Source organism: Pseudochaenichthys georgianus, chromosome 5 (genome assembly GCF_902827115.2).
Source record: "Pseudochaenichthys georgianus chromosome 5, fPseGeo1.2, whole genome shotgun sequence".
Classification (NCBI taxonomy): domain Eukaryota; kingdom Metazoa; phylum Chordata; class Actinopteri; order Perciformes; family Channichthyidae; genus Pseudochaenichthys; species Pseudochaenichthys georgianus.
Window position 1 is genome coordinate 6,028,760 of NC_047507.1, and position 72,089 is coordinate 6,100,848.

General features: G+C 41.9%; 2 protein-coding genes across 2 annotated transcripts; both read left to right on the forward strand.

Annotated features, from left to right (window-relative positions):
- Window positions 1-31,876: 31,876 nt before the first annotated feature.
- lrrn1 (leucine rich repeat neuronal 1) lies at window positions 31,877-46,690 on the forward strand. Its single transcript, XM_034082204.1, has 2 exons — window positions 31,877-32,154; window positions 42,635-46,690. Exon 2 carries the CDS (start codon window positions 42,788-42,790, stop codon window positions 44,939-44,941), a length of 2,154 nt encoding a protein of 717 aa, XP_033938095.1. The 5' UTR covers window positions 31,877-32,154; window positions 42,635-42,787; the 3' UTR covers window positions 44,942-46,690.
- Window positions 46,691-68,588: 21,898 nt separating this feature from the next.
- On the forward strand, window positions 68,589-70,635 carry setmar (SET domain and mariner transposase fusion gene). Its single transcript, XM_034083827.2, has 2 exons — window positions 68,589-68,728; window positions 69,403-70,635. The coding sequence occupies exons 1-2, from the start codon at window positions 68,627-68,629 to the stop codon at window positions 70,441-70,443; spliced, it is 1,143 nt and encodes a 380-aa protein (XP_033939718.1). The 5' UTR covers window positions 68,589-68,626; the 3' UTR covers window positions 70,444-70,635.
- The last annotated feature ends 1,454 nt before the right edge of the window (window positions 70,636-72,089 follow it).

The window sequence follows — 72,089 nt, forward strand, 5'->3', positions numbered from 1 at the left end:
TGGTTAAATAAAGGTAAAATAAATAAAAAATTAAATAAATAAAAATAAAAGGACCCCCGAACCCAGAGTGAGGATGTTGTGAGTGTGCCGACTCCGAAGCAGCAAAAATTCGAATTTGAAGGACCGGTAACCAAAGCAGAGATGGACAGGCTTGTAGCATCCTTCATAGTAGAGGAAATGTTGCCCATGTGCACAGTGGAATCACCATCGTTCAGAGATAGACTGCACAAAATACAGATAGCAGGAGACAGAGGACAGCCATGGTCAGAAAACATTCAGGATCTGGATCAGTCTTATGCGACAATGGAAACTGAACTAAAGAGAACATTTGAAACTTTAGCAGTCTGCGTCATCTGCCTGTAGGGAGGGGCGGGCCGGCCCTGCGAGTAAAGTAACGAGTAAAATAACGAGTTATAGATATATATATATAGAGAGTAACGGAGTAGTGTAATATATTACTTTTTTTTAAAGTAATATGTAATATATTGCTTTTTTTTAGTAACGACCCCATCTCTGATCATACCTAAGGAGATATGATTGTGGCAGATGAAGTGGCATAAACAGCCGGTGTCTATTTGGATGGATCTGGTCCTGGTGTGTGGTCACTCTCTGAAAATCTTCCTTGCTTTGAATTCCTGTAAAGAGAGAATATGAAGGACATCTGCTCTCGGCTAATTAGAGGGTATTTTTGCCCTCATCATTTGTTTCCTTTGGACACGCTGTATCTCTCCGAGGCCACCTGCACTGATGGAGGCTATTTGCATTTCTTACGCCCATTATTTGTGTGATTGAAGCGGCACATGAGACGGAGATTTTAACACCTGTGACAAACGGAGTGGGAAACGGAAAGGGGGAAGTAATGCCGGGGCCTGTCAGTCAATAACCTGCTCTTTGCTAACAATGAAAAATGAATTCCAATAAACACATTTTTTTCATAATTGGAGTCTTTAATACACTTTAATTGAAACATTGCGAATAATTATTAATAATTATACAGGTCAAACTTTTATTACCGACATTTACCCCCCTTCATAAAAACTATGTATTACATTATTGCACTCTACGAGCTATAACGCTATTGCCTTTAATATCTGCACAGCTCTCCTCTTTACATCTGAATACTGCACACATTTCATTGTATTTTGACGTGTGTTTTGTCATATTATACTGTAATTGTTTTTTTGTATAATAATTAGTGCTGTCAAAATTATCGCGTTAACGGTGGTAATTCATTTTTTTAATTAATTGCGTTAAAATATCTAACGCATTTAACGCATGTGCAGAATGGCCCGCCCCATACGTGCCAGCGCCAGGGTATGGCTGGGGTAGGCTACACCCATACCAAGAAATGGCTTAGCCCCACCATGAAAAATGATGTTAAAGTAAGCAAAATAAAGTCTGCCAACTCGCGCGGAGTAAATTGCACAGACAGCAGTTAGTAAGATTGATTTCAGTAGCCACGGTTTTGAAAACTTTTGTCACGTAGTGATCGTCTTCTCAATAGAACATCTTTGATAACGGCGTGGTGTTGTTGCAGGAAGTCCCGACGGAGAATACTTTTGCTGTAGGGGTGCACATAATAACTGGTACGCAGGTTATGTGCGTAATCTGAAATGCGTACCGTCACTTGTGTCACAAAGCGCATTTGCGTACCGACGTACTTGTGAAGCTTTTCCAGAAGGCGGTTAGATCACCGGACGACAGAGTCGGTCTCCGTGTGCACAGACAGGGCTGCTGTTAACTTCGGTCTGTATAACGGACTTGTGCCAAAACTACAACCGGCTGCGGAGGGAGACTCCCCCCTTCACTGGAGAACTGCGCTAAAACAGCTGATCACAACGTTCACACTCTGTGGTCACGAAGTACTCCACTAGCCCCCCCCCCCCCCCCTCTGTCGACTTTCCTGAAGTACTCCTCCGTTGATAGAAATCAACAGGTAATGAATTAAGACCCAGGGGCGGACTGGCCATCGGGACGTTCGGGACGAATCCCGATGGGCCGGTACTGAAGTGGGCCGGTCGGACGATGTGGGCCGCCCGGTAACCGGCAGGGCTCGATATTAAATGGCCCGCTGGCCCGGAAGCTCTATTTAGACACCCCGGGCCAGCATAACGTACTTTCCACTTGCCCACTCGGGCCACTAAAAATATTGCTTTAAAAATATTGTCCTGTGGTATTGGTATTTTGACTAGCAATTTAGTTAAATTGTTTCGTTTATGAACGCTACAACCAGTGGCGTAGCCAGGAATTATTGTGTGGGTGGGCCTGGAGAAATGTAGGTGGGCCAGGGGGAGACATTAAGTGTGGGGTCTGAGCTGAAACTTCATTAATGATTGTAATGATTTTTTAATGCACCAATAGAACTTAAGCATAAATTAGCAGTGAAAACAAAAACATAGGCACGGCGGCCTCAGAATGTGTGTAAAACTGACATCCACATAGGGATGGCTATCGTTAAGGCTTTAACGGTACTACTACTTTTATCGATAGCGCTTACGCTTATGCTCCAGGTTCAGTACCAACCACATCATAAAGTACGCGGATGATACAGCAGTGGTGGGACTCATCAGGGACAACAACAAACAGGCCTACAGGGAGGAGGTGAAACATCTGACAGACTGGTGTAACACCAACAACCTGATCCTGAATGTCGATAAAACAAAAGAGATGATTGTCGACTTCAGGAACAAAAAGCACCGTCACCCACCACTCCACATCAACGGCACAGCAAGTGAAGACTACAGGCAGCACCAAGTTCCTGGGGGTGCATATCACAAGCAGTCTGACCTGGTCCACTCACACTACATCACTATTTAAGAAGGCACAGCAGCGCCTACACTTCCTGCACAGCTCTCCCCTCCCATCCTCACCACGTTCTACAGAGGAACCATAGAGAGCGTGCTGACCAGCGGCATCTCCATCTGGTCGAGAGACTGCAACGCCAAAGACTGGAAGTCTCTGCAGAGAGTGGTCAGGACAGCAGAGAAGATCATCGGAGTTTCTCTCCCTCCCATCAGAGACACCGCTCAGAAACGCTGCCTAACAAAAGCCCAGAACATTTTTAAAGACCCCACTCATCCTCACCATGCTCTGTTCTCCCTGCTGCCCTCCGGCAAGAGGTTCCGCAGCATGAAGAGCAGAACAGCCAGATTCTGCAATAGCTTTTTCCCCAAGCCATCAGACTGCTGAACAGCAAGCAGACCAGTAACATAAAGATTACATTACGCTGTGTAAAGGGCACATATTTGTTATATAGTATGTCTATTTTATTTATATGTATAGTAAGTCTTTATATTTTAAACGCACACTTTATCTTTAATTGTATCAGCACCACGTCACTATTATTTATTTATATGTACAATTTTAGCAAGTTTTTATATTGTCCTGTTCCTGTAAGCCAGTACAACGAAATTTCGTTTTAATAGTACACTCTGTGTCTTGTTGAAATGACAATAAAGTATGTCTATGTCTATGTCTTATCGATCCGGTCCTTTAACATTACTTTTATCGGTTCTTTTGGAGAAAAAAAGAAGGTAAACTAACTAAACAAATTGTGAACAAAACTAACATTGCTTTTTATTTAAATTAAATACATAATATTTCACATCAAAAGAAACAACAATGTTTTAACAAATCATATTAAATAATGTGATGACAGAACTGTAAACAGAATAGCTGAAACTTTAACAAAATAAATAACTCAGTTTCCTCTAATCATTAACCCATGTTTGTATAATGTAGTTAACTCGGTGTGTCGCTGCTAGCAAACATAACACCTGACGTGGAAACGTTCCTCGTGGATGGGGCTACAGAGCTACTAGAAAGACAGTGGAACCCGGTGCATTCCTCCGTCTGGATGTGGAGCACTTTTGCTAAATGTTTAGACAAATTGCTCGTGTTACCGCCCTCACATGATAAACTCTTATTCCACTTTTGATAACGAGTATTGTCCACATAGACACGGCTATAGTTTAACCACACCTCGGAGCGCGTTCTCTCCGCCATCTCCTCCGTGTGTGTGTGTTGCTGCATGTTGTAGCAGCTGCGTGTGTGTAAACTGCCCCGCCCCCTCTCACACAGACGGGGGCGAGATCTCTTAAACGGAGTTGGCGACACTTAAACTGCAATGTAATGTTTGTGTAGCAATAATACATACAACATATATCGGGGGCACAGGTTGTTTATCCTTGACAGTCGCACAATGGGCACACACTGAGTGTTTTCATATTCAGCAAATGTGTACACGCTAAACTGCAGACCTCAAGATGAAATAATACTTTCATTCACTCACGGCAAAAGTTACTTTACTTACTATAAAAACTCACGGTAAAAAAATGCACTCCCTATTCCATTGTCATGAAGGTGGAATCTAACTATATCCAGAATACGTTTTATTGGATCCAGGCAAGAAAGATGTTTATTTCTGCTGTAAAGTTGGGCATTTTAACATGGGGGTCTATGGGAATTGCTCCTTTTTGCATCCATCCCCTGTCGGCCACTAGATGAACTGCAGTTTGTGGCACTTCCTTCTGGGCTTCCCGGCTCTGCGCTCTGAAGCGCTGATTGGCTGTGGGTGGGCCAGACGTGCATGTGGGTGGGCCCAGGCCCACCCGGGCCCACCCACAGCTACGCCGCTGGCTACAACATAGCGTTCCGTGAGTCGGTTGTCATTGTTGGGTGAAAAGCAAACAGCTGTTTGCTGCGGAGCGCAGCGCAAGCAGGCTCCCGTGAGCGGCAGCGCGCACCTTCACTATTTCGCCAAAATGTTTTTAACACCAGCGGTAACCGGCCAAGCGCCGGGCAAAAAACAATCTTCAAATAAAAGAAAGTCACCGGAGGAGTTAAAGGAGAGGGAGAGGAGAAGAAGAGGGAGAGAACGTTTCAGCTTGATGGATGGAGTTGGCTTCTAGTGGTGCAGTGACGCGTCCTAAAACCCTTTATAATCTATCGATTAGATTTATGATTCGAAAATTATAAAAGTAGGGTAGACATGTGGAGATTATCCGGCTGAACAAAACGTGCATTGATCAAACAGGTTTGTTTTCCACAGACATTATTTCCAGCTATTTTCCAAAACCCTGTGGAGAAATCCTTTCTGTGGAGGGAACCAGCAGCTACTTCCTGGTTTTAGGACGCGTCACCTCTCAATATGATGCCAATATAAACAAGGTCTTCTGTCGGCTTTGTACATCAATGCCGACCTATGCTGACAAGTAAGTGAAGAGTAGACAACATAAAGGTATTGGCGTATTATACATGTCTAACTCCTAATGACAGGAAGGCAGAAAGCGCATTATACAAATAATAATACTCGTAAAAATAGCAGACATTTTTTAACAATGACCACAATATCATTATTTTAATAAACCAAATATGAACAGAGGGCCAGTGGCATTTTACCCTTAATGTCTACCTCTGCGGTAAGTCACTTTGGACATAGTTCGAATGGTGATTAATCATGATTAATTAATTTTTAAGCTGTGATTAATCTGATTAAAAATTGTAATCGTTTGACAGCCCTAATAATAATATTTCTCTATAATTTGTATGTAACAAAACGTTTTTATAATAGTTTTTGACGGACGGTCAGGGCCCCTCCCCGTCGCTATATTACGTACAGGGTACCCCTTTCCCGTCATTTTCTACGGGCAGGGCGTCCCATAGACCTTCATTGCGGACACAGCGGACCCCTTGCCTGTCAGGCTTCTACGGGCAGGGCGTCCATAGACCTTCATTGCGGACACAGCGGACCCCTTGCCCGTCAGGCTTCTACGGGCAGGGCGTCCATAGACCTTCATAATGCCTATTTTAAGGTTCATTTGGCCATTAAAATGCGTTTTGATCTCATTTTATGCGAGTAATGAGTTTTTATTTCGGATTATTTGTGCAGTACATGTACATGATGTTTAGTTTGCTAGTTATGACGAAGATTACTTCATGAATGTGTACACATTCATGGTTGCTAAGGTGGTTGCTATGGACGCTGCAACAGCTCCCAGACCACGTGATCAACAACAATGGCTGTCCTTCGTGTTATTCTCGGTGGAAAAATGCCTATTTTAAGGTTAATTTGGCCGTTAAAATGCGTTTTGATGTCATTGTATGCGAGTAATGAGTTTTTATTTCTGATTAGTTGTGCAGTACATGTACATGATGTTTAGTTTGCTAGTTATGACGAAGATTACCTTACGTCTGTGAGGAAAATGCATGGGGCTCAGAGCCTCGTATTTTTTAAATCTTTTTTTCCTTCTAATTTGTTATTCTTTTCAAAATAACACACTGTTATTTACTCACCAATAACATACAATTATCCTTGCTTTTATTTATTGGTTTAATTCCATAATCTCGGTCTTTTTTGGTGTTCGTCAGGAACTGAATTTCAAAATAAAAATAACCGGAAACAGACGTAGGCCTATAAGGGACAGTTCGAGCATCATTGCGATTGTCAAAATGTTTGAGTTTAGGACGGCCGAAGACACTACACTACCCAGAATCCCCAGCTATCGTTGAGGACTACAGTCCCCGTGATTACTCTTCTAGGTCTGGGATTGGATGTTGGAGTGGCAGTGCGCCAAGGTTACAGCGTCAAACAGCTGTGTGAAATGGAACGAAACCACGCCAGACTATCCAAAACTGGAATCGAACGCCCCCCCAGAACTACACACTACACTATTGTGTTTCGCAAAATGTTCTATGGGACGTCTCTACTGAACTTTTTCGTTTTCCCACAATTAGAAGTTGCCAGTATTAAACACATTGGTGTTATCAAATGTAAAACATATAATTAATAAATGGATAAAAATCGCTGTCCATAATGCGCAGCATCAATATATAGCATTAATATACCCACATGAAAGCTCATTGATACTTTGTAATTCTACTCCACTACAATTCAGAGGTTAACCTGGTATTTTTACTCCACTGCATTTATTTGAGTTACTTTGCAGATTCTGATTAATGATGTGAAATATAAACAACCCTTAAATCAGACTTTAGTTACACCTGAGTAAAATTCAGATAAGGTGATTGTCAAGTGCCAACAATCAGGAGAGATATTTGATACTTGTGCTTGAGAAGACTAAACATGTATCTGCAATTGACATTAATGGAAACGAGTAATAAAGTATATTAATTACTCGTTATTCTCTACTAATAGTTAATTAAAGACTATATATTATGGCTATTTTGCACATCCCTTTCAAGATTTTAAAGGTGTATTGACATATCATTTACACAACTTACGGTGTAGTTATGAAATGAATGAAAAACGTGGGTCACAGGTCCCTCAACAGTGCAGTACAAGACATCTATCAATATGTGTGTACCTCCACCATTAAACTGTCATATTCTGCACATTTCTTATTCTATCTACATACATAAGAGTATAATCCATATGTATAATATCAGTTAAAATAAGTGCTTCAACATAGTTAACATTGCAGGAAAGCAATATATTAGACGTTAAGTACTTTGTATTTATCTGTAGATAGATACCCCCAACGTTTTTTTCTTATTTAAAAGAAGACCGTAATCTGTTATTTAATGTTTAAATAAAGGTTAATAAGAACCAGCACCTTACCGTGGTAGAGAGGTTTGTGTGCCCTGATGAACCTGGGGGCTGTGTTGTCTGGAACCTTGTGTTCCTGGTAGGGTCTCCCATGGCAAATTGGTCTCAGGCAAGGGGCCAGACTAAGATTGGTTCAAAATACCTCATGAAAGGAAAAACAAGAAGTGAGGATACCCGGCCCGGAGGAAGCCCGGGGTCCCCTTCTGGAGCCAGGCCCAGAAGGAGGACTCGTCGGCGAGCGTCTGGTGGCCGGGCTTGCCACGGAGCCCGGCCGGGCCCAGCCCGAAAAGGCAACGTGGGCAACACCTCCGCTTCTCTGTCCCGCGGGCCCACCACCTACGGGAAACATCGATGGGGTCGGGTGCGCTGCCAGACGGGTGGCAGTGAAAGCGGAGGGTCTCGACGGACCAGACCCGGGCGGCAGAAGCTGGCTTTGGGGACGTGGAACGTCACCTCTCTGGGGGGGAAGGAGCCGGAGCTTGTGCGGGAGGTGGAGCGGTACCAGTTGGATCTGGTTGGGCTCACCTCTACGCACAGCGTCGGCTCTGGAACCTTACTTCTGGATAGGGGTTGGACTCTATTCTTCTCCGGAGTTGCTCAAGGTGTGAGGCGCCGGGCGGGTGTGGGGATACTCACAAGTCCCCGGTTAGGTGCTTCGTTGTTGGAGTTTACCCCAGTGGACGAGAGGGTCGCCTCCCTACGCCTGCGGGTTATGGGGGGGAAAACTCTGACTGTTGTGTGTGCTTATGCACCCAACAGCAGTTCAGAGTATTCGGCCTTCTTGGAGACCCTGGAAAGAGTCCTGTATGGGGCTCCTGAAGGGGACTCCTTAGTCTTGCTGGGAGACTTCAACGCACATGTGGGCAATGATGGAGACACTTGGAGGGGCGTGATTGGGAGGAACGGCCCCCCTGATCTGAACCGGAGTGGTGGTTTGTTACTGGACTTCTGTGCTAGTCATGGATTGGCCATAACAAACACCATGTTCGAACATAAGGATGCTCATATGTGTACGTGGTACCAGAGCACCCTAGGCAGAAGGTCCATGATCGATTTCGTTATCGTATCATCGGACCTGAGGCCGTATGTTTTGGACACTCGGGTAAAGAGAGGGGCGGAGTTGTCAACTGATCACCATCTGGTGGTGAGTTGGGTCGAGTGGCGGGGGAAGCCTCTGGATAGACCTGGTAAGCCCAAACGTGTAGTTCGGGTGAACTGGGAACGTCTGGAGGAGGCCCAAGTTCAGGAGGCCTTCAACTCACACCTCCGGCGGAGCTTTTCGGGCATTCCTGTGGAGGTTGGGGACATTGAACCAGAGTGGTCGGTGTTCAAAGCCTCTATTGCCGAAGCCGCGGCGGGGAGCTGTGGTCTCAAGGTCCTAGGTGCCTCAAGGGGCGGTAACCCTCGAACCTCCTGGTGGACACCGGTGGTCAGGGAAGCCGTCCGACTGAAGAAGGAGGCCTTCAGGGATTTGTTATCCCGGGGGACTCCCGAAGCAGTTGCAAGGGTACCGACAGGCCCGAAGGGCAGCAGCCTCATCCGTGGCCGAGGCAAAGCAGCGGGTGTGGGAGAAGTTCGGAGAAGACATGGAGAAGGACTTTCGGGCGGCACCAAAGTTGTTCTGGAAAACTGTCCGACACCTCAGGAGGGGGAAGCAGGGAACCATCCAAGCTGTGTACAGTAAGGATGGGACGTTGTTGACCTCAACTGATGGAGTGTTGGGACGTTGGAAGGAACACTTTGAGGAACTCCTGAACCCGACAACTCCGCCCTCTATGTTAGAGGCAGAGCTGGAGTATGACGGGGGATCAACGCCAATCTCCCGGGGGGAGGTCACTGAGGTCGTCAAACAACTCCACAGTGGCAAAGCCCCGGGGGTGGATGAGATCCGCCCGGAAATGCTGAAGGCTCTGGGTGTTGAGGGACTGTCATGGTTGACACGTCTCATCAACGTTGCGTGGAAGTCGGAAACGGTACCGAAGGAGTGGCAGACCGAGGTGGTGGTCCCCCTTTTCAAAAAGGGGGATCAGAGGGTGTGTGCCAATTACAGAGGCATCACACTACTCAGCCTCCCCGGGAAAGTTTACTCCAAGGTACTCGAAAGGAGGGTCAGGCCGATTGTCGAACCTCAGATTGAGGAGGAACAATGCGGATTCCGTCCTGGTCGTGGAACGACGGATCAGCTTTTTACTCTCGCAAGGATCCTGGAGGGGGCCTGGGAGTACGCTTATCCGGTCTACATGTGTTTTGTAGACTTGGAGAAGGCGTATGACCAGGTTCCCAGGGAGTTACTGTGGGAGGTGCTGCGGGAGTATGGGGTGAGGGGGTCTCTACTCAGGGCCATCCAATCTCTGTACTCCCAAAGCGAGAGCTGTGTCCGGGTCCTCGGCAGTAAGTCGGACCCATTTCCGGTGAGGGTTGGCCTCCGCCAGGGCTGCGCTTTGTCACCAATCCTGTTTGTAATATACATGGATCGGATTTCGAGGCGTAGTCGTGGGGGGGGGGGGGTCTGCAGTTCGGTGGACTAAGGATTGCACCACTGCTTTTTGCAGATGATGTGGTTCTGATGGCTTCATCGGTCTGCGACCTTCAGCACTCACTGAATCGGTTCGCAACCGAGTGTGAAGCGGCTGGGATGAGGATCAGCACCTCCAAATCTGAGGCCATGGTTCTCAGCAGGAAACCGATGGACTGTCCACTCCAAGTAGGGAATGAGTCCTTACCCCAAGTGAAGGAGTTCAAGTATCTCGGGGTCTTGTTCTCGAGTGAGGGATCAATGGAGCGTGAGATGGGCCAGAGAATCGGAGCAGCGGGAGCGGTATTGCAGTCGCTTTACCGCACCGTTGTGACGAAAAGGGAGCTGAGCCGGAAGGCAAAGCTCTCTGTCTACCGGGCCATTTTCGTTCCTACCCTCACCTATGGTCATGAAGGATGGGTCATGACCGAAAGAACGAGATCGCGGATACAAGCGGCCGAGATGGGTTTCCTCCGCCGGGTGGCTGGTGTCTCCCTTAGAGATAAGGTGAGAAGTTCGGTCATCAGGGAGGGACTCTGAGTTGAGCCACTCCTCCTTCGCGTCGAAAGAAGCCAGTTGAGGTGGTTCGGGCACCTAGTTAGGATGCCACCTGGGCGCCTCCCTAGGGAGGTGTTCCAGGCACGTCCAGCTGGGAAGAGACCAAGGGGTAGACCTAGGACCAGGTGGAGGGATTATATCTCTTCGCTGGCCTGGGAGCGCCTTGGGATCCCCCAGTCAGAGCTGGTTGATGTCGCCAGGGAAAAGAAAGTTTGGGGCTCTCTGCTGGAACTGCTACCCCCGCGACCCGACCACGGATAAGCGGGAGAAGATGGATGGATGGATGGATGGATAAAGGTTAATTCGTTTTTCTGTTTTGCACCTCCTCCTATTAATATCTTTGTACATCCTGCACTAAACTGTTTTATTGAAGAGATCACTTATAGTATCTTCTTGATTTTTTATATTCTATATTTCTATCACAGACCTTCTACTTTCCCCCTATGAAAGTATATGTACTCTTAATATTTTTTTAATCAAATATAACACATAAAAACAATAATTCAATAACGTGCTTTAACCACTAGGCACACAAGGTACACACAGACACTTATGTACAACATCTGAAGATGTGTAGTTTTATTCATGCTTTCACATAATTTTACAGCATATTGCTATACTATTTCAGAATCAGTATTTACATTCTTACATTCAAAATGCAATCCAATTCAAATCAGTAATATCTTTAAAAACTACAGTCCTTTTTTATCAGCTGTGCACCGTTATGGTGTAAATATAACCTATCTATGAATTACATCAAATGTAAAAGTCAGCCGAATTAGTGTTGATACTGCAAGGAGACGTATTGTGTGAAGAGAAATTGAGAAGTTTTTTAATTGTTGATATATTTATGATCCACGTCAAGTATTCAGTTTCGGCGGCATTTCTTCAGTTTTTCCATAGGTCTTATCATCAGGGCGCTATAAATAAAGAACTACGGCAGATCTGTAATATTTAATGCAGCCGAACCGTGTATTACAATGCCGTTATGTGATGACTTTCAAAGAGAAAAGCAAGAGCACTCGGAATTAAGTATTATTTTAGTCTTTTCAAATGTTTTCCGGATTTCATATAATATAAACACCAAATCCCAGCATGCATTGCGGCTAAAACATCCAATCAGCGTAGCTGAGAATCTTGGGTAATCGCTCGAAATGCCCACGTCTGTTTCCGGTTATTTTTATATTCAGTTCCTGACGAACGCCAAAAAAGACCGAGATTATGGAATTAAACCAATAAATAAAAGCAAGGATAATTGTATGTTATTGGTGAGTAAATAACAGTGTGTTATTTTGAAAAGAATAACAAATTAGAAGGAAAAAAATATTTAAAAATACGAGGCTCTGACCCCCATGCATTTTCCTCACAGACGTAAGGTAATCTTCGTCATAACTAGCAAACTAAACATCATGTACATGTACTGCACAAATAATCAGAAATAAAAACTCATTACTCGCATAAAATGAGATCAAAACGCATTTTAATGGCCAAATGAACCTTAAAATAGGCATTATGAAGGTCTATGGGACGCCCTTCCCGTAGAAGCCTGACGGTCAAGGGGTCCGCTGTGTCCGCAATGAAGGTCTATGGGACGCCCTGCCCGTAGAAAATGACGGGAAAGGGGTACCCTGTACGTAATATAGCGACGGGGAGGGGCCCTGACCGTCCGTCAATATGTGACGGGATGGGAGTGAGAACGTGTGGTGTGTGTGTGTGTGTGTGTGTGTGTGTGTGTGTGTGTGTGTGTGTGTGTGTGTGTGTGTGTGTGTGTGTGTGTGTGTGTGTGTGTGTGTGTGTGTGTGTGTGTGTGTGTGTGTGTGTGTGTGTGTGTGTGTGTGTGTGTGTGTGTGTGTGTGTGTGTGTGTGTGTGTGTGTGTGTGTGTGTGTGTGTGTGTGTGTGTGTGGTGTGTGTGTACGTGACATCATGATCCACATAAGACACATATTACTGCTCACATAACTCTATGTAAAAGTTAATAGTTGGTATGCCCACATATATCCTCATGGTCCTGTATTGGAATATCGATTGGGATCAGGTTGTACAAAATACACAAAGATGTTCTCACTCAACCCTCTGATTGGACCGTGGTGTTCATGCAACAACAATGGTGCCTTAACATGCAGGGAGTTTCATTTACTATGCGTTCAGAAGTTCTGAGAAACCTCCAACCCAAAACACTGGCGGTGCTTGTTTCATAAAAAAATGACACTTTAATTGAACAACATACTTCTGGATAACCAACAGACCAGACCTCACTGTTTTTAGAAGTAGAAACACTTGTGCTAATGTTCTTATTTCTCATTGCATTGCTTTAGGGAATAGAATATTTTTAAATGTGTTGTTATTCATCTGCGTTTCATTTGTTAACCCTCTGGTACAGAACCTTCATTTATCAGCTTGTTTTGTCAAATAAATTACCATATGTGTTTAATTGAGTACATTATGTTGTACACAACATAAAAGGAACTGGCAGAAGTCTTAATACTTATTGTTTGTCAATATTATCGTTTTAATAGTTTAATAGGATTGGCCTTTAATAAAAATGTTGACAGGCAGCACCTTCATTCAATTATGGCAGTCAATGTAACCCTTTAGATTCTTCTTATCTCACAATAATATTTTCATTATGTAGAGACTCTTGAGACAGTGGTGAGAAATGAGCTGATACACACACACACTCGCGCGCACACACACACACACACACACACACACACACACACACACACACACACACACACACACGCAGAGGGAGAGAGAGACCTCCCGCAGCACTAAGACATTATCCTATTTGTCACAGAATTGTATGTGGAACATTTAATTAGATATGCTAATTCTGGGAGTAAAATTCGTTTTGTGGCCTGCCGCCATATAGAATATCCGACAAGATATACTGTCCAGCAGCAACATGAGTGCTACTATCAGTTGTTTAAAGTGTAGCTATCATGCTATATTTGAAACATATATTGTAGGGCCATACCTATACAAAACATGTCTGTGAAGTATTTTTTTCAAAATACCAAACAGTTCACCCATTGTAGCCATGCCTCATGCTGCTCAAACCCCTCTTTTGAAGCCCTGTTAGAGAAACGCGGATCTTGGGTCCTTAGCTTGAAAAAAAAGAAAGAAGAGGAGGCGGAGCTAATGCCTGATCAGAATTCAACCGGAGATCAAGTTAAATTCTGCTGTGATAAAACGCCATCCTGTTCTAAACCACATCAAGGATTATTTCTGAAACAGTATGGAGCTCAAATGCTCTTTCTCTTGCGGGTTTATCACAAGGTGAGTTCCTTTTTTATTTCCTGCTTTTTAAACACATGTGCCCTACAGCAGGGGTTAGCTCTGAGTGTTAGCGAGGCTTGCTAATGTAAACAAAAACGAGATTACGTCCAAAACACGTCAGGCATTGTTTCTGATGGCAACTTTCTCTGGGTCCGCTGCCGACTTGACGTCAGTTCGGATGGAATCTGTATCCACTCGTTGTACCCCCGTTTTTAAAAGATTTGGGTACGGAGGAAAAGAGAGAGGGTTTTATTTTCTGACGCTGCGTGAGTTCCCCGACGCACCGGGGACACATGTGTATGTATAAAAGACATCACAAAGTGCATTTTGCATGATAGGTCCCCTTTAAAGGACATATTACACCGCTATTTTGATTGGTCAAGTGCAGGTTACAGGGGTTATAATCTTTAGCTAACAGGCTGCTGCTAAGGAGAAAATACCGTTGCTATGGAGTATCAAGTGACTATGTGCAGTCATATCAATTCGTTGATTTAACGTCAGCCGTGGACAAAAACATCACGGAGTACTTTTTGAATGTTCATTTTTATATTTGTGGAGAGAACTACATTTGGATTCATGATAGCTAAACTTTCCGCAGTTGAGAAAAGAAAAACAGATCAAGAGAAGGGAAGAGAATCAGCTGAAGTGGAATTCGACATAAGGGAACAGCAGAAGAAGACAGACAGGAAGTAAACACTAACAGTAGGTCCACACAGCAGCTTCAGAAGAATCTTCCACCGCTTCCAACGCTTCTCTGCCCATTGACTTTGAATGGGGATGAAGTCACTTTGCCTCGCTTTTCGCCGAACTGCATTGTGGGGATTCCAAAGTTGAGCAATGTTCAACTTTTGAAGCTGAGCTGGAAGCGCCAGCCAATCAAACACGTTCATGCAAATCTGACAGTAGAAGCGCTAGCCAATCAAACCGCGTGTAAGCAGGGAGAACCAGACCGCAGTTCATTTCCTCATATTCCAAACGAGAAGTTACGGTAGCAAATCACCCGGTTCTTTACGACCAGAACTATTAACGGGATACAAACCGGAGGAACCAGGCATGGAGGGAGGTGGCAGAGACAGGGGGTGAAACTGGTAGGTGTTCGCCTGTTTGGGGAGTTTATATATATATATAAATATTGCTCGCATAAAATCCCCGGGGTTTTTTGCTTTGTATGTCGGGGGCGGGAGATTCATGTGATTGGTTGTTAGTCGCGTTGCTCGCAAAAAATCCCCAAGCTGTCAGACACGCCCAGCTCCAAGATGTTCAAGATTTTTGAAAAGCTGCTGTGTGGACGTACCGTAACAGAAACATGGGGTGTTTCTCAATGTCGAGTACGCTTGCTTGGTAGCACATGTCTTCCGAGTCACTTGCTTCAGAAGCGAGGCAAGAATACTTCCTTTTCCATTCGGAAAACGAAGAGTGGAACAGGCGAGCAAGTGTGCAGGTGTGCGTCATATGAGAGGCCCCGCCTTACATTGTCCGCCACAGATTTGGGGAAATTGGTCCGTGCGCAAAGCATTGTGGGGATTTTAAGACCGCGGAGTCTACACATGTGCAGCCACGAAAGGTCTCGCTACGAAGTACGCCGGGCTCGGTAGAATTCCAAGTATTCTAGACATTGGAACAGTCCTTCAGCGGCACTCGATGACGTAGTATGCTTGAAATAGTGGCTCTGGAGCAGCTTTACTCGACATTGAGAAACACCCATGGTGTAGCCTCTCCTATTGTTCAAAGACTGGTTAATGGGAAATAAAATGTGAACAGACCTTGAAAATCTTGTTCAAAGCTGCCGTCATTTTAAGTTACAATGTTGTCTCCACAGTTCCAGCTGTTGTGTTGAAGCAATACGATCATTTTTAAACCAATAAAATAATTTAAAATCAATATATTGGGTCAAGTGGTTGGTTTATTTGGTTTTTAGCCATGTAACCCTTACTTACTCTCCTATTTCTATGCTCTCATGCACTCAACGCTCAGTGTCGTCTCCCACTCTGTGTTTCTTTGTTCCTCTTGCCTCAGCGTCGTGAGTTTTCAAGGAGACCCACTTCATATTTCTACACAGAGAAATCCCCCCCCCGCTCTGGCTGTGAGGCAAACTTCTTGTTTTAGTTTCACAGTGGCACCATGCCCTGGTTTTTACTGCCAGCTTCCCTCCTCCTCAGGATGCACGTACGCGCGCAGTCTGAGCACACTCCCTCCTTCCACATGGGAATCCCTGCCGTGACAAATGTGTTGTCGGAGTCTGCTCTGGGAATAAATATGTTGCAGTCAAACAAGTGATATACTGCAACGGTTAAATAAAGTTAAGCGTAGGAATCAGAGGGGGAGCTTATATCCCATAGGATTCTATATAAAGGAAAACGTTACGTCTTCATTAATCATCAGTGATCCCTGGAGTACTTTGTAAAGAATCTGTACAATAACGATAATGGATGTGAGCCTTATTGTTTGTTTTAATTTAGTCTCAAACAGCTCTGAACTAGTTAGACTGAGGTTTAGTTAAATTACAGGATGCGCCAGCTTTTTGTAAATCAAAGCTTTTATCAGAATCACTGTCAGTTTTATTGCTAAGTCGGTTGACATATAGAAGGAATTTGCTGCTAATGTGTAATGTTGCTAACAGAAACACAGTAAGAGAAGTTAAGTTGTAAGAAAAGGAGTAAAACCATAATTATTTAAAATACTATTATAACAAAAAACTATCTACATAAAATAGAAATAAAAAACAAAGAGCTGTAATTTTACTTAATATTAGAATATTGGAATTTAAAGTGGAAAGCCGTCCAGACGCACAGCAAATTACATAGTATTCATTAAATGTCTCTATTATGTAGAATTCAAATGCACTGTAATTCACGACTGTTCGACAATATGATTGCTGTAGTTTAAAAAAGTCATCTGATTGTTTTATATTGTTTTTAATACCAACATTAGGGGGAACATTCTTTTCCGAAATCCAGGACTCCTAGACGGCGAGTATGCCTGTATTTCTATCTCGTGTTACTTTCAGCATCACAACCTGTATGGTGGCTGGCAGGTGCAAACGTGCTACAACGACCCAAAACACTTCCATCAGGTGAAACGAGTTGCACCTTCACAACAAAGCAAATATAAAAACACTAATGTGCCAAAAACACAAAGGAACATGAGGCCAGGCAAGGCCAGGCAAGGCCAGGCAAGGCCAGGCAAGGCCAGGCCAGGCAAGGCAAGGCAAGGCAAGGCAAGGCAAGGCAAGGCAAGGCAAGGCAAGGCAAGGCAAGGCAAGGCAAGGCAAGGCAAGGCAAGGCAAGGCAAGGCAAGGCAAGGCAAGGCAAGGCAAGGCAAGGCAAGGCAAGGCAAGGCAAGGCAAGGCAAGGCAAGGCAAGGCAAGGCAAGGCAAGGCAAGGCAAGGCAAGGCAAGGCAAGGCAAGTTTATATAGCACTTTTCAACACAAGGCAATTCAAAGTGCTTTACAAAAAATGAAAGACATTAAGCATTAAAAAAGAAAAGCTAATAAAATAAACATTAAAAGAAAAATACATGGATAAAAGTTACAGTGCAGTCTAAGATATGAATAGTTCAATTAAACATTACAAGAAAAGTACATGGATAAAAGTTACAGTGCAGTCTAAAATATGAATAGTTCAATTAAAAGCAGCGACAAAAAGAAAAGTCTTCTTGCTGGATTTAAAAGTAGTCAGAGTTGCAGCGGACCTGCAGGTTTCTGGGAGTTTGTTCCAGATATTTGGAGCATTATAACTGAACGCTGCTTCTCCATGTTTAGTTCTGACTCTGGGGACAGAAAGCTGACCAGTCCCTGAAGACCTGAGAGATCTGGATGGTTCATAATTTAGCAGGAAGTCAGAAATGTATTTTGGGCCTAAACCATTCAGTGCTTTATAAACCAGCAGCAGTATTTTGAAATCTATTCTTTGACACACAGGAAGCCAGTGTAAAGACTTCAGAACAGGAGTGATGTGATCCACTTTCTTAGTGTTAGTGAGGACTCGAGTAGCGGCGTTCTGAATCAGCTGCAGCTTTCTAATAGATTTTTTCGTGAGACCTGTGAAGACACCATTCCAGTAGTCGAGTCTACTGAAGATAAAAGCATGGACAAGTTTCTCCAGATCCTGACTGTAGCGAGTTTGCATCTGTCGGCCACTGTATGTAATGAGCCAGAAACATATGTTTGTGAACAGTGTATGTTTTATGTTTGGTTACCTATTCAGTCTCTCAGTCAAACCTAGTTTCAACTCATTTGGAAGGACTTGATGGTCTGGATGGAGACGGAAAGAATTGGTGGCAAAATGAAGTTTCCACATAGCATATAGCATCACCCCAATAAAGGAGTGGACATTGTGAAAGTGTGAAAGACAGTATGTTTCTTTCACTTCCAACTGAAGCTGATAAACACTTGTGACAAATTCAGAGTCATTTGTCCCGAGAATAAATGCTGATTAACCTTTCCCACTGAGAAAGAAAGAAGTGTTAGTGTCTTCTTCACGTGGGATGGAGGCAAGGGCTTAGGACATGTTAGTTTCCCTCATAAAAAGGTTACACTTGTATCACTGGATGAATATTAATAACATAACCTGGAAATCTATCGGCTGACATATTTTGATATATCACTCATTCTTCTGTCGTGTTGTAACAAAATGGCATGTCACTGAGCGGAGCCTCCATCTTTTTGTATGCAAAGGTCACCCCCATTGGCATTCTGAGGCAGCGGGGCCTTTGGACAGTGGAAATTAAATTTCAATCACTGTGGGATAAATCTGTTTCCACAGAAGGGAGCAAACAAGGGGCGAGACAGCCCTGTGAAAAGTTCATTTAAATTATGGATGGCAGTCGGTCCTGCTGCTTTCTTCACGGCGATTGTTTTCAGTTTCTGTGGAACAGTGTAAAGGTTAATTATATGATTAAGTGGCCTTACCTTTAATTTGTCCGAGAAATGATGGGAGCATTGCACCATTGTTTCATTTCAAGTTAATTTAGGTACAGACTGTTCAGATGGTGTAGAATATCAGAATACATTGCATAATCAAGAAATAACTTTTCTGTCAGCAGGAGAAACATCCTTTTATTGGATTTGATCCTGCATACAGTGGAGGCCAAACACAATATGTTACCTCATCTGTTTATTCTCCAATGTTTTAATAATGTATTCAATCTTTCTTTGATTTTCTCATTTCATTCATGTTTTTATAAATACCACCAATGGGTTTCCAGCAACATCTTAGGAATGTTTCAAACTGTGTCTGATGTATTGTTTGACATTATACATTATATATTATATTATACATTATATATTATATTATACATTATACATTATATATTATATTATACATTATATATTATATTATACATTATACATTATATATTATATTATACATTATATATTATATTATACATTATACATTATATATTATATTATACATTATATATTATATTATACATTATACATTACATTATAGTTTGTTCTTAAATAAATACAAATTATTATAATTGCTATTAGTGGACACCTGTTTTTATTGGATTTTAGTCTGTCTTCTATTTTATTTTATTTCGTGAAATATTTATTTTTTTAACATAAATAAAACATACACATAAGTAGAAAAAATAAATAAAAGTAAAAAACACAATAAAAGGACAAAGACATAATGGGAAAGACACAAGAAGAGGAACTAATTAAATATATATGTTGCTATTTTATCATTTCCACATATCCAGTTGTTACTTGTAGGGTTTGACCAGAACGGTAAAAAGAGGAATCATCTCAACACATCCTTTTGAGAACACATAATCCTGGATATATCCTAGCCTCCATGCCTCTCTAAAAGCTTTTCCAAGACATCTGCCGCAGACACAAAAGCATCTTCGTGACATTTACCCACTTCTCCTCCCCTCCATCCTTCATTTCCTAACATGAATTACACATGACGGGGCAGGTGTCGGAGAGCAGAGCGCCATTCCTCCACAGTCTCAATCACTAATTCAGCCTACGTCCCGAGTCTCACCAGCACATCTCAGACTGGTCCCATTCTCCTCCATTGAGTCCAAGGTCGCAGTCCCATAGCAGGGGTCAAGGTGAAAGGCTGGCAGCCGCCAGCTTCATGCATATGGATGACAGACGCTCCATCTGTTCCCCTGAGGAATGCAAATACACAGGCCTCTTTCTCCGCTGCCTTTTTCTGCCTCAAAGGGCAACCCTGCCAGACCTTACATGGCATCAGTTCCACTTGTTGGTCCCAGATTTATGCAAAAGCATTATAGAAATGCAAGTCATCGCTGCGCAAAGTCCCCACAGCTCCACCACAGCTGACTCGCACACTTTCCTGCCTGATAATCAGTGTTGGAGAGAGCATTCAGAGCCTTAACTTAAGTAAAAGTAGGGATACCACATTGTGAAAATACTGCAAGTAAGAGTACTACAATAAAAAAACATCTAAAGAACTAAGAAGCAAGTCTACTCAACTAACATTTGTACAGATGCCAATTAATTGTCATTGCCAGCATGTTAGCATTTTCATTGTGAGAAAGCTGCTTTTAGCATTTAGCTCACAGCACGACATAAGATGGTTAGCTTTGTTAGACACAATGTTGATAATATTAACAGGTGGGTTTACGGGTTTTACTTTTGTAATTGTTTCAGGGAAATGTTACCTCGGATGGATCGTGATTGAACCGACATTCCAGATTATTACTTACAAAAATTACTAAGTACTAAAACTTAGTAAATTGATTCATTAATGGTTTATTTTTTCGTTTCTTGTGAAATTCTTTGTTGGACACAATATAAAAAGACGCAACTCAGCATCGAAATTAGCTATAGTCTTATACTGAACGGATTTAATACAGATATTAAAAAAGGAAATATCAAAGTACACTTTCTGTGCAACAGTATTTTACCTTTGCTATTTGGCCTCCATACTAATAGTACTAATTTCTCAAATATTAATGGAGGATTCTTTGGCCATCCAACGACTGAACTACAATGTTGAGATGCCTGCTATTGTTATCGAAGCCAATCATCTGTTAATCAACAAGTATATATCAGGTCCATATTCTGTGTTACTGCTCTGTGCAATCAGACCAGTGTTGACCGCAGGTTCAATGACTGTATGGACAACCGATCTTATACAAAAAGAAGTAGAGATGGTGTCTGTTTGAAGAGCAGTTTGATAGCCTGTTGGGGGAGGCAGCCGATCCCCTGGTCCATGGTGAGATCTCACGCTGTTAGGCAGGCTGCTACTTGGTCCGCTGACTCTATGTTTGACAGGTCGGCCTTTTAAGCTCCTTCTCTCTGAGCCAGTTATTTGAGGTGGGGGGTAGGGGGTGAACATATACCCAATCCTCTTTTGCAAATGTGTTTAAAGGAGCTGCATTGTGCCCAGCAGGTGTACTCACCCCGCTGCGTACCCCCTTTACAGCCTGTTTAGTGGCAGCTATTTATCAGATACAATAAGACACAGCCGAAGACACAGCCTTTGTTGAACACGCACTTATTTTCAAGTTAGATCCAGTGGATTGATGACGATTCGTTTTGGGTGGGTGGTAGTAGGGAGACACTCGGTTGCAAGTATGGATCTGTGTTGGTATTTTAGGATAAATGATTCTGTTTAGTCTTTACCGATTCCCTCATGACCATGTCTAAATGCTAAATGTTCAGTGGAGGAGAAAACAACTATACAGAGGATGTGTTGACTTCCCAGCACTAGATGGAAGTCCTCTGCAGTCAGGTGGTCCAGGGTCAGAGAAGGACAGCAAAACCCCCGAGCGGGCAGAACACTTTCCCCTGAGATTCACCGACCCACTGAGAGTCTATGGTGCAACTCTATGGAGTGGCCTTGAGAACATTTCAAGGTCACTTTCACCTGCTGAGTCAGATTTGGAAAGCTATCTCATGCTCAAGGTTGTTAGCATGACTGAGCAGTGTCCGTAACACACACACACACACACACACACACACACACACACACACACACACACACACACACAAAATATCTCGTGTTTTTCATTTTTGGATTTTAACAGAACTTGACATTTAAATATATTTGGAAAATAAGTAACTTAAAAGTATGTTTTAGCTGCTTTTTTAATCCTAACTCATTTGAATCAGCTTTTTTAAGCAGTTTCTAAATGTTTACGGTCATAAATCAAATCATGAAATAATGAGTACAGCCGTTGGAGACAGTACAGGTGAATTAAGTGAACATTTTAATACATTTATATTACCAGGGTCTTCAAATACGCAAATGTAATATTATATTATTGAATTTGTGCTCATTTGCTTACATTTTCGGACAGAATCTAAATATTTGATAAATCCCGCTTCAAAATCCTATTCTGGCTCAATTTATGGAAAACAGGCTTTAAAGACATCCAATGTAAAATGCCATGCATGTTGCAAAAGACTAACGTTATCAAATGATCTTTTCCAGTTGGTTACCTACATTAAGAAAAATAACCTTTGTATTTCAAAAGTCCTGACATTTTTAATTATTAAAAGTGAGGCATTGTGATACCGACGTGAATAGACAAAAGGGTTGTATGGCTAAATGTGTATTTTAGATATTTAATTTGAAACAGTTTCAAGTGGACAAGTTCTTAAAGCAGAACAGGCCAAACTCCCGAATGTTACTATTGTGTCACATGACGTAGAACAGATTTGAAATCGACATCCAAAAAGACAACAGAAGGAAAGTGGCACAATGATGTCAAACAAAGCAATGTTTACAACCAGAGTCTGAGCAGACATAATATCACGCTGATGAGATGATATGGATTAAGGATGACATTTGGCTACAAAGAGGATTTCTGCCCGAATACCTAAAACTGCATTTCATTTAAAAACACAATAGTGCGAGCATAGCTTTGCCTCGATGCAGTGCTACAAATCAAAGTGGAGAGAAATCAACAGCTTTGAAACAGAATTTCAGATATTTGTGTTTCTCGTGGGAAATGCAAGGCTGCAGCTAACCTGCTACAATTACCTCTCTGCTCGCAGGCTCCTGCAGCGAGATTATGAATACTAGAAAGTGATTTTCACCAGAGCAATGGACCATCCATTCACACACCACTCTCACGGCTAACTCTCCCCTGCTGGAGCTCAGTGATCGCAGGGGGATATCCACCACAGGGGCTGAAGCAGAGCGCGTATTATCAGGTGGGTTTTGATCTGTCTTCGGCTCCATGTGGGAATATATGCATTTCATTGGTGGTGGTTTATCTCCACCTCTTTGATTCCTCCATCCAGTTGAGTGAGCAGCTGACCTTTCTCTCAAGCGTTGACATGTCTTCTGCTCGGTGGGAAATAGAGCATCCCATAGAGAGCTCGTGGTTGGTTACTAGGCAGATGTTATTAATATTTAAAGACGTGTTCCTGTGCATGTTGTGGTGTAAAGTCACTTTTTCACCGGCTCTCTCGGGATGAGATGGGAGACGCCTCCAGATTCAGGATTGTTCCTCTGCCATCGTGACACCCAGTTGACAGAGTACAGAGAAACCCTCCTATGTGCTGCTTATTCATATCCCAAAGCCCACGTCGCTCCACCACAGACAGCAAGAGACATTTTTAAACATATGCTATGTAGGGGTCTGAATTTGTATTTTAGTCGTACAGACTGTAAGCCTTATTGCTTCGACGTGTGACTAATACCAGTGAGGAAAGTGACTAAGTAATGAAACACCTCTCAAATCTGTTACATGCTGCCAAAAGGGAAGGGAAGGAGGTGAAAAAAAACAGGACCAAAAAAAGCACAAGTGAGAAAGTGATCAGGCTGTCTCACCAATATAAAGCTGCCAGAGCTGCCTGGCAACCACTGAGCAACCATCAGCTGACTACTGTGAGCTCACTACCTCCCATTGACCTTCTCACCTGTAATGTAATGTCTCCGTCTGCGTGCTGCTGAAGGTGATGTGTTCTCTCCAGGAGCTGCATGTTGCCAGACTGTGCAGAGAGTACGTCGTGTCACTCGTGTGTATTTATACAACGGTGAGAAAAATGGAGAGGGAGGGTGTTCATCTCCAGAACATGCCCATGCATGCATATCCTCAATGTTGGTTATTACATGACATTACATGTTACTTATTAGACGCTTTTATCCAAAGCCACTTACACACTCAATACTGTGGGCAATCCCCACGGGAGCACTTTGGGGTGAAGTGTCCCAGGGACACAACGACATGCTGACTGCAGTGGGGTTTGAACCTGTGACCCCCTGACCCCAACACCAACGCACAACCCACTGCGCCACACACCTCCCATAAGCAGATAAAAGGATCACTAAATGACCTGCAGTATATCAGGGAGGAATTAGAAACATGCAATCCCATACAAAAAGATATAATGTGATATGTCTGCTTTAAAATGTCTAAAGAGATATTATATGCACTTAAATTGTGTCCTTAAATTATCCCAAATGTTTCCGACAATGTTTAAAATGATGCCATGCCATTGTCTCAAGTGCCCATTATTCTGAAACCTATATAGACTTAAGTCTGAACATAAAATAAATACATTTGGTAAAAGGATTATGCAAAATCTTTAACATTCATAAAAGAAAATAATACGTTTGAGGAAAATAGATATTGTTCACGTGAACAATTGTGCAACATTAGTTGATATACTTTCTCATTTGTTCTGGTTTTTGTTTGTTTTTGACAAGAAAATTGTAATAGATAGTTTCTCTCCCTAAAGGCCCTGTCACACTGTCCCGAAATGTACACCCGATGGACACACGAATATGGAATTGTGAATTTCGCACGAAGATGGCCCCGAACCACACACGAAGGCAACATTTACATTACATTTAAGAAATACAACTGCAATGAAAGTACCAAAAACAATTATGTTACAGTACTATGATACAGTGCTGATATCTTCAGACTTTGTTCTTTACTTTATCCGTCTTTATATGTAGAAGATATTACGTTTTCTCCGTAATGTTGTTTCCATAACAACAACAATTTCCTGTCAACTGTCCTTCAAAATAATATATTATATCCTTTTTAGTTTCACAGAACACAAATTGGGTTATTTACATAATATATTTACATGATTTTGTTGTGCAATAAAACAACTCGATGGACACACGATAAAGGAAATGTTCAAATTCGGCTGTGATCGTAGCAACATCGGGCCATTCGTGAGGGCATCTTAAGCCATCGTATGACCGCCGGTGGAGTTTCTCAGGCTCTGGCAGCAACTTCGTGAGCGGAGGCAAAATCTTTGGCATGCCAAAAAATAGCCGAAGGACCTTGCGAAGGTTCATTTTCGTGTTACATTTGTGTGTCCATTTTGCCCTTCGTAAGGCCATCGTGAGGGCATGTTGCTATCATCGGTGCCATCGGGCATTCGCCCCGATCAGAGTGAGGGCGAATGCACCGATGATAACACGAAGATGACACGATTTGACAAGATGCCCTCACGAGTGCCTTACGAAGTTGCCGCTCACGAAGTTGCTGCCGGAGCCTGAGAAACTCCACAGGCGGTCATACGATGGCTTAGATGCCCTCACGAATGGCCCGATGTTGCTACGATCACAGCCGAATTTGAACATTTCCTTTATCGTGTGTCCATCGGGTGTCAATTTCGGGACAGTGTGACAGGGCCTTAAACCCCCGTCGGCCTGAAACGCCTCAACTGGACTCCTTTGTTTGCTTTCGTAACATAGTGACATCACTATGTAACACTTAGCTAGCGCTTCAACACATTGAATGTAAGCAGACTGAGCTCTGGTTTCAGACAGAGGGTGAAAAGAGGTGCACAGGCAGTATGAGAAAAATAAAACACTTTTTCAACATTAAAGCATGCAGACATGTCAGAGTAGAGGCACAACATACTATGAGCCTTAAAATAAGTATATGTCCCTTTTTTTATTCTACTTGTTATTTCACCTGCAGACAGCTTGTGGTGGATTATGAACAGGAGATGTGGGTTAATCTCGACAGCAGCATATCAGTGCTGTGCACCATCACAGCCTCAGGTAACAGATTAAAGTACACATCTGTCCCCAGTCCTTCAGTGGCTCCTCCCTCTGAGGTCTGTCTCAATCCCAATGTCTGTCTCTGAAAATCAAATCAGAAGCAAATCCTCTTCCAGCAGCCAGTGAGGTGCATCCTAACCTCTGCCTCGGTGCATGATGAAGGAGAAATCCGTGCTAAGCAGAAAAGCAGACAGTTGAACAAGCCCTGGGAGGATAGCCTGGCCTGCCGGAGGAAACAGCAACGTGAGCTGTGAGGCTGAGTGGAGATACACAGAACAGAGAGCGAGGAAGAGGGAGGAAGAGGGAGGAAGAGGGATGAAGAGGGAGGAAGAGCTGGGCGGCAGATGAAGACATCATCATCTAGAGGCAGATGGTTTATACAAGAATTCAGCCTCAGGGACATGGCAGGCAGAATGTGTGGTACACCCCTCGTCGGAATAACAATACTTTATTTACCCCGAGGGGAAGATTTTGTAACAGTTGCTCCATTTTATAATAAAATTAAATTGAAAAAGAACGCAAGAAGATAACGTAATAATGTGCACGGTGTACGATAAGAACAATACATATGTAAAAATGTGTATATAACAATGTTTACTCTGATGTAAAAGAATTAGGGCTGTGAACGTTAAAGTGTTACCGTGCAACACATCTGGAGACCGTAACTCGGTACAGAAACTCAAATGAATCACCAAGTTTGACCCCAATTTCGTGTCGTAACTTCAGTGCTGATGGTTATCATGACTTGAATGGCACTGAGAAGGCACGTTTATTTATATAGCACCTTTCAACACTAGGCAATTCAAAGTGCTTGACAAAAAACGAAAGACATTAAAAAGAAAAGATAATAAAAGAAACTTTAAAACAGTTACAGTGCAGTTTAAGATGTGAATAGTTCAATTAAAAGCAGCGGCAAAAAGAAAAGTCTTGGTAGAGGCAGAGGACGTAACCGGCGGAGACCATGCACTGACTGCGATCCTTGGACATCGGTACGCAGCCATAACTTGCTCTGTGTAACGGCACACCTAATCCACCACTAATGTTCTGCACTCGTTCTCTTTAGTCTGGTGGAAACGGAGGAAAGGCATTTTGCTAAAGCATGCCCCGGTTTCTTGAATTTGCAGAGGAGTGGGAGAAAGCCAAAAGAGTCGGATAGTGCTCGCAGTCTGACAGCAGCAGAGAGAATAATAATATACAGGCATGGGTTGTGTTGTGCTCGTGAGACAGAGGGAGATCACAGCGACTCACCTCAAATGTGTCCATGCTTTAGATACGGGACAGAAAATGGTCTGATTCACAGTTATACTGAATATTCAGAAATCATCAAAACTAGGGATGTTATCAAAAAGTAAAGAAACCTCTGATTTCTCTTACCAGTTGGTCCTGCATTCCTTTACTGCAGTGCTTCTCAAAGTGTGGTCCGCGGACCACTGGTGGCCCGTGAGCGCCCCCTAGTGGTCCGGTCCGTGAGTATATAGGTGGAATTTCACATTTGAAATTAATTAATTAATTTAACTTTTCCGCACTCTCGCGCAAATATTTCCGCAATGGAGCGAGCTTAAGTTTAACTTTCAATTGCATGAAATAGCCCAGCGCAACACCTTCATCACACGTGTTGCCACTTCTTTGTACCAGTTTCAGGCGATTTGTAATCTGTTCTAGAAAAACGATGTGTTTTTGGATATTTGTGGAGTTAGGTGGTCCGCGAGTGTTTTTTTATTGGTTAAGTGGTCCTTGGTATGAACACGTTTGAGAAACACTGAAACACCACATGTGTATCTGGTGTGTTTCCCCCAACATACAAGTAAATAGAAGTATTTTAAACGTGTGAGTAATCCAGACTATTATTGTGATTGAAGCAATACCAATTCCTGTGACACCACTAATTAGAATTCATCATATTAAAGCGTAAAACCAAAATATTGCCTGAAGTGTACGAAGTGTACAGTAGAATAAGTACACAGTTTAATAACTGCACAGGTTATACAACATAAGTTTAGCCCCCACAGCGGTGAAGGCAAGCACCTCTCCTCTCCTCTCCTCTCCTCTCCTCTCCTCTCCTCTCCTCTCCTCTCCTCTCCTCTCCTCTCCTCTCCTCGCCTCTCCTCTCCTCTCCTCTCCTCTCCTCTCCTCTCCTCTCCTGTGCCACAGTGAGTCACACTAAATGAGAGTTGGGATTGATCCCCTCCGTCTGCTGCAGCTCCACCTGGCTCTCGCTCAGCTGGCTGTCACTCCGTCTGACAGCCAGACCCCCCGGAGGCTCGCCAGCCAAATGCCACATCACATCGGACCTGCATTCGCCCGGCTCAATCATTTTCACCCCCACGCCTTCCTCGAACACCCCCCACCGCCGTCCACTTGACAGTACCTGAACAAGAGAAGCATTTGTTTGTTTCTCTCTATTTATAGCCCTCTCCCCTCTGCAGTGCAGGCTGGGGAGCTGTGGAGATATTAAACAATATACTTCTATTATGTCACACGCTGCCTCCGCTGGGAGATTATCCATATTTGTTTTCCGCCTTAAAACAAGAAGTTGCGCAGCGTGCATAAGCATTCCTATCACACAGACGCATTTCATTGATGTTACTTGCCTCTAAGTTGCCGCTAAACAAAGCTATCATCTGATTGCACCTGGCAGCCATGAGGGGAAACAACTTTGTGTATAACCCTGGTCCTGAGAGATTAAAGCTTGCAGGAGGCACCAAATATGTGCGTTGCCGAGCTTCTTTTGAAGCAGTTTATGTTATCTAAAGCTTAGCATGCACAGTGTCTCATCCACTGAGGAGATGACAAGGCCTGATAAAGCCAGTGTTTACGACACAAGTAAACACAGGCGGTCGATAGCAGAACTCGATACTTCGAACACGGAAAGGCTGCAGCAAGAGTTTCACCACCTGGGGTGATGGGGGGGAGGAGACGCTTTCATTAAAAACTTGTCGTAATAAAGTGAAAACAGGCTTTGCAAGCTATAGCTTTATTTCATCACATCCCCAGCTGAACAGGACGGATAGAAACACACATTGTAAGTCAACCCATGCCCCTTTTTGTCAGTTGTAATGACAAGAGAGATAGTGGCATGATGTCCTGTCGACACATACAAACTACACCGGTTACTCCAACTAACAGAAGCCAGACTTAACCAGCCCAACATGGTAAAAACACGACATACAGTATATTTGTGCACACACACACACACACACACACACACACACACACACACACACACACACACACACACACACACACACACAGCACACATAGCACACATACACAGCACACATACACATACAGCACAGCAAAACTGCCAAACGGAGGACTGATGGCAGGATTTTACATTTGCTGAGTATTTTGAAACACTGATCTGTCCCTCCCTCAACAAACCTGTGTGTCTTGATAACTTGTGAAATGAGGGGTTTTGATAAAAAGTAAAGCATTGCCTTGTTCTTTGTCTACTTTAAACATCTAATTTAATATAATGTTATTTAAATCTGCCACATTAGCTTAGAATTTAAAGCTAGCATTAACTCACTATTTAAGGTTTTTATAAATAACTTTTAACCAATTTGAACCATTTCAACTATGTATCCTTTATTCTGGGGAAACTATGTCATATGTTCTGTTCCCTGACAAACTAGCTGTACTGAGGGAGTTAACAACACACACGGATATGTTTGTACCTTTTCTAAATTCAGTGCTTGACATAAGTGTTTGCATTTGAATGTACCTTCTGTGCCTGAGATTTGAAGAACACACACTGAAGGAGTGCATTAGGACCGTCCTGCTTCAAAGTGAAGGACACTCATGGATCTAATTAATTCTAGAGGAAAGAGCATGCTGTTTTCCAACAGGTCTGCGCCACAGACACAGAAATTATTTGGCCCAGTTTTCATGTTCTTTAGACGGGGTTCAATGGAAGGTGGCTTCAAGAGGAGGATTGGGTGTTGAGTCTCTGGACTGAAGTGCAATTATTCATTCATGGCCTCTACACTTCAACCCCTTCACATCTCGTATTTTGATTGCTGCAGGTGCCATGCTTTCGGACATGGCAACAGGAGCAGCATGTTTAGCCCTCACGTACTGTATGGCAACACTGGGTTCATCATCTCCTTGTCTCAACACAACCGTGAGCAAATGGATTCTTCAAATGGCGCTAATGCTATACAGATGTCATCATACATGGTCGCACAAAGCTAATGGAGCCGGGATACTTTTCAGCCGGAGCTGCAGTTTAATGTGATCCTGTATTCAGATTGAATTGTACTCAAAGGTCACTGCATGATACTTTAATGGCCTGTGGGTAGTTCTTTGTGCCTGTGATTATTCTGCTGTTTCATTATATCGCGTGTAAAATGCACGACTGGTTAGATTATGGCATTAATTATGCATGTTACCTGTGGCTTTCATCATAGTGGACATTGTGGTGAGATTAGCTGATGTGTATTTTATTGTTTTCAACTAGAAGACAATGGTGTATTAACCGATACAATTTTAGTTTTTAATAAGCAACATGTACAATAAAACTCAGAACACATTAAAGCAGGGGTGTCAAACTCAAGGCCCGGGGGCCAAATCCGGCCCGCGACTTCATTTTCTGTGGCCCCGCAAGAGCTTGCAAAGAATATAATACGTTTATTATATGGTTACATGCTACTTTACAGAAGCAGGTTGCCCATAAACTACATGTCCCACAATGCATCTCGTTTTGTGACATGCACACTGAAGAGACTTCTGCTTTCAGACGTAGTTAATGACTAAGTTATTATCCTATCCGATACTAATCCACTCAGAGGCAATAATGTAATATAACACATTATTTTATATATATATTATATATTTATATAGTTACAACCGGCCCTTTGAGTGCAACCTTTATGCAAATGTGGCCCGCGATGAAATTGAGTTTGACACCCCTGCATTAAAGTGATAGTGCTCGTATTTTTTGAAAATGAATGATCGGTCATCTCCAAATTACAGACACCACAAACAAGATTTCAGAAGGAAAAATGTGTTACTCAAAAAAACGTTTAAGTTACTTAAATCGACTGGTATGAATTGTAAGTTTCAAGTAATCTATAACTGAATTGTGTAACAAATGTCTCATTACAATACATTTGACTTTTTTAGATAGTTTTGGCTATTTTAAAACTTGATGATAAGCAAAAGGAAGCACATTAATCAATAATTGATGGTTTTATATCCAATTACAAACCTCTTCTAGCTATTATGAGGTCAAATGTTATTCCACAACATCGGACAACATTACACATATTCTGCCTTCTTACTTTTGTTCTTATATGTTTCCCCATATTTCAGCCTCACATGTTTATAGTGTTTGGAAACTTTGGGGGCGCTTGTTAGATGGTTGTGGCGGATATTTGTTCGTCAAGACAATTTTGGGCATGCACTTAGTCAGCATTAAATGAGAATAAATGTCACCGTTTGGGAACTATATGGCAGAGTTTGCTAACAAAAGATAAATGGGACAAAATAATACAAAAAAGACGGAAAGGCGCTGTCTTTTAAACTATTAAATAACCATTATTTTTTTCTTGATATAGAGGAAGAGAAATTGTATCAAAATGTATCTTTATCCAAAGAGCCCCTCAAACTAATGATTTGAACCCAAAATCCCTCATATTATATGTTTAAAGGGAACAGCAAATGTGACTCCAGCATATGGACTCAATCATTAAAAACTAAATATCTAGAAATGTAACTCAACAAATCCCAAAGGTTTGTGTTTAGAGAGGCTCAAAGATTTAGCAAACCCTGCAGTAATACCATGTGCACCCCCCATCTCCCTACCCACAACCCCCCCATGCCCCGCCGCCCTCTCCTGCCTTTGTTCTCATCACAACAAGCCCGGAGCAGATGGTGCTCTGCTTTGCTTTGGCCCGCAGTGACAGACAGCCGCTCTCAGCCAATCGCCTGCCGGAGAATCAGCTGACTGGTCTGCACAGCGCCAGGTGTTTTTATCATTGTTCGTCTCCCATCCATAGGAGCCAGCAGCAGCGGAGGGATATCGGGGCGACACACTGTTGGGTTGCAGCAGGTTGGAGATCTCCGTGCAGCATGCCTCCCTCCGAGGCGCCCTGTGACTGATCTGGATACACCAGGGATACACGCGCTCAGACAGCTGAACCCCAATGGGATACAGGAATATGTGTCCTCGTGCTGTATGAGAAGCCACAATAACATTGATCGTATTGACGCGTGGTTCTGGATAAAGGAGCTGTGCGCGTGGGAACATCGGACTGGAATGCCAACAAGGTGAGAGTCCTCAGGGAAGGAGAGGCAGGGTTTCCTCTGCTTGTAGTTGTTTTATTAAATGCATGGAAAATATTTTAAGTGTTGTTGGCAGCCATGTCGTATACAATCCTCAATGTTGGTAGCTCATATTTGTTGTTTTCATCTTTAAAACCATCATTATCCCTGCAAGGCAATGAGTTGGGATGCATTTAGGATGCAGACGCACTCAAGGGCATAATCATTTTGTGTACATAAAAACAGCCTGGCTTGATCATTTCAGACTTAAAATCTGTTTTAAATCTACATTAGAACATTTTAACAGCATATGTGTCAAACCCATCAACCCGTGTTCTATGCGTCAAATCATATTCCACATGAAAACAAACTTTGATCTCGTTGCGGTACTTGCCGCGCCAGCACGAGCCGAGTGCAGCGCGACGTTGTGTCAATGTGATTTGCATATTAATGTTTAAGTACATCGGCAGATGTCTCGATTCCTCCGATCTATAAGCAACACAAAAAGTCTTGACACAGTCAAGGCCCTCGGTGGAGGAGATGCTGTGGTGAGAATGGGGTTGCATTGGCAGGGGGTCCATTGTGGCTCACCGACGCTGCTTCTGTCTGTCGCTGCAGCTGTTGCGCTTTTGTGATGGCTGACTGGCATCACTCAACTTTAGCCACAGGGACACACTGTAGAAAGGTTAGGGTACTAAAAGCGGTTTATTTTGTAATGTGCTCTGTTCCTCTGTATGACCTCTCCTAACCACAAAGTGCTGAGAGCTCCTCTTTTCTCTGTGGGCTCCTGTCAAATAAAACACTCACAGAAATAATGAGCACAACATATTTTAGTCTGTTAAATAGGACAAGAAAACAGCTCGTCTCATTGTGTTTGAAGGTGTGAGGATACGACGATTCATCGATTGTTTGAATATTGCCAGCTTTTGTATTAATCAATTAATGGGTGAAGTTAGTTTTAATGCAAAAGTGGCAGAAAATACAGTTTTTCAGTTTCTAAAATGTGGATAATTCCTGTTTGTCTCCATTTGTTCGGACAAAACAAGCCATTTAAAGACATACTTAGACTTTGAGGAACGATAGACCAAATGATTACTAGACCAAACCAGAATTATAATCAGAAGTCTATAATGAAAGTATTCTTTATTTGCAGCCCTATTTATGTGCGTCTTAGTTTGGTCCTTCTTGGAGGTTTTAAGCCAATCTGCTGTTATCGCCTGAACCTGTCAAACATTTTGAAGCTCGCAGGAACTCATCTTTAAAATGAATGATCAGGAGGGGGCAGATCACCGGATTTTCTTTATTTCTGTTCCCCCAAGGGGGCATCCTGTCTTACTTATACAAAGTACACACACACACACACACACACACACACACACACACACACACACACACACACACACACACACACACACACACACACACACACACACACACTCAAGATGTCTTTTTTCTTTTCAACTTGTTCATAAAGCTATGTTGTGACAAAAGGGTGTGTGTTGTAGGCAGGTGTGTGTGTGTGTGTGTGTGTGTGTGTGTGTGTGTGTGTGTGTGTGTGTGTGTGTGTGTGTGTGTGTGTGTGTGTGTGTGTGTGTGTGTGTGTGTGTGGTGTGTGTGTGTGTGTGTGTGTGTGTGTGTGTGTGTGTGTGTGTGTGGTGTGTGTGTGTGTGTGTGTGTGTGTGTGTGTGTGTGTGTGTGTGTGTGTGTGTGTGTGTGTGTGTGTGTGTGTGTGTGTGTGTGTGTGTGTGTGTGTGCAGGCTTTTTAGGAGACAGCAGGGCTCATGGGAGGGGGTAAAGGGCTTCAACCCCCACCACCAACATGATGTCCCCGGGGTATAAGGCAGGGTGAGGAGGGGGTGCAGGGTTATTGAGCCTTCACTATTATTCCTATAAGAAGGGCTGAGGAATTAGCTCTTTGTCCTCTTAGGCCTGAGGTCTCACGCAGGGACACCCCCCCCCCCCCCCCCCCCCCCATCTTGATCTCCTCAGACACCATGTTTCTAAAGCTAATACAGCAGTTATGAGGATTTTACAGAAATCACTTGTGCTGCCCTTTTGGGAACAGAGGTGTGGGTGGTTATGGGCAGCCCCTTGTGGTCCTTTTCACCCAAGCACAGGAGATATCTAATCACCCATATTTACGACCAATCGGAGGATGCATTAAAAGCAACGCATATCTGTTTTGACTCCACCATAAACCGTGTTGGCTGTAGATCAAGTCGTCGAGAAGTTTGGCTGTAATTGTAGCTGGGTGTAGGTCGTTGTTGGTGGATCAATCCCCAACTCATCCAGCCCACTTAAGTGAGACACTGGACCGTGAAGTATACTCCCCGAATGCATAATGTTTCAATGTAAATGCACAAAGCTCCTTTTTCATATTATTTCTTTCTCAGTTCAACCTTTAGCCTTTGCAGACCCTTTACATGCACACAAACATAACACACTACAGGAAAGGGAAACCCCAACCAGCAGTTTCAGTGCAGCTGGCTCCTCCATAGTGTCTTACTGGTGGTTATTCCCCCAAGACTTTGCTGCTGATTCAGACCTTCAAGCAGTCGACCACAAATCAAATCAATCAGCTCCTAGAGAGGCTGAGGATTTCCTTCTAGTGACACTTGTACTTCCTGTTTGAAGGTGAACTTGTTTGAGACGAGCAGCAATCAAGCTGCTGTAAAATCAATACTACGAGTGCTCCTGATGACAAAGTGGCCCAGTTGTCTCCAACCAGGAGAGACCTAATGTGAATCATATAGTGTGAAGCCAGCCAGCATCCACAGCGGCACACGCACTCTTTCTCATATTCACATATAGGAAATCCAGAGGAGTGTAAGCAGGCACATCTCTCTTCAAATATTGATCTATTACGTGGGTTACTTAACATATTGTTTGCATGTGTCGGGGGAAGCTATCCATATAGTTTTACTGAACACTCTCTTTCCTCCCTGTTGTGCTCAGGATGGGCGACAGCAGATCCACAGGAAACCTGCCACGAGCATCGATTAAAATGATATGGCTCATTTTTCAACTTCTGCTTATTGAGAATCCTGCGAGGATGTAGAGTGTGTTTTATCAAACCCTCAGAGGGAGGGATGGAGAGAGAATTAGACGCAGGAGGGAAAGAATCAACCCATGTGCGGCACATGGAGTCCCAAATCTCTTATCATCCTAGGAAAGATATACGGTTTCCATGACGAAAGTCTCCACGGGTGCAGTTATTATTTGGCTTGAATCTGCTTGATTCGAGCTTCCCAGGAGGGTGTATGAGCATTGCTCTATTTAGGGAAAGGGATGGTTTTAATGTTTTAAAGTAGGGTTGTACGAGGTACCTATAATCAGTGTTTTACCTTCAGTAGACGGTGGTCAGCATGCCCCCCGTTCAGAGACACAGACAAAAGAACCAAGCAAAGTAATGCTTTCCGCAGAGGCAACAACACATATGTTATCCACCTAAAAGAAAGGACAGCTAATTTCAAGTGCACACTTAATAAGAACATATTAATTGTAGCCGTTACCTTCGCACTATGCCAAAGCCACTTGATTTCTGTTATTGTGTGAACAGAAATAACAAAACCCACACCATAACAGTTAATCCAACTGAGGCAGCGACATTTCTGTTCTCTGCAATGTCAAAATGTTAAGTAAGCTGTTTTATTAAATGGACTCTGGTGGCTTTTGCGACATCAAAGATAGCTGCTTCAGTTCATTGTGAAAAAGTGTTGTCTGATGGCGATGTAAACCTGTAGAGATGTTCGAAATATAGCGTACACTTAAACTGATATAGCTCTTTTGTTCGGATGCTATAATGTGATTTGATGCTGTCCCCGCAATGAACCTCAAACCCTCTTCAAATCCGAACTCTAAGATGGAGGCGGATAAGGAAAGGTTGACAGTTGAGTTCTCACTTTATTTATTAGGTGTGTTTTCCTCTGATTTAGTCTTCCTGTCACAGTTTCAGGTCGTTCTCTATTTTACATATTCCCCCTTGTTGAGTTTCTTTGTCTCTCAGGTTCTCTCATCTTTTTTTGTCACCTCCATTTTGTTGGCGTTGTGACACGATGTGTTTATAGGCTCCCCGGGGTGGTTTATCTCACTTTATCGCACCTGTAATTTGTTTCCCCTCATTTCTGTGTTGAGAATGTCAAAAGTTCGACCTTGGCAAGAGAGGTTATGTGGGAGTGTCTCCCGAATGCAAGACTCTTGTCCCTCTCTACCGCATTCAAAGGAGGATTTCCTTCACAGTGAGCGTCCTAAGGCTGACTCAGACAGGGATCTGTATCTAGTGTGGACTCAATCGAACAGACTGACACTTTATCTGTAAAAGGCGTTCACATATTCTGTTAACCTAAGCCAGGGGTGTCAAACTCAAGGCCGGGGGCCAAATCCGGCCCGCGACTTAATTCAATGTGGCCCGCAAGAGCATACAAAGAATATAATACGTTTATTAAACGGTTACACGCCACTTTACAGGAGCACGTTGCCCATAAACTACATGTCCCACAATGCATCTTGTTTTGTGAAATGCCACTGAAGAGACTTGCAATTATTTGCCCTCGACTTCTGCTTTCAGACGTAGTTAATTATGAAGTTATTACCCTATCCGGTAATAATCCAATGCAGAGGAAGTTATGTATTATAATACATTATTTTATTAAATATATATATATATATGTATATTTATAAAGTCTTAAAGTCACAACCGGCCCTTTGAGTGCAACCATAATGCTTATGTGGCCCGCGATGAAATTGAGTTTGACACCCCTGACCTAAGCTAACCTCACATATGCACCTGGATCATTCAACCCTAAGTATCCATCACAGAAATGTTTCTACAGTTTCTGTGATGAGTACTTAAGGTTTCCAAACTCTCTTCTTCTGGTAACAATTCAAATTCTAAGCACTTAGTGTGGATGAGCTGTAATTGTCATAATCGAGCATTGGCACAACATCAAGTCGTTACAGTTTTCTGGCGAAACACTAGACTCAACTGCTTGATGCTGCCAAGTAATAAGAACGTTGTGACTGTACCGCCCACAGAGGCATGTGGATATTTTTAGGCAAAGTCTTTTGGAAGTGACATCTTTCCAATTAACCATCTGGATCAATGCAAGTGACACTTTCCCAACTGGAAATGACAGGGATCATCGTCTGTAACGAGATGCAATGAAAGTGAGCTTTTCCATGGCTGTCAGGTGTGTTCAGAGTTGACATGGCAGCCTTCTGTACATAATTCATTTGACTTTCGATACTTGGGCCATGAAAAGTTCCCAGCTTTGAGAGTAGCCCATTGAGTTAGGATCCACTAGTTACTAGCAATGATGTCCAATTACTCAAAATAACACAAACTCTTAAAGGTGGGGTAGGTACATTTCAGAAACCGGCTCGAGATACACTTTTTGTTATATTCTATGGAATGCTCTTAACATCCCGATAGCAATGAATATCTGAAGTGCTTTGACAACAAATCCATAAAAAAATGTTCATCTGTAGAAGCCGTAATACTGTAAAAAGTACAACCAATGGACGGCCTACCTGCCTGTCAGCCTTCCATCGGGGCACAAACTTATCTCCTGCCCTCATTGGTCATGTGCGCGTTCGTGTGTGTTGGAGGAGGGGCTCTGTAAGGAAGTGGCAGATTTTCTCCGGTTGTGTATTTTCAAATTCTTGCGATCTCGAGCCGGTTTCTCAAACTTACCTACCCCACCTTTAAGTCTGAAATAACGCTGTTCTGGTGCTGTAAATATAGTTTTAAATAATGGGGGGCGTGTGGCGTAGTGGGTTGTCTGTAGATGTTCGTATCATGGGGTCACCGGTTCAACCCCCACTGCAGTCAGCATGTCTTTGTGTCCCTGGGTAAGACACTTCACCCCAAATTGCTCCGGTGGGGATTGCACACAGTATTGAGTATTTTAGTCGCTTTGGGTAAAAGCTTCTAACTAGTAAAATAAAAAAGAACCTACAATCTTGAATATAAATGTCCGACAACTTTAATTTAGGGAAATCTTACCACATTGTGTATGCGGTGTAATATTCAAGCATTATGTACAGCAGGGGTGTCAAACTCAAGGCCCGGGGGCCAAATCCGGCCCGCGACTTCATTTCATGCGGCCCCACAATAGCTTGCAAAGAATATCATATGTTTATAATACGGTTACATGGCGATTTACAGAAGCATGTTTACCATAAACTACATGTCCCACAATGCATCTCAAATTTGAGTTTTTTCTCAGATTTGAATTTTATTCTTCTAAATATGCATCTTTTCTCAGAATTGACTTTTTTTTTTAAATGTCTTTTAAAATCATTTTGTGACATGCTCACTGAAGAGACTTGCAATTATTTGCCCTAGACTTCTGCTTTCAGACGTAGTTAAATATGAAGTTATTACCTTATCCGATAATAATCCAATGCAAAGGCAATAATGTAATAATACATTAGTTTATATATATATTAAATATTTATGTATTTTTATATAGTCTTAAAGTTACAACCGGCCCTTTGAGTGCAACCATAATGCAAATGTGCCCCGTGATGAAATTGAGTTTGACACCCCTGATGTACAGTGTGGATGGTATTGTGTGATAGTTATGGTTTAGGTTACACAATAAAAGGGACGTAATCCTGGCTTGTGTGCGGATATCATCAGCTCATTGCATTTCCTTCACATGCCCTCCAATTGAGTATGATGAACACTCTATAGGTTACACATAGTTGCGTGTTGACGCCATCTACTGCAGCACATTAACTATGGATAAGTACCTCATATCGCCCTACTTTAAAACATCCAAAATGTCCTTTCATATGGTTACCTGCTTTGGTAATTAGTGCTCTTTCAGCTCCATTTACTTTACGAGTACCAACCCTCTGATGACGAGCACTGATAGAACATCACACGGAAATGTCTTGTTTAAAAGACGATACATTTACATATTCAGATTCATTTCCTGATCCATATCTGTGTCAAAACGCGTCGGCCCTACAAAGTGAAGTCTTTAATGATTGGTAAAAGCGACACTACAGTAACGAAGACAAAGAGATCCTGCATCCTACTGCAGCTATTGTTAGATGGTGCTTTAGACGACAGACCTTCCGCCTGAAGCTTTTGATATTTATTCGATGTATCCCTGTCACAGGTTCAAAGTCGGCCGTGGTTTCAACCTTTGTGTTTTCCGCTGCCAGCCTTCCTGCCTTTGGTGTTGTGTTCTTCCACCTGCTGTGAGATGTAGGTTTTCCTGTGGCTCTGGGATCACAACAGACCTGTGAAGCCTGCAGTGTCAGGATGTCCCAGACAGCGTTTAGTTGTTGATGTTGACATATCAACCGACAAGATGTTGACACTGTTCTTTTTATTGTGTTCATTGTTACATCAGAACAGCAGTTTGTTAAAACTTCAGCTACCTTACTTTTCACTTCAGTTTGACAAGTGTGTCATATTTTTTGCGTTCAGTTTGAAATAGGATCACACAATTCTTAATCTTACATTTCATAAAGGGGATCACAGACAAAGCACTTACCCAATGAGGGGAATCTAAGATTAACCCCATTTGTGGTAAATAGAATAGAATTATGTTAATGCTGAAAATTATGTTTTTTAAGATCATCTTGATGTATTACATTTTTTAAAGCCATTTGTGATTAGTGTGCATGTATTGTTTTTATTTAAATATATATATATATGACCAGCTGTATTCTAGTTTTGATAGTAAGCGTTTTCTTTTGATTATTTACTTCCTGAATCAGCCTTTTTAGTTTGACTTAAGTTAGCAAAAAAAGGCAAAACAAATAAATCTGAAAATGTCGTTATTCTAGTCCAACCTGATAAAAGCCGAAATAAACAAGGTTACTTTAAATGTAAATGGTGCATGCTGGGAGAAAATAGCATGTCAGAAATGAAGGTTTTCTTTATTAATAACTGTGGTGCATGGACAGTACAAACAAACATCTATAAAATATCAGTTTTCTTTTCTTCACACATTGTTTTCACTACTGTTACTGAAATCATTTTGGAAAGAATATTTAGTCACTGGCAGAATTACAAAAAGGCCCTGAGGCATTAGTTTTAAAGTGTGATTACCAATCAATTAACACTGTTTCTCATTGCCATAACTGTCATAGATCTCACAGAAATATTGCTTTTATTGGCTTTTAATTAAACTGATGTGACCTGTTTCTCTCCTCTGGGTTTAAATCCAGAACACTGCCTCGAGCTAATCTCCATTTCAGCATATACTATCCAGACTGGTGCACGACACAACATACAGTGCTATAGCTTACAGATGTATCCCTGTTTCAGACGTGCCCCGCCCCGTCCCATAGGGAGTCCCCCAGTATAGCAGGAACAGAGCTGTGTTCCGTCTCCATGGTGCTGTTGCCAGGCAGTTTGCATGTGTTGAATTAGTCAGCTGTCCTGTTTGAAAGCCTCTTAAGTGCTATCTTCATAAGCTGCTGTTGACTATAAAGCTGGGTGGTGCTATAGCGCTGCCGTATGGCTCTGCCCTGGATGGGGGCGTCACTTTAAGTGCAGTAAATAGACCTAATGGAGAATTGACATGTCTGTTGATGTAGGATGCTCCAAGTGCACATTCTTGTCAAAGAAGCGCCAGCAACCTAATCCTATTAATAAACAATTGTGAGGGATAAAAGGGTTGCGTAGGAAAAGTGTGTCTATATAATATTTGCACGTCAGCAAAGTCATTTAGAGAGTGATACACACATGGGATGAAAGGAATGTAAGCCATGGTTTACATCATTAACAGAACTAAGAGTCCTGTATCAGCATGCTAACATCTTTAAAATAATATTGCGAACACGCTGAGGTTTAGCAGGTATAATGTTTACTATGTATAAATGTGCAAATATGAAACACACAGGTCAATATCACCTTGCTATTGGTAGCTGAACTGTCAATACCCCAAAACATATTCTTAGATATAAATACCACATTTTGAGTTATTTATAAACAACTAACACTTACAGTTTCATGTCTTGTTCCATAAGACTAGATCATATTTGTCAACTGTTATTATGGGAGAATTACTGTTCTTGTGCTATTACTGCCTTATTAGGCCCATATTGAGACGAGCATATTAAGACTCAAGTACAACAACTTCCTTACTTGCACTAATTAGAGGGTTATTGAGGAAAAACTCTCAACTAATGGCTTATTACTTGTAGAATATGGTCATGTAGAATAAGGCATTAATAAGTGTTTTATAATGACTAATAAAGGGCCAATATACTGCTAATATGGATGTTAACTAACAACTAGTTGATAGTGAATGTTTGTACCTTAATATAAAGTGTTACAATCTTTTTTTAATAAATTGGAAGTTACATAACAAGATACCATGGATGTCTACATTTAATTTAATGGTAATCCATTCAATCGATATTTCAGTAGGACCAAGACGTGGGACATCATCCGTTGACAAAGAGTTATTTTTCTATAATGCCCGTGTATTCATAGACAATGATAGCTTTAAAATGTAGCACTAGTCTTAATAAGAAGCAGTGCTACAATGAATGCTATACACTCCAAGTCTCTGGAGTGAGTGTTACTGCCGTAAGGATAGACAGACGCCCGTGTTACCACTCAATAGCATTTTCTGAACCAATTGCTGAGACCCTCTCATGAAATCCCTATTTGTAAGTTTCACAGTTTCCCCAAAGTTTTGACAGTTTTCCATCCGTATCAAATCATACTAGAATGAATTCTAGGCCGTCTGAAAACTTTTCTGTTTTCATGTTTGCCCTAAATTCAGAATGCTGAAGAAGTTGCATTAAAAATGTAAATGTGACGCACATTATTTTTTTGCTTTCTTTTGAGCTTGGCACAGACTGATTTCTCATGGTGTTTAATAATGTTCAGAGATGCTAATGATCGAGTCCTTATGGGCCTGGGTAGATAAAAGCCCTCGATGGAACTTGATGTGTTTCCAAGCAGTGCAGAGCAGGCATTGTAATGAGCCGAACTTGCATTTTCTCAAAACTGTTAATCCAGCACATAACTCGCATTCTCTCTCAGGTGTTGTGTTCAGTCCGTTGAGGAATTGTTTCCTTTAAAGAAAAACATGCACAATTATGTTGTATTCCAGTTATTTTTACATTCAAAAAGTGTAGAGGTCAGGCTGTACATTGACCAAGTAGCGCCCTGAATTAAATGCAAACATCATCATGCTAACACGCTTTAATGACAATGGTTACACGCTGATGCAGGTATTTCTTTATAAAGTAGAGTTAACACTTTTACTTTGTTGTATGACAAATTTCATGGTTATCATTTCAATTGTTTCTGAGATATTTTACTCCAAAATGAAGATGTTTGACCTTTGGCTGATTCAAGAGAAAATCAGGGAGCAACCGACTGATATTGACAGAAATATCCGATGCTGATAGCATTGCTTAAAACATTATTTTGTATCCTTAATTGTGAACATGCTGTAGATACTGTTTTCTGTACATTGACATACTCTTTGATTTTGTTTTCCAGATAACTCTGGGGCTTCAAGATCTTGATGTAATTCGACTCCTGATTCGACTCCATCTCACTGCACTGAAAGACCTAATAAGCAGAACGTCTGGTTGATGACTACAACAAACTTTCTCCTAAAATCACCAGCCCCTCCTCCTTTGCTACCCCAGCATGGCTCGACGGAGGTTAGACTGCCTACTTCTAGGCCAGGCTTTTTCTGGCCTGATATTGGTTTCGTTAGGACTATCCTTCGTCCAGAGCAACGAGTGCCCTCAGCTGTGTGTATGTGAGATCCGGCCCTGGTTTACCCCCCAGTCCACCTACAGAGAGGCCATCACCGTGGACTGCAATGACCTTCGCCTAACACGTATACCGGCAAACCTCTCCAGTGACACTCAGGTTATCCTCCTACAAAGCAACTACATTGGCAGGACCAATGATGAACTGGAGCAGCTCTACAACCTGACCGAGCTGGACTTGTCCCAGAACAACTTCAGTAACATTCGGGATGTTGGCCTTAACAATATGTCCCAGCTCACCACGCTTCATCTGGAAGAGAACCAGATCACAGAAATGCCAGACTACTCTTTGCAGGACCTTAGCAACCTGCAGGAGCTCTACATCAACCACAATCAGATCAACACCATTTCTGCCAATGCCTTATTTGGGCTGCACAACTTGCTCAGGCTGCACCTCAACTCCAACAAGCTCACGGCCATTAACGGCCAGTGGTTTGAATCCACGCCCAACTTAGAAATACTAATGATTGGGGAGAACCCAGTGGTTGGAATAATGGACTTCAATTTCAAGCCACTGGGCAACCTTAGAAGCCTGGTGTTGGCCGGGATGGATTTGACCGACGTCCCTGGTAATGCCTTTGTGGGACTTGACAATCTTGAGAGTCTCTCGTTCTATGACAATAAGCTGGTCCAAGTTCCTCAGAGAGCACTTCAGAAACTACCTAACCTCAAGTTCTTGGATTTGAACAAAAACCCAGTGCATAAGATTCAGGAAGGAGACTTCAAGAACATGCTGAGATTGAAGGAACTGGGTATCAACAACATGGGAGAGCTGGTTTCTATTGACCGGTATTCTCTGGACAATCTTCCTGAGCTCTCAAAGCTTGAGGCTACAAACAACCCCAAGTTATCTTACATCAACCGTCAGGCCTTTCGTGATGTCCCAGCCTTGGAGAGTCTAATGCTGAATAACAACGCCCTGAATGCCCTCTATCAGTCCACAGTGGACTCTCTCCCTAACTTGCGTGAGATTAGCATCCACACCAATCCTCTGCGGTGTGACTGCGTCATTCAGTGGATGAGCTCCAACAAAACCACCGTCCGTTTCATGGAACCACTTTCCATGTTTTGTGCCCTGCCAACAGAAGTAAGGGGATTGCCTGTGCGGGAGGTACTCCAACATAAATTAGCAAACCAGTGCCTGCCCTTGATTTCACATGATACATTCCCAAGCCACCTGAACCTTGATATTGGCATGACGTTGGACTTGGACTGCAGAGCGATGTCCCAGCCAGAGCCTGAAATCTATTGGGTGACACCAATGGGGATCAAGGTAATGATGGACACCTTATCTGACAAGTATAGCCTCAGCAAGGAAGGGACATTAAGAATTTCTCGTATCCAAATTGAAGAATCTGGCAGATACACCTGTGTGGCGCAAAATTCCCAGGGAGCTGACACAAGAGTGACAGCTCTACGGGTGAACGGCACTCTGTTAGACAGCACTCAGCTCATGAGTATCTACGTCAAACAGACAGAAGCTCACTCGATCCTGGTGTCCTGGAAAATAAACTCCAATGTAATGGCTTCTAATCTCAAGTGGTCTTCTGCCACCATGAAAATAGACAATCCACATATTACTTACACTGCCAGGGTTCCTGTTGATGTCCACGAGTACAACCTTACACATTTACAACCAGCAACTGAGTACGAAGTGTGCCTCAGCGTGTCCAACATCCGCCAACACACGCAGAGATCCTGTGTGAATGTTACGACAAGGCAAGCCCACTTCGCCGTGGAAATATCCGAACAAGGGACCAACACAGCTCTTGCTGCAGTTATGGGAACAATGTTTGCAATCGTCAGTCTGGCCTCGCTGGGAATTTACATTGCCAAGCGGTGGAAGAGGAAAAACTATCACCATTCTCTGAAAAAGTACATGCAGAAAACCTCGTCAATACCGCTAAACGAGTTGTACCCTCCTCTTATCAACTTGTGGGAGACAGACAGTGAGAAGGAGAAAGAGGGCTCATCGGAGACCAAAAGCATTCAGGTGGACACCACGCGCAGCTATTACATGTGGTGAGGTCTTCCATCCAGTGGGAGATAAAGAGACATTTCAGGAGCACAAATATACATGTTTGCTTCTTTGTGTAATTTAACTCAATCGTTTTTTCTTTCATGTTTGTTTTTTTGGTTCTCTCAGACTTGCTTTTTGAAAGTGAAGGACGAACTGGGATTTTCAGATCTTTAGTTTAGCATATTGCCTTTTTAACCCTTGCTCATTTTGACACAATATGGCAGCTTTATTCAGCTTCCTGAACTTAGTAGTCACTGTGCTTTATTTTTAGTACTTGTTTTAACGAACACAGCATGAGCACTGTCACGGATTCAGAGCATACTCAAGCAAATGAAGAGCTGACATCCTACCTGTTTTTGACATGTTTCTATTGCGATATGTTAGACTGCCAATCTTTCTTTCACTGTTGACTGTTGTGCACTGAAATATATATATATATATATACTAATTTGTCTATCAACTCAAATATAAGCTGACAAAGTACGTTTAGACTTGATATACTGTCTATTGAATAATGTTAGCAATTCCTCTGTAATGTTGTATCAGATATGACTTGTTTTACTTTTTGTACATTCAATGATTACAATAATAAGTATGTTTACTTTAGACTTTAAGTTTGCAGAGCAGCTACTGTAAACCAGCAATAGAAATATGAATGTTATGAACTAGGTAAATAGATGTAATGCTTTTTAAACTTCTTAAATATTTCTTTTCTTTGCTAGAATATGTCTACAATCACTGGTTTTGTTGTGGGTTACAGACACAAACATGTTGTTTATTGGGGGGCAAATTCAATAAAATCTTTTTTCCTCATATTTTTAAAACCTTGATTTCAACACCAAGTGTCATTCTTACAGAAGATAACATCGAGTTTAAAATGGTGTTCAGTGTGTATTTAATAAACATGCAGAAACAAACATTTAAAGGTTGAAACAAGAGCTCGAAGCTTAAACCGGAGCTGTAAAGAAAAATCATTATCTCATCGTAACATTGGGATTATTAAATACAGAATGACGAGCATATCTGGAGGTCTTTGGTTACAATCTCCGAGTTGAGTGTGCATCTTTGTGTGTGCAGTGTGTTTGCCTCGGCAAAGCAATTATCAGCGAATAATTTAAATTCTAGTCCTGGTGCAATATAATTACTGCACAATATGCCTCGGAGTACACAGTTACTTAACACACAAGGAAATGTGTCGCTCAAAACCAAGACAGTGGATTCGGTGCCTGCATGATTTGTTCACTGTCGGTTATATTGTAGCAGGCATACCTTTGTATCTTCAAGGCTTTAAAGGAAGCCACTTAAGGAGCATAATTCAGCTGAGATTGAAGGAGGTGGTGATTGAGGATAATGGACAGTTACAGCAAGTACAGACTGCAGCACAGTTGTGCACCACGAAGCTGCAACGATGCTATAATCAGCCAAATGATTCATATACTGAGCATTTTGCATTGTGTGGGGAATTAACTTTAAAGCATGTCTGATGCAAATTATTCATCATTGTGTCATGTTGGATTTCCATTTGATATAAGGCTGGCTCTCTTTCAGTAAACTCATATAATACACCCATTTGTATTCTCTGCAATGTCTAGTAAGACAGTTATATGTTGCAAAGCAAATCTCAGTCGCGGCGGCTCTCTGTCTAGAAGAGTGGATCTCCAGGGCCCAGATGTTGATTGACAGGTCTGGGCTTTGTGGTGCAATCAAACAATCTTCGTTTAGTCTCCTGTGACAACATGTTCCTTGTTCCTTCCTTTTCTTGTCCACAACTGGTGTTTAATAAATGACTAGCAAAATAATATCACACATATAAAGCAACATGTCTTTTTGTCAATTATTTTCTTAAACACTTTCATAATAATAACTGATTCCAATTACTGATTAAACCTTATATTGTGGTCAAATGTAGCATCCTTTGGTACTGTTTGGGTCAAACTTACCCGGGACATGATTGGGGTTGAAAAGGCAGCACAGGAACAAAAAATAAAATACAAAATCCCTTACAAATATTGTCTCTAGAGATACGTGTTTGGAAATACTCTTTGATAGATCACATTCAACAAATAAAAATGTCCTTCTTTCTTTGTGTGATAACTTTTTATAAAGACTTGGGTTCCATTCCTTTGAGTGAATTGTTTAGAAATTCTTAATAGTTGGTCAAATAAGTGTTTCTGACACATATTATGCTTCACAGATTTGGCTTTGTGTGCATTCTGCCTCAAGAAATACTGATGAGGAAATTGAATTATATTCCGTCTCATACTACTGCTTCTGTTCGCGTATAGAGATGTCCGTAGACACTGAGGGGAAATGTCAGTGAATGTCATGGAGCCCTTAGGGAGACTTGTATCCTGTGCTGACAATGATGGACAGAGGAGGGCAAAGCCACCGATGTCTGGCATTTGTTAAACCTGCACATTGAAACTGCCACTTTGAAAAATCCGCTGCCGTCCCTTTTATCTGCACAACGGACGAGCCTTTGTGCCGCCTCGGTGGGTAGCCTAGTAACAGACCGGAAATCAGCTCAGTGGGACAGCCATCAATGAAAGCTTTTCAAAGCGTGTGCCGGAGCCTGCAACCGTGTCCCACCCCAGTGGCCTGTTTCCATGACAACCACTCCCTCCAATCCACCTGCGGGTGCCGGCAGCCAAGTGAAAGAAGTCCTCCGAGCCTGAAATACCACTGACAAGGTCAACACCCCGCAGGTGGGGAAGGCACTAAAACATCGTGTACGCTTTCAAAGGTGTGGAGCGAGAAAAGCTGCATCTCTGCACTGAAGGGGAAGGAGAGTGGCACAGATTGCTCCGCAGCTGCAGCGTCAAGGCCCTTTGTCTTTCATCATGCTTGAGGTAAACTATAAAAACTGCAGAGACTGGACAAATACAAAAAAAGTGTAATTATGCAAATATTTGCCCGTTCTCTCAGCCTATGGAGGGACTCTTCCTCACCGTTCTCAGCTGATTTCCTACCTGCTACAGTCGCTGAGAGAAATTATTCAGAATGTAATCTCCATACAGTGAGAAGGCAGGAGGACGGTGTGACCCAGAACCTCCCGAAGCTCTCGCTCCACTTAAACCCTAAAAGATTGAGAGCCTGGTTTGAGAGCAGAGGATAAACCAAAGTGAGGGTGAAGGAGTAGTTGACCTTTGAGCACTGAGGAATGAATTCAAATGAGATCCATCAGTGTTCAGTGTTCACCTGCATACACTGCTGACAACACGGCGTTTTCTCTTCGTAAACTGTTTGCTCACTTGTGTTTTGAGGGAAACATATTTTCTCCCAGATTACAGTCCCAGTTTTAATTAAACCTTGATCTGATAAGTTAGGTTTAGAAAATGTCACGTTTTGGGTTGAAATAAAGAATTTAGGTACGTATCTGAAAGGTTGTGCTTTTGGAAAACGAAAATGGAGATCTTTAAGACTGTAACTTAAAAAAATACAAGGTCTAACACTTTGAGGATGAGCTCTAACCATCCTGTTGTGTGTGTGCAACACACAATATCATTGTCATAAACAGGTATTTTCTTAAATGTTAAATATGTAACCCCACGAACTATGTAACCTCATCAGTCCATGAGCTACTTAGCCAGTGACCCTTGGTTTTTCTACTGTAATGTTTTATGAGTTGTTGTGTTTACAAATTACATTACAGCAGACAAAAAGACTGTGTTAAGCAATCCTTAACACTTGGTCAACAGCCTGCCAGCCTGAGTCAGATTTACAAATATTATATTTTGACCTTAATCGAAATATTCGGTTATTTTCAAAAGCTTTTTTAGTCTGATGCTTCAATTCATTTTAAACAGACCGTTCAACAAAAGGATACCCACAATTTAAATATTGAATTGTTCTTTCTTAGTAAGATCCCATTTTCATTACAATTGTGGTTTTACCTTGACTTGAAGATGAAGTCCATGCTTTCCTTCTGGACAACAATCTCTATTACTTTTTTGTAAAAGTCCTCCGTCCTTATCTTCCTCTAGTTTCAGAAGTCTAGTTTGTTGTTCGCGTCTTCTGTCTCTGCGTAGAATAACAGTAGCAACAAGAACCTGTGGGCTCACGTGCGCCCCCTTCAGTGCGGCAGAGGTTATGGCTGCCTCCCCTGGTGCTTTTTTAATTGCCGTTGTACGATGAGACCAGCGAGCCTAAATATCATATACGTGAAATAAGTTATTTAGAGACTATGGATGGCGAGGATAAATGTAATAAAGGGATCTACAAACATTACATTGGTGACATACAGCTCTGCCTCCCCTGACTGCACGTCGCTGGTAAATACTGTTGTTTATGACCAATCGAGAGTTTCCTGACAGCAGCTAATCCATAAACAAGACAGGCCTTGTTCTATTGGTGGTAAACCTCACAGTTCCAGCCATCAGATGAAACCATTCGCTGCCTGCTGATTGTACTTAAAACTGTCTGGCAGTCAGACGATACAGTATACAGCAACACACTCTCACTCCCTAAGCGTCCAATAGCGACGTTTGGTCAGTGTCCGTGGCGTCCAATTGTGACGCTCCTAGGCTCCTTCAGCGTCATAAAGGGACGCAAATAGCTTTCAACTGATTGCAATGTATTCCCATCTGCATCGGGATTTGACGCTCATGGAAGCATGGCATTCGTTTATGCCGGCTGCCCTTAAAGGCAATGTGAGCATCCATTCCCATTGGATAACGGAGAATTTTACACCCGGAAGTAAGTACTCCTCTTACTGTCGATTGATTTTACAGTGATATCTGCACTACTCATCGACTAAAAAACACCAGATTATCCTTGTTAATTACACAACATTGATTGGTTTAAATTGTGTGCAATGCTTTTGTATTTTTCCCCTTCGATTCGGAGAAACAAATATGTTTTCTGAGTAAAGGATGGCAGAAGACACTACACTACCCAGAATCCCCAGCTATCATTTGGCCTACACCATGTGCTCTGTTTGACAAACCCCGTTTTTTTCACCATTCATTCCGATGGCTGGCGTCTATGTCACGTGATCTTCAAATTTCTCCCTGCAGAAAAAGAAAACATGGCCGAACTTCGTTTTATTCTGGGTGTAAAATGCCTATTTTAAAGTTAGTTTGGCCATTAAAATGCGTTTTGATGTCATTTGATGCGAGAAATATGAGTTGTTATTTCAGATTATGTGTGCAGTGGATGTACATGATCTTTAGTTTGCTAGTTATTACGAAGATTACTTCAGGAAATCGCGACGTTTTCATTGTTACCAAGGTGGTTGCTAGGGACGCTGCTGTCGATATTATTTCTGTTATGTTGTGTAACTGTTTAATGGTGTTATCTTTATTGCTACCCCCTTCCCCGTCAATGTATAGTGTTGGTCCACAGCCTAAACATATTAGTTTAACAAAATCCGCATCTAAAGACGTTATTTCCCCCTGTGCAATTCCAGGCTCACATCTCAGAGCACATCGTCATTAACAAATACCGGAAACAGACCAAAATAATAATAATACCTTATTCCGAGTGTGCTTGCTTTTCTCTTTGAAAGTCATCACATAACGGCATTGTAATACACGGTTCGGCTGCATTACATATTACATATCTGCCGTAGTTCTGTATTTATAGAGCCCTGATGAGAAGACAAACATGAGGAACTGATAACGTGACGTGGATCATAAATATATCAGCCATTAAACAACATCTTACATTTCTTTTCACACAATACGTCTCCTTGCAGTATCAACACTAATTCGGCTCACTTTTATATTTGATCCAGTTGGTAGATAGGCTGTATTTACACCATAAAGGTGCACAGATTATATAAAGGGACACCTGGTGGTTAAAGCATGTTATTGAATTTCAATATTTTTATTATTAGATATTAATACGATCCCTATAAAGTATATTCATTACTCGTTATTCTCTACTAATTGTTAATTAAATACTGTATATAATGACTATTTTGCACATCCCTTTCAAGATTTCAAGATGTTCTAAGGTTTATTGACATATCATATAGGCCTACACAACTATGGTGTAGTTCTGCACTGAATGAAAAACTTGGGTCGCAGGTTCCTCAACAGTGCATTACAAGACATCTATCAATATGTGTGCATACCTCCAGCAATGTTAACTATGTTGAAGCACTTATTTTAACTGATATTATACATAATGTATTATACTCTTATGAGATGTATGTAGATATTTCATCTCCGGCCTTGTCAGGTATTGAACAATCAATAAATAAAGAACACAGAATTGTTGAATATAAAACACAGAATTTATGTGATTATACTAAATGATGTTCAAATAAACACAACTGCATATTTAACTGTTACACATGCTGATGTAACGCAAATGTTCCAACTTGGGATCAATAAAGTATATCTTATCTTAAGCTGATCGATGGCTACTGCCATATTTGCACAATGTGCCTCTGAACCTTGACAAGTGCATGTTTCAGGCTTATCAATTAATGTAATGTAATGTTATCACAGGGGTCACACACATAAGACCAGCTGTTAAATAAAGCTCTTCTGACCTTAGCTGGCATGTGGGTATATATATTAATACTGCCCATAATGGGCACCATTTATTAATTATATGTTTTAAATGTGAGTGTTTCCTGTCCCCTAAACCTCCAGGGATGTACACAGTTTAATACTGGCAACTTCTTATTATGGGAAATACGAAAACGTCTTTTAAAACTACAACTCCCAGTAGAGACGTGCTATAGAGAACATGTTGCGAAACAGAATAGCCAGCATGTGTAGTTCTGGGGACGGGGTGGGGGAGGGGGGACGCGGTGGACCCGTTCAAATCCAGTTTTGGACAGTCTGCGGTGGTTCCATCCCATTTCAAGTGCTGTTCGAGAATCGGCTTAACCCTCGGAGCACACTCTCCAATCACAGAGCTTGAGGACTATCACGGGTTTGTCAAGAGCACATGGTGTAGTCCAAACGATAGCTGGGGATTCTGGGTAGTGTAGTGTCTTCTTCCATCCTTTACTCCTGGGAATGGATGCTCACATTACCTTTAAGGGCAGCCGACATAAACGAATGCCGTGCTTCCATGAGCGTCAAATCCCGACGCAGATGGGAATTCATTGCAATCAGTTGAAAGCTATTTGCGTCCCTTTATGACGCTGAAGGAGCCTAGGAGCGTCACAATTGGACGCCACGGACACTGACCAAACGTCACTATTGGACGCTTAGGGAGTGAGAGTGTGTTGTATACAGATACAGTAGCTGAGTGAGTCCCAGGCACGGCTTATACTGTTACTCCTGCTATCTAATATTAATACCAGCTTCTAAAACACAAATAGCTGCTCCACCTACTCAATGCAGAGGGAATATAAAATGAGGATTAACTTTCAAACATCCTCTTCTGATTACACCCAGCATGAATCACCCCACACAAGGTCACATCTGACAGCAAGCCGGTGACAGGTTCCTCTTCCTAATTGACAGGTGCTTTTCCTCTCACAAGATTACTCTCCGGTAGGGGCAGAGGGTGAAGTGATGATGTGTAAGTACTCCTTCTTTTCTTGTCTTCAGGGGAGGTTTGTGAATGTATGAAATGGACAAACTAGTTGCTGTTTTATCTGTTTCCTACATTTTCTCCAGCTGAGGTTCAGCTACGGGGACATTCCCTGTGCAGTGTTATATGATATAGTATATTATATAATAATTCAGCACATTGTATCCTTAAATAAGTAGTTCAACTGTAACCATTGAAGTTGAAATTGTAGTTTTATTTTACAATCTTAACGGACCTCGCCAATGCTGAGTACATTCATAGGTACATTTCACGTTGCGGGGAAAAGAAAGGATGGCAGCTCAGTAAATGAAACTGAAGTGAGACTATTTGCCTTCTTGTAATCGACACAGCTAACTGCTTTTAATGGGTCCGAGTACACTGGCTCCTTGATCCCTGTATTTGGGAAATCAACACCTATTAACAGAGGTAATTAAGGGTTAGGGCTAGGTTAGATTTAGGGTTAGGGTTGAGCGGTTTGTCCAAGACACTGAGGCCACGTTTACACGGAGACGAAACGGGTTGTATCCGCTACAGTTCTCTATCGTATGGACGGTTCGTCCACACGAGGCCGTAGCGGAACCGCGGACACGGAGCCCGATCCGATAGCCCTGTGATAACGGCTCCCAAGGTGGGTAGATCTGCGGACGAAACGCTCTGGGGGGCCAAATGGCTCTGTGTGTACGTCCTATACGATCATTTGCTGATAACAATGGCGCGATAGCCCCGCCTCTCCTGCTCACCCCGCGTCACCCGTGTCATTGCTGATGCGTTTCGCCAACAACAATGGCGTATCACAGGGTTGACAGTAACTGACAATAACTTGCAATTGTACTGACTCAGAGGACCGCAGAGAAGAGGGAAGTCCCACACCCACAGCGTCAGCGATGAGTCAAGAGGTATCTCAAATGACGCCCCCCCTGAAAAAGAAAGAGGGATTTTACAGAGCTACAGCGGGAACTGGTGGAGAAAGAGATCGTTCGTGTGGAGACCGCAAAACTGAGAGCGGAACATGACAAAATTGAGCTGGAGAAGAAGAAATTAAGACTCCAGATTATAATTCTTAAGAATCAGCAAAGAATCACTGAAGAAAACAATGTGTCTCACAAAATAAGTGCCCGCGCTAAATTAGCGCCCGCGCTCCAGGCTTACGAGAGGCAGAGCTCGTCCCTGCCTCACTTCTCATCGCTATCCGTAGTTGTAGCGAAGCTCGGCAAATTTGCTGATTTTGACTATAAAAAGAGATTGGAATCGTACATAAATCACATTTAAAACACAGATCAGTGGAGACATTTTATTATTATTACCATTTAGTTTTTATTTAGTTGTTTTTCCGTTACATTGGAGTATGACAGGTGAGGCTCTGTCTCCCCTGCCTCCCCTGACTGCACGTCGCTGGTAAATACTGTTGTTTATGACCAATCGAGAGTTTCCTGACAGCAGCTAATCCATAAACAAGACAGGCCTTGTTCTATTGGTGGTAAACCTCACAGTTCCAGCCACCAGATGAAACCATTCGCTGCCTGCTGACTGTACTTAAAACTGTCTGGCAGTCAGACGATACAGTATACAGATACAGTAGCTGAGTGAGTCCCAGGCACGGCTTATACTGTTACTCCTTTTATCTAATATTAATACCAGCTTCTAAAACACAAATAGCTGCTCCACCTACTCAATGCAGAGGGAATATAAAATGAGGATTAACCTTCAAACATCCTCTTCTGATTACACCCAGCATGAATCACCCCACACAAGGTCACATCTGACAGCAAGCCGGTGACAGGTTCCTCTTCCTAATTGACAGGTGCTTTTCCTCTCACAAGATTACTCTCCGGTAGGGGCAGAGGGTGAAGTGATGATGTGTAAGAACTCCTTCTTTTCTTGTCTTCAGGGGAGGTTTGTGAATGTATGAAATGGACAAACTAGTTGCTGTTTTATCTGTTTCCTACATTTTCTCCAGCTGAGGTTCAGCTACGGGGACATTCCCTGTGCAGTGTTATATGATATAGTATATTATATAATAATTCAGCACATTGTATCCTTAAATAAGTAGTTCAACTGTAACCATTGAAGTTGAAATTGTAGTTTTATTTTACAATCTAAACGGACCTCGCCAATGCTGAGTACATTCATAGGTACATTTCACGTTGCGGGAAAAAGAAAGGATGGCAGCTCAGTAAATGAAACTGAAGTGAGACTATTTGCCTTCTTGTAATCGACACAGCTAACTGCTTTTAATGGGTCCGAGTACACTGGCTCCTTGATCCCTGTATTTGGGAAATCAACACCTATTAACAGAGGTAATTAAGGGTTAGGGCTAGGTTAGATTTAGGGTTAGGGTTGAGCGGTTTGTCCAAGACACTGAGGCCACGTTTACACGGAGACGAAACGGGTTGTATCCGCTACAGTTCTCTATCGTATGGACGGTTCGTCCACACGAGGCCGTAGCGGAACCGCGGACACGGAGCCCGATCCGATAGCCCTGTGATAACGGCTCCCAAGGTGGGTAGATCTGCGGACGAAACGCTCTGGGGGGCCAAATGGCTCTGTGTGTACGTCCTATACGATCATTTGCTGATAACAATGGCGCGATAGCCCCGCCTCTCCTGCTCACCCCGCGTCACCCGTGTCATTGCTGATGCGTTTCGCCAACAACAATGGCGTATCACAGGGTTGACAGTAACTGACAATAACTTGCAATTGTACTGACTCAGAGGACCGCAGAGAAGAGGGAAGTCCCACACCCACAGCGTCAGCGATGAGTCAAGAGGTATCTCAAATGACGCCCACCCTGAAAAAGAAAGAGGGATTTTACAGAGCTACAGCGGGAACTGGTGGAGAAAGAGATCGTTCGTGTGGAGGTGGAGACCGCAAAACTGAGAGTGGAACATGACAAAATTGAGCTGGAGAAGAAGAAATTAAGACTCCAAATTATAATTCTTAAGAATCAGCAAAGAATCACTGAAGAAGACAATGTGTCATTCGCCATTCTTTAATCATATTTGTTGTAGCCTACTTGTTTTTATCTTAATTTCATGTTAATCGTTCTCCAAATGTTGTTATTTAATGTTCTTGTGTGTGTTTTTTTAATAAAATAGGCTATAAAACGGCCTAATGAAAATATGTGGTCGCAATTAATGGGAGCTTATTGAAATGCAATTGACAGCGTTCATATTACAAATATACAGGGCTATAGGTTGTTTATTATGTTGATTGCGGGTAAGTCGTCCACCGATATCTTCACGGGTGCCAGCAGGAGCCACAGGTGGTCAACAATTCTCCTGGCATCGGAAGGGGGATTCTCTTTTTCACCAGATGTTGTGCCGCACCGCAGTGGCAGCAATGATCACGCAGACGCGCTCAGGGTGCTTTCGCATTTCACTGGAGGCGGTGAAACCTACAAAAAAAGGCCCAGTTTGTTAAGTTAGAGCAAAAAACAATCTAGCATATCTACATTAAAAGGCTGGCATTTTATATATTATAAAAATGGCTTACGAGAGGAGATCTCCTCGATTAAGTCAAAAAGGGCTTGTCTGCCGAAACGAACCTCTCCCTCAGCTCACTGTCCGAATAGATGTCCAGTGGGTTTGTTCAATCACGGACGACTCTTTCTCTTCTTAATGCCCTTTCATTGTTAAACATGTAAACAAGACGCCCTGCCTTCGTTATTTATATATCGTTACATTACTATGGATACTAGTCTGTCTTTCCGATTTACGCCTGCTCCATAGGCTACTAGGCGTACAAGTTACACCCGGGCGCAACGCATGCAGGGCTTAAGTCTAAGTGGTGCACTAGTCATAACTTTAGTTTGGTCTTAACCTTCGGTTCTACGCCGGACCTAGAGTTACGACCAGCTTACGCCCAGCTGGTGCACTCCACTCCAGACGCTACTGACCATGCTACAGATGTTAGTGCAACATCTACAGCTCCTCTACCACAACCATCAGCAACAAGTGGACATGGAGAACTACATGAACTACATGTTACTCAAATGTAGTTCTCCGGGGAATAACCAGAAGGGCAACCAGGCAACCATGCTCGCTGCTTTTGGTGTATTTTGTGGACGGACACGTTTCTTGAGCCGATTTCGTGTGGACGGAATACTGTTTTGATATCGAATTCTGTTCGTTCTCAGTTTCGCCTCCGTGTAAACGGAGCCTGAGAAGGCATGTATAACTAGAGTTGAAGCAATCAGTCACATTCGTTGATACAGGGAGAGTGTGGGTGTGACATCACACATCTTCCCGCCCAGCAGAGACAGCATCTGTATGCTTGTTATTATTCCCCAATTCTCACACGTACAAAGATATATTTAACTGCTCACAAAGTGCTTGTTACACAGCGAGCATTTGATGGCTGGTGCTGTGCAGAAGGTGGTACAGTTGAAGCTCCTGGATTTGCCTGCCGGCCATCGACTTTTGTTGGTAAGAACAATTTAATTTGTACAGCAAAAACATCAGCTTTGGAGCTTTTCTCAACTTAATCTTCGTTTGTTTCCATTAGCAAAATATGTGGACAGTACATGGTACCTGGTACTTTTATTAATACAACCTAGGTCATGTTTCAAAACTACCTTAGCTGATACTCGAAGGTCACAACACTGCAGGCCACTGATTGGTCAGAAAGAAGCATCACTAGCTTGACATGGGACAGAACAGACATTTTTAAATACCCAAGCTACCCAAGTTTTTAAAGCCCTCTAATTAAAAAATGATATCCTGCAAAGCTATATTGGACACTATGTACACTACGCCGTACAATTGAGGAAGTGCAGACCTTTCTCTGCTTGTTGCCATTGCATTTTCACATTGAAGATGATCTCAAGGCAGTTTCAGGAGACGCTGCTACGTCAAGTAGAGCAGAGCGGTGCACGCAGGAACGCATGTCTAACATGGGAACACTTTACCTGCTGAACATCAGCACGTTAGCGATGTCATTGTAAGCATGTTAGCAAGCTGACGTTAACGTATAGCTCAAAGCAACAGTGCATCCAATAGTACATCCTCTAAATGTTGATTCAGTGACTGTAGACTCATGGTCTTGATGAAGTATGCTTACATTAGTTTTGATCATTGGTGCATACCATTGTTCAACACCTGCTAGCACATATTTGATGTTCTGGCATAGTTCGAAGGCATGGAAATGCTTTCCTGGAAAGGCAAGGAAAGTTTATTTATATAGCACTTTTCAACACAAGGCAATTCAAAGGAAAGGTAAACACAAATCTTTAGAAAGATAACAGCATAGCGCGCTTGAATCATCTTTACAAAAAAACAAACAGAATGCAAACAGCCTATTCCAAGAATGGTCACTCATCAGTGAAATGATCATGACAATGGTGATAAAACAAACATCTCGGTCTCTGCAGCATGGCGGCAATGAGGCAATTAGTGCCACCAGTGTCAACAAAACATGAAATGTCTTTGAAGTGTAATGGGACATCTCGACAGCCTGGAGAATCCAGTCTGCAGTCAAAGCTGATATTGTTATTTATTCAAGCCTTTTCTAACATATAAATTGAAAAAAATCACCTGGAGAGAATAGTTTGTCAAGGACTGCATCGTGATGACATGATTGCTTCTATACCTGGATACTGCAGGAGTACTGTGGGAAAGAGAACAGAAGTCTGGAAACATAAAGCATTTCCAGATTATGAATCATCTGTTAAATGCATAATGAATTGTTGCAGGGATTGTTCTGAGGTATTCTCCCCGGGCCCAATTAAACAGCTCTGCGTTCTGCCTGCAGAAACTCTTGGTGTGAATATGTGTTAAGTCTCGCTGCTTCATGCTTATTCCATCTTCTGTCACGGTTGTGTCTTTATTCAAACAGGCATATCCAGTGCTCTGTAGTTATGTCATAACAATCCATGGGAAACAGAATATACAAGGCTAATAAACAAAAGACTATTTTAGTAGGCACATGCGATGGGTAAACAATTTTACAGACAACGCTCCGCTTTGTATGACATGAACGAAAAAGAAAAGAAAAAGATACAATGGCCTCAGCCCATTTCTCTATTGATTACTCCATAAAAACTGTACAAACATTGCATTATATGTTCCTATGGGCATTTTTTATTTGTGCATCTGTGTTACAACAAGAGAAAGCCAGCAGATGTGTATGGTAGTCAATTTCCGCCACTAATGGTGCGTTTCCACTGCAGCGGGTAGCTCGCTTTAAGCGTGCCGAGCCGTGCGGGGCCCGTTTTTGGTTGCGTTTCCACTTGGCCTAGTTTTGGCCCGGGGCGACTTTTTCACCTTTTTTCTGGCCCGACTAAATTGTGGTTCTAGGGCCAGGAACAACCAGGCTGAGTCGGGCTGAGTATGCTAAACTAGAGAGAGAATCGCTGGCAAGGGGGCTACAACTACAACAAGATGAACATATTTGACCGTGATTTAATTGTAATACACGTTTCAAAATGATGCCGAAGTAACAACATACTGATACCGGTTAGTAAAAACCATGAATTAATGCTTTGACAAGTCTGCAGACAGACGGCAGGCGAAAAACCTTTTTAAAATGCGTGTTTTCTAAATGTAGCTTGGCTAAGCTAACGTTATATATGCTCCGACCGTCCACACTCACAACAACGGCCTATACAGCATCTGAATAATCTAGATGCTTCAGTAATGAACAATTACAGGCCCATATCAAACCTGCCATTTCTAGGTAAAATCATTGAAAAAGTTGTTTTTCAACAGTTGAGTAATTTCTTGCATTTAAATAACTGTTTCGATGTGTTCCAGTCAGGCTTTCGTCCAAACCACAGCACTGAGACTGCTCTTGTAAAGGTCTTTAACGACATCCACTTAAACACAGACAGTGGCAGAACTTCAGTGTTGTATTATTAGATCTCAGTGCTGCGTTTGACACTGTTGACCACAGCATATTACTAGACCGACTGGAAAACTGGGTGGGACTTTCGGAAACAGTTCTAAATTGGTTTGAATCCTACCTAAAGGACAGAAACAACTTCGTTTATATAGGTAAATACACATCTGAGTTGACAAATATGACATGTGGGGTTCCTCAAGGCTCCATCTTGGGGCCTCTTCTCTTTAACATCTACATGCTACCACTGGCTCAGATAATGAAGAACAACAAAATAAGTTACCATAGCTAAGCGGATGACACACACATTTACGTAACAATTTCACCAGGAGACTATGCTCCAATTCAAACACTGAGTAAGTGCATTGAACAAATCAATGACTGGATGTGTCAGAACTTTCTCCAATTAAACAAAGATAAAACTGAGGTAATGGTTTTTGGAGCCAAGGCAGAACGTATAAAAGTTAGCGCTGAGCTTCAGCCTGCAATGTTCAAAACAACAGATAAAGCCAGAAATCTAGGTGTAGTCATGGACTCTGACCTGAGTTTCAACAGTCACATTAAAACAGTTACTAAATCAGCCTACTATCACCTAAAGAACATATCTAGGATTAAAAGACTAATGTCACAGCAGGATTTGGAAAAACTTGTCCATGCCTTTATCTTCAGTAGACTGGACTACTGCAATGGTGTCTTCACAGGTCTCACTAAAAAATCTATTAGAAAGCTGCAGCTGATTCAGAACGCCGCTGCTCGAGTCCTCACTGACACTAAGAAAGTGGATCACATCACTCCTGCTCTGAAGTCTTTACACTGGCTTCCTGTGTGTCAAAGAATAGATTTATAAATACTGCTGCTGGTTTATAAAGCACTGAATGGTTTAGGCCCAAAATACATTACTGACCTCCTGCTAAACTATGAACCATCCAGATCTCTCAGGTCTTCAGGGACTGGTCAGCTTTCTGTCCCCAGAGTCAGAACTAAACATGGAGAAGCAGCGTTCAGTTATTATGCTCCAAATATCTGGAACAAACCAGAAACCTGCAGGTCCGCTGCAACTCTTACTACTTTTAAATCCAGGCTGAAGACTTTTCTTTTTGTCGCTGCTTTTAATTGAACTATTCACATCTTAAACTGCACTGTAACTTTTATCCATGTACTTTTCTTGTAATGTTTAATTGAACTATTCATATTTTAGACTGCACTGTAACTTTTATCCATGTATTTTTCCTTAATGTTTATTTTATTAGCTTTTCTTTTTTAATGCTTAATGTCTTTCATTTTTTTCTTGTAAAGCACTTTGAATTGCCTTGCGTTGAAAAGTGCTATATAAATAAAATGTCCTTGCCTTGCCTTACAGTCATAAATAAACCAGCGACTGTATTCGCCATGACACAGGCAGTCTGTGGTTTGTACTTGTTTAACTTCTGTCTAGTTTCTGAACAGATATGAGGAGCTGTGAGCTCTGAGTGCTAAGAGCTAATGGCTGTGTTGTTTTTCTGGGGCGCTCATTGAAGATGACGTCACGAATCCGCCTACACTGCGTTACTATAGTAACTGCCCCAGTTCCTAAACTGTAATGGAAGCGCAGCATTAAAGTGAGCCGGGCCTAATAAGGCCTAACCAAACCGAGCGAGGCCTGCAGTGGAAACGCGCCATAAGAGAAGCAAATGATCTTGTAAGTCATTTTTATCTCAGAATAATGACTGAACATCTCAAAATAATGAGAATTCTCAATATTTGACTTGTATCTCATCTCTTTATTTTTCTTCCCAGTGGCAGCTTCTATAGATTTGAGCCTGCATAACAATATTATCTTCAGATGTTGGCCTGACCTTATGCTGCTTCTGGCTTTTTCTGCTGCACGATGGTGACATTAGAAGCAGGTCAGAAAAGGTCGACCAGCTGTTGACATACAGAACCCAATCGAGTCCTGCCTTTATGAAGACCTTTATTAACATCAGAACATGAGAGACAGTGAGAAGAAAGCATTGATTTTACCAATCCGGCCTTTCTGAGCTTCAATGGATTGATCACGATTCCCGATAACCTGACATATTTTGTATCTGGTTAAAGTCTTTACTTACATAGTAACAGTTTTTCTTTGTGTTTCCTCTTATATTTCAAAAAAGCTCTGTAATCTGTTTTTAATTCCTGTATTTGTGTTTTCTAAACTGTGGGATTGCCTGATTCTTTTCACCTGGTGTTTTGTCTACCCTATCCAGCTATGTCTTTTATATGTGAGTAGTTCTGCTTGTATTTAAGTCCTTGTCTTTTGTTAATCTTTGTGAGATCCTTGTATGTCGTCCCTTGGAAAGTCCTGTTCAGTTTTGCCCTTCCCTGCCGTGGATTCATGAATTAAAAATGTATATTTCGAGGTACCACTTAAAGGTGGGGTAGGTAAGTTTCAGAAACCGGCTCGAGATACACTTTTTGTTATATTCCATGGAATGCTTTTAACATCCCGATAGCAATGAGTGCTTTGACAAAAAATTCAAAAAAGAAATTCATCTGTAGAAGAAGCCGTAATACTGTAAAAAGTACAACCAATCCGGATGGCCTACCTGCCTGTCAGCCTTCCATCTGTGCACAAACTTATCTCGTGCCCTCATTGGTCATGTGCGCGTTCGTGTGTGTTGGAGGAGGGGCTCTGTAAGGAAGTGGCAGATTTTCTCCGGTTGTGTATTTTCAAATTCTAGCGATCTCGAGCCGGTTTCTCAAACGTACCTACCCCACCTTTAACTCATGGTTTAAGACTCTTGTCTGGTTAACCTGAGGAGCATGCTGTTTCAAGTCAAAGACAATTATTTTAAAATGGCACTTCAATTATGGAGAACTGTAAAATTAGAGACTGTCATTTAAACATTTTAAACATATTTAGCTCCAGGCAATAGTAAATACTTTCACAAAGAATTACATGTTATGCAAGGAACAAAATAGAAATTGCCGACCAGTCAAATGCTTTTTCATATTTTTCCATTTTCCATTTTCATGATGATGACATTACATTAAAGGGTGTTCAGTGCTGTGCGTTGTTATCATTCTGCACTGCAATTGGCACAAATGGACTTCTTATTGACAACCCATTTTAATGTGCACGCTTCAGAATGGAGTGACAGCCCGGAGAAATGTGGAGACAGTTACGATGCATGATCATTACTGAAGAGGTGCTGAAAATGAGCAGTGAACGGTGAGTACACACACTGTTTCTGTTACCACTGCTGACAGTTACAGAGGATGTGAAACCCCATGTTTTTATAGCTCAGTGAACCGAGGCTTTCTGGAGCTGCTCATAACCCGGGACTGACAGGTAGTGCTACTAAAACACATGAACGGATCAGCGGGATTTAAATTCAATAACTGAGTTTGACAAGGCCAAGTGAACATGTCTTTGGAACAAACGGAGAGCCTTTGTTTTGTCCTTTAGACAGAATAATGGGTCGTGCTGAGAATGTGCTCACTGATTATATAAAACCCTATTCAAAACACCGAAACTGACACACAGCTGGATAAATGGAATAAGACAAAGGGTATTGATTGGAGAGTTCAACATCTGAAAAAGACGTTATGAACTACTGTCATACCCCTTTACCTTAATTGTCAAGGATTTGTTTGCATATTATATAGAACATAACATTATATATTTTGTTTGATCTTTTATTTGATATCTTTACTTTAAATGTTTCATGTTTTTATGATATATATATATTTTTTTATTGCTTCTTATTTTTTTTATATATATTGTATTTTTTTTAATGTTTTATTTTAATACATTGTAATATGGAACAACAGAACCCAATTTCCCCCAGGATAAAACATTACTTTTATGCAAGCCATGTTGCCCTTGCACATGCTTAAGTGTAAGGACAGACAGTGGAATATGGTTAAAATGATAACTAATAGATATCACCATGAAACATCCATATTGGAATAATCAGCTTTGTTGAGACAGTTCATTTTTGTATTGAAAGTTTTCTGAAATGTCGTTATATTCAAACGTAAAAACGTAAATATGTGTTCTTCCGAAGGCCGGTACTGTTGACATTTTAGAGTCAAAGGTTTTTACAGAAGACTTTTAGATACAGTGTCTCTCTGTATCAATGCATAAATGAAAACACATTAAGAAATGTTTCTGCTCAACATGACCTTCTCTGCGGTGGCACAACCAAGCAGCCAATGGTAACGTTTTTACTTAGGGCAAGTTTTAATAAAGAAATACAACTCTTGTTTAGCTGTGTACGGTAAAGTAACCTGTGTCTTTGTCAAACTTTCTAGCATTCTCAAACTCAGAGTGAAGAGTTAAATCTGTTGTGTGCCTCGGGATGCTGATAAACACCCTTGAGCCTTGCAGCAGATGAACGCACCCAGGAGTCCCATGGGTGAATTGTTATTCCACTCAAAAGTTTGAATGTTTTGTTTGTTAGTGTGCTTGAAACTTTCTTATTAATGTTTCTTACCTTGATAACCTACGGCAAGGTGGTGATGTTTTCGGTTTGTTTTCGGTTTGTTTGTCGACTAGATTACGGAAAAACTACTAGCCTGATTTTCATAAAACTTGGTGGAAGGGCATAGAGTGGGCAGATTTGAAAATGGGCCTGATAGACGCATTATATTTCACTGTACTGCACTTCCGGTTAGATGCTGTGCAGTAAGACTGTATGTTGTTGTCTCAGCACTTGTACTATGCAATGACAATAAAGTTTTGATCAAATTGAATTGGTTACAATCCAAGATATGGCACTGATTTTACGGCGGTCTAAACTCTTCTAGTGCCATTCTGGTTCTCGGTCCTTAAGTTTTCCAACCCTCACTTTTTCCACTCCGTCCCAAGTCTCTACGTACATCTCTGTGTGTTGCCTTTGATGGCCTTTGATGAACTCACTGGTGTAGTCAGAAGAATCCCCTTTGTGCTCCTCTGAGGTCAACTCATTATAATCATGCCTACTCAAGCTGACGAAGGCAGGAGAGGGAAACCTTTGATATATCCTTTGTTCTGCACCGTCAGAGCAGCCGGAGAGCATCCAGTGGGCCTCGCTCCTCACAAGGAGAAGAAGCATCGCAGCCAATTTGAGGCCGAGTCAATCAGCACAGGAGCAGGGGGGAGTGCTGGACTGTTGTTGATAACCCCCGCTGAGAACATGCGTGTGTGTGTGTGTGTGTGTGTGTGTGTGTGTGTGTGTGTGTGTGTGTGTGTGTGTTCTCATTAAACCAAAGTACCCCCAACGTTCAGCCTCATCTGGAGAAAGGGAGTCCGTCTCAACCGATTGTAAGTGGACACAATGAGAACCAATGTCAAGTTATACTCTAGGGGCAATTTTAAAGACTACAATAAAAAAAACGAATGTACATATGTTATTCAATTAATGGACACGTTCACAAATCAACTTGAAACGTTCAAAATGTTCTAAAACAAACCATATGAGTGAGGAAATGGAAAATACAATATAATACTTCTTGAAGATATGTGGTACTTGAGGCAGAGTATCCACCTTTCCTCCTTAAAATTGGCAAACAAGAACATATAGGGAGAATGGTTTTGTGCTTCAAAGCCACATTCAAAGTTATTTTCTTTTAGTTAGCTTTCACAAAAATATTGTTAATTAGACATAAAAATCATGAGTTGGTGGATTTATGAAAGTGAGTCTAATACCTTTTTAATATCCACATTGAGCTTCAGCGCCACAGAAACCAGGGTTATTTTTATCAAAGCTAGCAGCATCTCTTGGGACGGCAATATCAGTCTGTCAGTCAGTCAGTCCAATACTCTTGGAAAAGGTCGGCATTCATGTCCCCCAGTGGATGAACCCTAGTTGTAAACACCCTGACTTTTCCTGCAGCATCACCAGCTGGTGAAACATGTCAAAAATACTGCATCTATTTGATGGACTGGCAATATATTAAATACATACATTCAATATTCCCAGAGGATGAATCCTAATGACTTTAGTCATATCCTAGAATTCCCTCTCGCACCAACATGAAGTTGACATGTGTGTGTTTGAGTTAAACATGTATTGGATGGATTACCATGTATTCTGGTACAGATATTCATGTACGCCTCAGATTTAATTGTAATCATTTTGGTGATCCCCCTAAGCGGGTCAACATTTGTAACTAATATTTTATGAACCGAAACTAATCATATTCCAATCCGCAAACACACTAAACTAACATAGCACCAATTGTCTGTAATGTATTCTCAAAGCTGTTTCATCTTCAAATAATTTAGTTTAGTTCAGTTACGAGATCATCCACAGCAGCAAATTCAGAGAAATATCTTTTAAGTGGTTTACGTCACAGAATTCTTTGTATCATTCATTATTTTATCTTGAGTATTAAGACACATTGTTTAATGCAAGGTCTCCCGGGCTATTATCAGATTTTATTTAGCTATGTTTATCTCTTGTTTCTCTGGATTGTCCAAACATTTTTGTATTTTGGAAAAGCATTATTTATGTTGACACTGTCCTTTTAAATAAAATGTTTTTTGATGGATATAAATCATTTTCATTATGAAGACTTTTTTAAAGCAGATGTAGCCAACATAACAAAAATGCTAGAATGATATCTGAATTCAATTTAAGATAAACCTTTTAGATATTCTGAACTGCTAATTAGTTTTAACAATTGTTCAACAGTATGGATACTGTAACATTACAATAAACTTCTGGGGTCTGTGATGCCAATACTTTTTCTGTAAATTTAAACAAAGGAAAGATATAATGTATTTCTCTTTTACAGCAATAGGCTGTCAAGTCGTTTTACAGTATGGCCGCCGTAGAAATAACAGTAAATGGCTGGCGTCTTCGTTTACAGTAATAGGCTGTAAAATAATTTCAGTTATATACCGTAAAAATAAAAGTAAATGGCTGGCGTCTCTGCTGCCAGCTCTTTACCGTAAATAAAAAAAAATACAGAAATGTACTGTAATCTTCTTTTACAGTAATAGGCTGTAAAATAATTTCACAGTTAGATACCGTAAAAATAACAGTAAATGGCTGGCGTCTCTGCTGCCAGCTCTTTACTGTTATTTTACAGGTGTATTCTGGTACAGATATTCTGGTACAGATATTCATGTACGCCTCAGATTTAATTGTAATGATTTTGGTGATCCCTATATGCGGGTCAACATTTGTAACTAATATTTTATGAACCGAAACTAATCATATTCCAATCTGCAAACACACTAAACTAACATGGCACCAATTGTCTGTAATGTATTCTCAAAGCGGTTTCATCTTGAAAGATCTGATTGTGTCGCACAAAGGTTGAGTCTTGACGCCCACTTTCTTTTCAACATCAACCTCTGTTGTTGTCACTTCTGTCAATCTATCATTGACTTTATTGTCAAATACTTTCTTCTAACATCTCAGCGTGTGATTGAGTATGCAATCTGTGAAACTTAGATGCTTGACTAACAACTGACAGCTCGAATATTGCCCAAGGACAAAGATGAAGGCTGATTCTCAAAGGAAAGTCCTTGGTCACTTGTGTGCAGCGTGGAAATGCCAGCTGACAGTGACCTCCCCCCCATCTGCCTCAGATGGCCCGCAGAGACTAAACCACTGCGTATGAATTACACATGGCAACATCATAGAAAGGTTGGGCATGAAGAACTTTCTTTATCCACAGACAAAAACAAAATGCATATTGATTCTCCACTCTGGAGACCATACATTCATGGGAAAAACAGCAATTGTACAGCCGTCTAAAATCTTCGGACAATAGGAAGCTAATTCAATGAACACTGCTCATGTCGGATACTACCAGGTCCAGGGATATCAAACTCAAGGCCCGGGGGCCAAATCCGGCCCGCGACTTAATTTTATGTGGCCCGCAAGAGCTTGCAAAGAATATAATATGTTTATTATACGGTTACATGCTACTTTACAGAAGCACGTTGCCCATAAACGACATGTCCCACAATGCATGTCACATTTTTGAAAATATGCTTTTTTTCTCAGAATTAGATTTCCTTTTCAAAATGTCACTTCTTTTTTTTGTTTTTCCAGAATTTGTCTTTTCTTTTTAAATCATTTTGTGACATTCTCACTGAAGAGACTTGCAATTATTTGCCCTAGACTTCTGCTTTCAGACGTAGTTAATTATGAAGTTATTACCCTATCCGATAATCATCCAATGCAGAGGCAATGATGTAATATAATACATTATGTTATATGTATTAAATATTTATATATGTATTTTTATATAGTCTTAAAGTTACAACCGACCCTTTGAGTGCAACCATAATGCTGATGTGGCCCGTGATGAAATTGATTTTGACACCCTGCTCTATTTCTTTGGGATTTCATGCGTTTATCTTTAGAAAGGGAGTGAAAGACGAAGAGTGTAAAACAAGGATTCAACCTTAAAGAAAAGAAAGCTATGCCTTTTAAGAAGAACATTTCTGTTTAATGATTGTATATGCCATTATATGTTTTTTTTATCTATTTCTCTTGATTGTACCTGCTCGCTATGCAGATATTCAGTTCTCAAGAGTAATACCAGTACTTTGCCTTATCCTGTCATCTGCAGGCCATATGACGTTACTACAGTTGTCTGGATAATTCAATGTTTTACTCAATTGGCACAATACTTTTCCACACAATGAAAATGTCAATGTTAAGATTTGTTTGGCCATGTTTGCTTGTGTACTTCTAGTGGTAACAGCTACATACTATTAAAGATACAACCCAGACTCCAGTATATGACAGCATATGTGCTGCTCCTCACCTTCAAGGCCCTTCACACTCTTGCACCTCCATATCTCTCTGAGCTCCTTCACATCTACACTCCCTCTCGTACTCTCCGATCCTCCTCTGCCTTCCAACTCACTGTACCATCTGCCCGCCTGGTCACCATGGGGTCACGAGCCTTCAGCCACTCTGCCCCCCGTCTCTGGAACTCTCTCCCACAAGACATCCGCAATATGGACTCACTCCCAACCTTCAAATCCAGCCTGAAAACACACCTTTTTAAACTGGCGTATTCCATTTCTTAATCTCTGCTAAACTGATTGTTGTTTTTAAGTCTCTGTTTTTTAAGTATTTTTTAAGTCTTGTATTACTGTGTGCTCTTCTTTGTTGCTTGTTTTTAATTATGCTCTGTAAGATGTCCTTGAGAGCTTTGAAAGGCGCCCATAAATAAAATGCATTATTATTATTATTATTATTATTATTATTTGATTTAACCTAGTCAAACCACGGTCTGTAATTACAGTAGTGTTGTAATACAAAATGGCCACTAGATGGAGCTAGGCTGTCATCTAACTACCGGAAGTTACAGCTTCGAAATGTGAGTTTTTCTCCCGACACATCCCAGCTCATATGTTTCTGTTTGGTTTCATTCAACACTTCGGATATGAGTTCTGACAGCAGATCTGTGGATTTGAGCAACAGCCTTGAGAGTGTTCCTGTTTTAATCGAGCAGAGGTCCTCCGTACTGACGTTTCCTCAATTTCAGGTAATGTAATTTAGTGTGTCTGTAGTTGAACACATTGGAGTCTAACAGAGTTTAGTAGCTCTCCACTTATTTAGCTATTTTGAGTATTGTAAGAGTACTGACTCTGTCTACGTGCAATGCAATTTATTTAAACTACATACAGTCTATGGCTACATCTTGCTTTATAGTGAAACTAATACCTCTATTAGATGCACAATAACCTGTGATCAAATGAAGTACATTATTTCACCAGCAGGTGTCAGCAAATCATTACCGGCTACAGAGAAGTCCTCTGACTACGGCACATACAATCTAAAATAACTGCCTCTGTCGAACCAGAGGAGCTGTCCTAGTTTACACTCCTCACTCAGGATGCTCTAAAAGACCTTTATTGTTCATTATAATATATAATGCTATTGACATGAAAGTGACAATAATAACAAAATGTGATGAAGAGAAACTAAAGCTGTATTTGATAATGATAACTGATTGTTATTTTCTTTTATGTATTCATCTGCACATTCATTGATGAAACATAAATCAATGGATATTTTTTACCTAATATTGTTACAACTGGTTTTTTTCTTACCGTTTTTTAAACTTTACCTGACATTTATTTGTGCTGGCAGTAGCTCAGTAGTCTGTGAATGTCCCCTTGCGATAAATCAAGTATTTTCTTCTCGTCATATTTTCAGTATTCTCCAGATAATGTTCAGGGACCAGGAAGCACTCTTGACCCCAGTGAGGTCACCCTCCCCGGATGCTCCTGCCTGTCCCACTCCTGCCCCTCTGAGAGCTGCTCCTGCCTGCAGACACACGGGCAGGCGTACGACAGCACACACACACTCCTGCACAGAACACACTCCGGTGTCTGCTCCCCTGTGTTCGAGTGTAACGCCCTCTGCTCCTGCGGCGAGGCCTGCTCCAACCGGGTGGTGCAGAGAGGCCTCACACTCAAATTGGAGGTGTACAGCACTGAAAAAAGGGGCTGGGGGGTGCGGACACTCAAATCACTCCCAAAGGGGACGTTTGTGTGCGAGTACGCAGGAGAGGTGATCAGTTTTGAGGAGGCCAGACGCAGACAGCTGGCCCAAAGGGCGGAGGACAATAACTACATAATCGCAGTGAGGGAGCACGCAGGTGAAGGCTCTGTCACTGAGACGTTTGTGGACCCCGCCAGAGTGGGAAACGTGGGGCGCTTTCTCAACCACTCCTGCCAGCCCAACCTGCTCATGCAGCCGGTCCGAGTTCACTCGGTGGTTCCCCGGCTGGCGCTGTTTGCCGGGCGGAGCATCGACGCACGGGAGGAGCTGACGTTTGATTACTCTGGAGGATACAGAAACAGAGCGCCTGCACAGAGGGATGCTGGGACACAGAGTGAGACACGGAGAGATGCTGGGACACAGAGTGAGACACAGAGAGATGCTGGGACACAGAGGGATGCTGGGACACAGAGAGATGCTGGGACACAGAGTGAGACACAGAGAGATGCTGGGACACAGAGGGATGCTGGGACACAGAGAGATGCTGGGACACAGAGTGAGACACAGAGGGATGCTGGGACACAGAGTGAGACACAGAGAGATGCTGGGACACAGAGGGATGCTGGGACACAGAGAGATGCTGGGACACAGAGTGATAACCATGGGGTCCAGAGGAAGGAGTGCCACTGTGGGGCCAAGAGCTGTGTCCAATTCCTTCCATTGGACTTATCTATTATTAGTGGAAAACGCTGAAATTAAATGGCATATATATATATATTTTTTTAAGCCTTTATATTAAGACTGATTTTCTTAATGTTGGAGAAAGTGTTCAAGACGAGCCTGGTGGTCTGTTTGTATTATCCATGGGCAATATGGCCAACATCTTCTATCCAATACGTGTTATTTCATACAGTATCATGATAGTAAATATATGAATCATGATAGTAACTGGTAATTCAATAAATGAAAAGTGTATATAAATAATCATGTGGTAAAAGTCATTTATTGTTGTGTGAATTAAAAAAAAAATCTCATTTAATGTAGTGCAAAATGAAATGAGAACAATGATATTTCCAGTTAAACCCGGACTATGTTAGCAGTACATTCATAACCAATGATGGAACATCTGATGAAGGTGAATAGTTTACATTAATTTAGTTTGGTTAGATTTTCTGAGAATGTTTTAGACGATGAAAGAGTGTATATCTCAATACATGCTTTTTAAGGATTAATTGGAAAGATGATAATTATCGTTTTATTGTCCATCTGCCCACCACTCAGTTTTTATTTTTATAGCCAATAACCTTTTTAATCTATTAAGTTAGGTCTTGCTCCGTTTTCAGTTTCCCTAACATCCCTGTTCATTTAAGCACTCATTAGAGAAAGACAATGCAACTTGTTAATGCCCATAAACACAATCAGATGGGCGAGTCACGTCTGAGCCGCCATTGTTTCCTGTTCGTCCCTCCAGTGTCTCCTGGTCCACTCCGTGTAAGATGCTGCAATGAAAATAAGTCTCAAGGCAGGAAAACCAAGTTGTATTTGTCAGAGAGAGACACTTGTTGAAGTTACGTTCTGTTCTTTAACTTGTCAAATCCAGTCCCTCCATCAGGGGAGGCTTGTTCTGTGTATTTCCCACCAGATTCACAGCTGCCATCTTGTCCTGGAAACATTAGTCACATTTCTCACTCGGCACATGAATCATGAAGGAGAAGAGGTTTAGCTCTGACAGACATGAGAGGAATGGTGCTATGAACAGCTTTCAAAGATGTCATAATATATATATTTTAAGTTTCTCCCTTTCCTGTAGTGAGGGAGTTTTCTCTCCCACACACTCCCCCCATAGTGACATCACTATGTAACACTAACAATTCTATTGGCTAGCGCTCCAACACATTGTACGTGATAGGCTAAGGGGCGGGACAACTCTAAGCGGTTGACCAATCACAACGGAGCAGACTGGGCTCTGGTTTCTATTGGAGCGTAAAAAGTAAAAAGCAGCACAAGCAGTGAGAATGAGAAAAATAAAAACCTTTCTGAACATTTTAAGGATGTAAACATGTGACAGTAGAGGCAAAAAATGCTAAAATGAGCAGAATAGACCCTTTAAATAATTATTCGGGCAGATTACGTGCAGGACAGATCTATGAAATATAATTACCAGCACATTTAATAGCACAACTATAATAATACAATTAATTGCAACCCAAATTAGGACAAGTTAATGTAGACAAAAGTCAAAAAGAAAACACAAAAAAAGCAAAACGTGATAGCTGTCATGTGTTTCCATCAGCTTGACATTTGTCTTCTTTCTTCATGCAATGCGGTTTCCCCTCCTGTGGATATTCTCAGCTCTTCATTGCTCTCAAACACCAAGGGAGGTGGGACCAATTACAAAA

Coding starts and splice junctions, on each gene's coding strand:
- lrrn1 (XM_034082204.1), top strand. CDS start 42,788: ATGGCTCGACGGAGGTTAGACTGCCTACTTCTAGGCCAGGCTTTTTCT.
- setmar (XM_034083827.2), top strand. CDS start 68,627: ATGAGTTCTGACAGCAGATCTGTGGATTTGAGCAACAGCCTTGAGAGT. Junction 68,729..69,402: donor TGACGTTTCCTCAATTTCAG/GTAATGTAATTT, acceptor TCATATTTTCAG/TATTCTCCAGATAATGTTCA.